Source organism: Manacus vitellinus, unplaced genomic scaffold, assembly GCF_001715985.3.
Source record: "Manacus vitellinus isolate BGI_N305 unplaced genomic scaffold, ASM171598v3 scaffold_14_pilon, whole genome shotgun sequence".
NCBI classification, from domain to species: Eukaryota; Metazoa; Chordata; class Aves; order Passeriformes; family Pipridae; genus Manacus; species Manacus vitellinus.
Window position 1 is genome coordinate 535428 of NW_021939063.1, and position 62582 is coordinate 598009.

At 51.9% G+C, this 62582-nt stretch overlaps 2 protein-coding genes across 2 annotated transcripts; both read left to right on the forward strand.

The window, feature by feature from the left end:
* Positions 1-6333: 6333 nt before the first annotated feature.
* LOC112840976 (SLIT-ROBO Rho GTPase-activating protein 3) lies at positions 6334-32767 on the forward strand. Its single transcript, XM_025894679.1, has 11 exons — positions 6334-6528; positions 9229-9391; positions 15372-15434; positions 19864-20049; positions 21491-21619; positions 27467-27688; positions 28151-28252; positions 28483-28680; positions 29981-30065; positions 32227-32254; positions 32733-32767. The coding sequence occupies exons 2-11, from the start codon at positions 9329-9331 to the stop codon at positions 32740-32742; spliced, it is 1086 nt and encodes a 361-aa protein (XP_025750464.1). The 5' UTR covers positions 6334-6528; positions 9229-9328; the 3' UTR covers positions 32743-32767.
* A 2308-nt stretch (positions 32768-35075) lies between these two features.
* LOC103759895 (SLIT-ROBO Rho GTPase-activating protein 3) lies at positions 35076-50482 on the forward strand. The gene is made up of 11 exons (XM_025894678.2): positions 35076-35270; positions 35932-35992; positions 36397-36474; positions 37495-37629; positions 40564-40669; positions 40912-41139; positions 42019-42098; positions 43790-43970; positions 44552-44701; positions 45169-45496; positions 46358-50482. The coding sequence occupies exons 1-11, from the start codon at positions 35259-35261 to the stop codon at positions 47066-47068; spliced, it is 2070 nt and encodes a 689-aa protein (XP_025750463.2). The 5' UTR covers positions 35076-35258; the 3' UTR covers positions 47069-50482.
* Positions 50483-62582: the final 12100 nt, after the last annotated feature.

Sequence of the window (62582 nt, forward strand, 5' to 3'; positions counted from 1 at the left end):
GAGGTAATTCCATGGTGAAGAGGGCTGAGCTTTTAGGGGAGGCAGCACATGGATAGTCTGAAGTGGGAATAAAAGCATTTGGGAGTCAAATGGCCTTGTTAGTGTATTCCATATTTGTAGAAGAATTGGATCCTCCCAGAGTCCAGCTTGCTGTGCTATATTTGCAATAAACTATTGGTTTTAATCCCAATGGTGAGGAAAATAATGGCTTTTGTTGCCAAGCATATTTTCTCACTTGTCACAAATCAGTGGGGTGAAGCATATGTTCGAGGAGTGCCTGTCCCAGGCTGTCCAGTGGGAGGATCCGCCACCGTTCTCCTGGACAGATAATTTGGCATCGCAGAGCAGCCGCCCCGGCCGGGGAGGTGGGTGGGCTGCAGCCAGACCCCTGGGCTTGGGATTTGGCTGCAGAGCTTGGTCCTGCTCCCTGCCAGCCGAGGACGGATGTCTCAGACAGCTTTCATCCCGGCCGTTGCTAGAGAAACCTCTGCTTTTGTCTGTCCCTGTCTGAGCAGCCAGAGCCTGGCTCTGGCCTGGCTGGACCCTGGGGGAGGGCACTGGGGAGGAGGCGGTGTGAGGAGGAGGAGGAGGATGGTGCTGGCTGCGATCTGCAGCTGCTGGGGCTGGGCTGTGGGGGGTTCCCAGCTGGCTCTGCTGGCTGGAGCGTCACCCATTCCCAGGGCTTCAGGCTCCCCTGTGCTGGAGCACACCTGGCTCCTGTGTCTCTCACATGTCACTTCAGGCTCCACACCCTCACGAGTCTTAACTATCCAGGATTTTCCACTGCCAGCTTTTCACTGGTGTTTGCCCATGTAGAATTTGGTTTATTTAATAACCCACCCTACACTTGACATGCATTGCCCTCCATGAACTTTGCAGCAGGTCCCAGTGTCCTTCTGCTGTGGCTGATGCCAGTTGAGGAGCTTGGCCCTTACCAGCACTTGAGGTAAGAAGTATTGGAGCCAAGAGTTACTGGAAGAGGGGGAGACTTGCAAAATAACTGCCTGAGAACAGAATTGTCTCACCAGCCCATTTACTGCCAGAGGATGAAATCCCAGCTCCATTGAAGCTGATGGGAGTGCTACCACAGTCTCAGCTGGAGCTGGGATTTCAGCATGGTATTTGTGAATTCCTGAAATTCAAAGATGCTGCTGCCCACCAGGAACATCCATGAACTGTATGGAAACACAAGGAATAAGTGAATGAAATTGATGATGATAGTAATAATAATAATAATGTTTACCACTGGTAAAATTCACATTCATCTAATGGCATTCATCTGTGTTTTAATTGTGATATTTAAAAAATGAGACCATATGGAAAATATCCTTCAGCAAGCTGAGGGTGGGAAGGGCTGGAGTAGCAGCGTGTTCGTAATGACTTGGAGCTGAGCTTGTTGTCTTCGGCTTGACCTCTCCACATCAGTGTGTTGGTTCTTATAGGAGTGCTCAAGTTTGTCACAGTGTGTCCCAGATAATTTTGCTCTTTGTCAAACCCTGCCTCATCCCTGTGTCAGAGGTATGCTATTTGGATGTGTGTGAGTGTTCCCGGGCTCTGTGCGTGGCTGCCAACATTGTCCTCACTGGAACATGGATGAGGTGAACAGCCAAGGAGAGGAAAAAATGAGGCTTACCCTGATCTACTGGCTGAGATGTTAGATCAGCGCTTTTCTGGTGTCTTGAAAAGGTTTGGGGAATTGTCTTTATGCTCTCCCTGGCACACTGAGTGTCCGTTTCCAACCCAGCACTCCCTCAGGTTTGGGGTTGGCCTCGTAGGAAATCCAGGGTTTCCAAAGGTTCGTGTTTCCAGCAGCCCAGCAGAAGTGCCCCTGAGAGTCAACTCCTCTCGGGGCCCAGTTTGAGCTGTTGATGTGCTGCTTGGGCTGACCCATAATCTTACCAATTTTTTTCCATTTGTTTTTTTGTGTTTTTTTTTCCACTTTTTTAATGTTACTGTTCACTTACAAACCTGCCAAAGGCTTAATACAAATCATGCCTCTCATCTCCATGATCTGTTGCACTCGGGTACCAGCTGGCTTCTAGTGGTGGGAAGGGTTTATCCTGCAATGGGTTTATTCTGTGCTCTGTGTTGTGGGGCTGACTGTGGCCATCACACTCAGTTCCCTCTGTGTCCCCTCTGGCTCTTGGAAGCCTTTCACCAGGTTTCAGAGGGATGGGAGCATTCTTGGGGGTCTTAGTGTGGTGGGAGGCTTTGCCATACCTTGGCAGCCTAGAAGTGTGATTGCTGCCAGCATCTCACGTGGCCTGAGGATAACGAACAGTTGTGGCTGTGATATGGGTTGATTGATTTAGAAACATTACAGAAGGCAGTTTGCCAGATGTTCTGGTTACAGATGTTCCCTCTCTCTTCTGGATTAGCAGTCCTGCAGCCTATCTTGACCATTGCTGTGCTCCTTACTTTGCCAAGGAATTTTGTTTTCTCCAGGATCCTCGCCAGTGTGTTTCAGAAGAGCTGAGGAAATCAGATTTCCTGCATTTTCTATCCCGATTCTGCATTTTAAATAACAGGACTGCTCACAGTGGAAGCTCCTTCTTCTGAGCAGAAGTTAAGGTTTTGGGGTTGGGTGCTGAAGAAATAATTATCTAATGTGGAAAACATAATTGGCATTCAGTTTAAAGCTGGAATTCCAGGCCTGTGAATCCCCCCATGATGAACAGGACGGATGCAGCTCATACTGATGCTGCTGACCAGAAGATTGCTGGTGAAGGGCTGTGGGTTTTGATCTGGGTTGTAGGTGTTGCACTGGGCGTTAGCAGAGCTGTGTTGGGTTTGGGTTTGCTGGGGACCCGCTGTCCCCACCCCTGCTGTGTGAGCAGGCTGGGTCGGAGGGAGAGGGGGAGGGCAGAGGGTGTTGGGATCAAACAGTGCATGGTTGCCTGTCCCACGTGGGGCTGGTCTGCAGCTCCACTGCGCAGGCGGGGGGAGATGGATGCCCTCCGAGTGCTCCTACTGTTCCCTAGGCAGCAGGCTTGAAGGGTGGAAAAAGGCTTTGCTGCCTGCCTGTGTTTGTTCCTGGTTCGATGAAAAGGCATTTAACTGAGAGGAGAGTGCCATGAAATGTGGCAGCAGAGCATAACTGGAAGCAGGGAAGCGATTGCAGGTGCTGTCGGGGCTGTGTCCGTGAGCGCTGACTCCCAGGGGCCCTGGACACTGAACGGTGTCCTTCTCTCTACTGTCACATCTGTCTTTGCATTGATGATGTCAGCAGCCCTTCGTTTTGTTTTCTACACAAACCTTTCCCATTCAGCAGCAGCAGCAGCTCCAGGGGTCAGTGTCCATCTCAACTGTTTGTGTGACAGCTCATCGCTGGGTGGCTTTAGGGTCACAGCTCCCCATGTCTGCAGAGCCTGCCCTTTGCTGCCACACGCCGGGGTGGCACTGGCCTGGCTGAACTCCTGCAAGGAGGCTTAGAAGTGTCAAAACAACACATTACAGGCATGGGAAAAACAAAGATATTCTGTTGATGAAGGTCAAAGTGTGCTGGGGATAGAGCTGGACCCCAGCAAACTGGGGACAGAGAGAGTAACAACTGAGGTACTCTGACACCAGTCATTGTGAGACCTTGTTTGCAGTGACAATTTAGTTTCTTTTTCTCCATTCTTTTAGCAGCCATATTTATTTATTTTAAGGGTCTTTCTAGCATTCCCTGTAGAGTGAAACTGTCCTTCATTTTGGGGTTTCTGCATGCTGTGTGTGAGGGCTGATGTCTGTGCAGCAGATGCCCAGAGTCCTGGGGGGGCTCTGGCTGGGCAGAGGCTGCAGTTGTGCCGAGCATCCCCACTGCGTCTCACCCTTCCTCCTCCGCCTGGGGCCTCAGCCCTTCTGGCTCCTGTGTCAGCATCCTCTTGCCTGCAGATGGGCTGGATGCAGGTCAGGAATGAGCTGGAGCACTCCAGCTACTGCAGGGATGGTTACCTGGTTCTCCAGGCAGACTCTGGGAACAGAAAATGGCTTTACTGGTGACCACGTGCCACGTGTCGAGTCCCTCGCCGTGCCTGGGTGTGAGCCTTGGAGGTGTTTTTATGAACAATTGTGCTGTCCTCTCATAATGTATCAAGAACATAAAGAAAGTGCCCAGGGAGGGTCCCACATAAGGTGAGTGATGAATTTTGGTGCTTTCAGCATTCCTTATTTCCATGAGTTTTGATTTTAGGTGCCCTTTGTGAAGCCTCCAGTCCCATCACTGCCACCATTAAATGACCCAGTGATGAGTTACCTGCCAGGCTTCCAGAGCTCAGGCTCACATGAGAGTTGTTGTATGAAGAAATGTTGAAAAATACCAGATTGCCAGGTTACGATAATGGCAGTTTTAACCTCCTCTACATGAGAGCCTCACAAATTTACGGAGCTCAAAATAGTTCATAAATCTTTGGTGATTTCAGTCAGTGCTTTGCATCACCATTACATCATCATTTATTAATTCACCGTCCAGCATGAAGTGATGATTGTGTAGACAGGATCTTGCAGTGGTGAGGCTGTGGGACAGCACAGTGCTGGCAGGGACTGGCAGGGCCTGCCTTGTGTGCGTGTGTGTAATATGTGGGCACTGAGGATTATTCCAGGCACAGGAATGACACCTCTGTGTTGCCTCGATGCGGGTCACTGAGTGTCCCAGTGACCATGGCAGCCATTTCAGGCGGTGCAGGTATTTTTAGTTGCTGGGGGTTTTGTGAGTAAGGTACCATTTGTCATCCTACCATGCTGAATTTGCAGAAGGAGCCAAAGATGAACTCTGGAAAGCAAAGTGTCTCAAGGAGCTGTCTCACCTCTGCCACGGGGTGTGTGGCAGTGGGGGGCGTGGGGCTGCGCTCCCCTCTCCTCGTGGGCTCTGGGAACAGGCAGGCAGCATATGGACCTGTTCCATCAGCCCACCCCTGCAATTCCGGCTCCTCTGATCCCTCCGCTGCACAGCTGCTCCCTGAAGCCAGCTCAGCCCAATTGTTCTCACTTTGAATAGATTTTCCTACCGTCTAGTCTCGTTTTTCCTCCTGTTTCCAGCTCTCCACACCCCCTCCCATGGGGCTCCCCATCCCTCCGGGCAGAGCCCAGCTGCTGCTCCAAGAAGAGCAAGCGGCTCCTGCAGAAGTGTCCCGGCCACATGGGCTTCTGAGAGCTGCAGAAACCCTGCCTGGGGCTGGAAGGGTTGGGAAAGGTTTGGAAGGGTTGGGAGGGTGTATTTCCGTTGTGCCCTGTGCCACAGGTGCTGTGCTGCTCTTCTTGCAGACAGGGTGAGGGTCTGGCTGTGTCCTTGAGCAGCGCTCCCTTCCCAGTGCCTGCCTGTCTTCCTGAGATCAGCTCTGTGCTGGGGATTTGCAGCTTGACTGTGTGATATGATATGAGGGAGCTGGAAAAAATGCAATTGGTCTTTGACCATGGGAGAGAACTGTCCTCAAAATGGGGAGGATCAAGGTGAAAAGTACAACTCTGGCATAGAAAGAGGAGAAACGTTAAACTGTTCCAATAATCGGGGTGTGCTGAACAGGAGTGTGCTGTGCCCAAGGTTGTGGGTTCTGGCAGGGCCAGGTGAGGGTCAGCACTGGAGACCAACTCTGTTTGCTGCTCCTGGAGTGCCTGTTCCCTGCAGGACCCAGTGGGTACCTGGGCTCCTGTGGGAGACACTGGCTATCCAAGGAGCCCATCCCCACTCCCACACAGGCACCTCCGGACACTGCCGAGCCCACTTTGGGAAAGATCGAGGGGGCTGCAGTGTGTCTGGCCCAGTGAATGAAGGTCCCTATGGGAAAGCAAATAAACCTGGAACAGATGAAGCTCGTGGTGTTTGTGAGCTGGGATTTGAAGGGTCCAAAAGACTTTTTAAGCCTTTGAGCCAAAGCCACATTGGATTTGCTGATTAACCCGGCAGTGTGGGAGGATGGGGTGAAAGGAGGGTGCATGGCAGTGCCTGCTTCCTCCAGGTCAGTGCTGGCTGTCCTGTAGGTCTTCACATGGGCATTTATCAAGAAATAATATATTAGCTTATATGCAAAGAGTACGGGATTTCAGGTAGTACCAGATAGATTGAAGTAGCATTTGCTGAATTCAGAAGGCAATTGAAAGCTCTGAAGTTGCTCTTGGTGCTCCTATGCAGCTGTTTGTTTTGACAAGAATGAGGTTTAATATGAGGCTGGTCAATGGAATTGTTCAGCTCTTGCTTGGCAAGAAGATCTGTCACCTTTAGCAAAGCCTGGATTCACCCCAGGGCTCAGAAGGAGCTCCAGCAGAGCTGTGCTGTTTGCTCTGGGACAAGGAAGGACAGCTCTCCTGCCAGTGTCTGCTGCTGACATTGTGTTTTGTTCTCTCTTGTGTGTCTGCAGAAATCCGAACGCAGCTGGTGGAGCAGTTCAAATGCCTGGAGCAGCAGTCGGAGTCGCGCCTGCAGCTGCTGCAGGACCTGCAGGAGTTCTTCCGCAGGAAGGCCGAGATTGAGCTGGAGTACTCCCGGAGCCTGGAGAAGCTGGCTGAACGCTTCTCCTCCAAGATCCGCAGTTCCAGAGAGCACCAGTTCAAGTAAGCAGGTGTTCCCGGGGCAGACTGGTGTGAAATGGTTGGCTGGAGGCTGCTGCGAGCACTGGAGGTTGGTTTGTAGCTGCACAGTCCTAAAGTGCAGTACAGTCCATCAGGTGACCTCCTCTGTCTTGTCCCCAGGCAGGGCTCACCAGAAGAACTGGACATGTCTCTTGCCAAGACTTCCACCACAGCATTACTGGTCTGTGCTGCCTGAATTGCACTTACTATGCCCTTCTTGAGTAAGACAGTAAAAATAGGAATCAGGGGCCAGGAAGGAGTCAAACCCCTTGATTTTTTGAAGGAGCTTGAATTCATCCACTCGTTTGACTGTGCAAATTGCGGTGGGCCCGGTCTTTACCCCTGGTTTCTGCATGTAGCCCAGTCCTCAGCTCTCCAGGAGCTGTGTGTTGCACTCAGGCTCGCTGACAGGCTCAGGCTTGGAAGCAGTTTCTGGAAATTGAATTTACTGCAATTTATTTGCAGTGAAGCATGTGTGTTTTCTGTACACAGCCTGCGGTGCTGGAGCCAAGCACATCCTTAATGGAAATATTGTGAAACAAAGCTTTGAAATAGGAAGTATGAACTGGATGCTGGGATTGTGTGAGAATGAAACCGATGATGCAAATTGTGAAATCTGTGGATGTGTGAATATGTGTTTTCAAAAGCAGCTTCTTTTCAGTTTAACCATACTCTCGAGCTTGGTTAAACAAGAAAATATCTGAAAAAAATAGAAAGCAAAACAAACTTGAGGCGGAATTTCATTCTGGAGGTGAGCACTCTGTGGTGAGGGTGCTGGCTGGTGTGTTCCACTGGCTGGTGACCTCAGGGCTCAGGTGAAGGCCACTGCCCTGTTGCTGCTGGGGGCTGGTCCCTGCTCCCCACCCGTCCCCGAGTGTGCCGGCTCGGACAACGCTCGATGCTTGCACGGGCTGTTAGTGGCTGTCAGGGTTTCTTGTGTCCCTTGCCATGAGCAGCTCTCCTGGTGCTGTCGGGGCACAGGATCTCTCTGGGCAGCACTGGCGGAGCCGTGGGATGTGCCCGGCAGGATCTGTGCCCGGGGCCACATGGCAGCCCCTGCAGCACCCTGGCTGCTCCCCTGCACCACGGCAGCCCCAGCTCCCCACCTTTGCCTTCCTGGGCTGCAGCAAGGCCTCTGACTCTTCTTCTGCCAGTGATGTCCATGACAGAATCTCTCAACTGGAATTGTGCCCTTTGCTCCAGATGAAACTCGTGCCATTCAGTTCAGTGGCCAAAGACTGCAGCCACTGTTCAGCGCCTTTCCCAGAGAACCTGGGAGAGGTTTGCCTGTCTGATGCCCTTCGCCTCGCCAGCCCTGGGCTCTTCACAGTCTGTTTCTTCCTTTAACTCCTTGTGATTTTTTTTCCCATTTCAGCTGCAAGAGCAGTGATTTCTGCTGTTACGTTACTAAATCCTATTTATTCTATATTACTAAATCCCATTTAATCTGTTTACTTGGTCTCTCCAGCGAGTGAGGCTTTGCTGGTGTCTTATGCCAAACTCTGCTGCTGCTGAGTTGCCATTCAGATCCTTGCTGTCCTCTTGGCATGCAGCTGTTGTGTGTCAGTTGTGTGGTGCTGTGTGCTGTGTCAGGGATAACTGTCCTGGAGAAGGAATTGGCCAGGAAGGAGCTGTGGTTCAGAGATGAGCTCACGAAGGATCGGGGGGTGTCTGGTCTCTCCCACTAGCTCAGAGCAGTGTTAAGGCTCTCCATTGCTTGGTGTGCTCACAGTTCTGGAAGCTGCTGCTGTGCAGTGTCCACAGGTGACAGTGATTGTCCACCTTTATTAAACACCTGGGCACAAGTGCTGGCGGTGATGGTGTTAATTGGGTCAACTGGATTTCAGCGCTTGCTCCTGCTGAGTCCTCACTGCCCGCTCCATGTTGAGAGACTCCCTTCATACACTTTGTTCTTCCTTGCTGCTTTGTACCTGCCCTTACCAGGCTCATCTGTGCTGTTTCCCCAGCTGCTCATGTGTGTCATTATTCTGCTGAGGCTGTGACACTCATAAGAATTACAGTCCCTGTGGTGCTCCTTTGTCCCTGTGTCGCCGTGTGCAGCGGGCTGTGCCCAGCCCTGGAGCTGGCAATCACTGTGCTGCTGCGGCTCCTGCTGATTCCAGTTCACATCCAGGTTCATCCAGATTTCTGTATGTGGTTGTTCTGTCTGTGTATGCACACAGAGGTGTTCTGGAGTCCCCTCCAGCACACCTGAGCGTGTTCGTGTTGTGCACAGACACTTGGGGGTAACATTGGATGCAGAACCCTTTCTTGAACACTTTTGAGTGCACTAAAAGCAGCCCAGTGGATTGGGTGGCAAACGGGACCTCCTGCAGTGGGCACTGACAGTCATATTTCATAGCATGAGTGGAAAGAAAAAGCCGAACTCTCCTTGCCAGGGATGTCTCTTCTCCTGTGCCACCTTCCAGAGCACCCAGTGCAGGAAGGGGCTGGCTGACTGGGGGGCTGGTGTGGTTCCCATGCTCGTGTGCCACTGGACGTCCCTGTGGGGCAGCGCTTGGACAGCTGGAAGAAGAGATCATGCACCTTTCTGTGGGCATGCCAGATCCCAGGGGATGTGTGCGAGGGAGGGAGGTGGTGTGCTGGCAGCATTCATTTGAAAATATGTGCCTTTTTGACTTGTTCACTTGACCTTTGTCGTTTTTCCCCCCAATTCCCCAGAAAAGATCAGCACCTCCTTTCCCCTGTGAACTGCTGGTACCTGGTCCTGACGCAGACCCGGCGGGAGAGCCGCGACCACGCCACCCTGAACGACATTTTCATGAACAACGTCATCGTGCGGCTGTCGCAGATCAGCGAGGATGTCATCAGGCTCTTCAAAAAGGTAACCCGGGCAGCTGGGGGGAGTCCTGCTCACTCAGGGTCCATCCTGGCATTTTAATCTGAAGTGGAACCATCATAGATGTTGCAGAGCAAATCTTCTGAGGGACTATCACTATAAGTCTTTCCAGATAATATTTATTCAAGAGTTTTAAAGAAACAGATCTAGAACTGCCAAGTGACAAGCAGTGAGGTGTGACCTGGTGCTCAAAGTGGTGTCGGCGCCGGAGAGATGAAAGGTGGAACTGAGATGACTTTTTCTAAAGACTCTTGGAGGCCTTCACTGGACAGATCAGAACAGGCTTGTTGGGTGGAACCGTGGTAAAGAGCAGGATGACAGGCATGAGGCAGCTACAGGAGAGGAGTCATGGCTTCCTGAAGGGAAGAGTCATGCCTCAGAAATCTGGTGGAGGTATTTCCAGGAGCCAGGGATCGTGTCAGTAGCTGGCACAGTGCCTTCAGTGGGCAAGATTGAAGTTCCTGAAGAGCTGTTGAAGAGTAAGGTGTGGTTGTTTTCTGTATTAATGACTGACTAAAAGACAGGGAACAAAAGGAAGGAGAATGTCAGTGCAGTTCCTAAAAAATTATTTGGAAAAAGGGTAAAGGGTAAGATGACAGATACAGAATTATTGATAATAACCAAATAAAAAGAAGCATCATATACCTGTGGGAATCTCACAGTCAGGTGGACCAGGACTCTTCACTGAAAGCGAGGGGGAGTGTGGTAAGGAATGAAGAGTCCCAGCAGTGGGTTGGCTCTGTGACTTTAAGGTTTTCCTTAATTTTTGTCCCTTGCCACCAGGACATCTGGAGCCTGCAGTCAGGGAGCAGGGCAAGCCCACAGGGCTCTCCAGCAGGGGAAGGCTCATAATCAGGGCTTATCTTGAAATTTCAGCCTGACTGGAGAGTAAATCTCATGTGATATTTTTATGGCCAGTTTCCTCTATTTTATAGATCTGACCTAGAAATTAAACTGCAAGGTCAGGCTTGGGTTTGCTGATCTGATATAGGGCATCATCCCTTTTCCTGTCCTTCAGGCCTCTAGAAATTTGAGACATTTGGGATATATTGGTTAGTTCAGTTCTAAGCCTGTCTCAAAGTCTTCCTGCCATTTGCATTTTGCTCTGAACCTGTTTTTGAGATGTATGTTAAGACTGTCCTTCTGCCCATGTGTGTGGATGGTGTCCCATGCGGAACTACAGGACAAATCCAGTCAGCATTCAAACAAGGACACCCATGGAGTGTTCAGTGTTCTCTCATAGTAGGTCAGTCCTCAGCCAGGACAAGATGACAAAGTATTTTACCCACTCAGCAGAATTATTTCTTTGTAATTGGTTTTCTTCTGTCTCTCCCTCCTCATTTTTGAACCTAAATTTCAGCTTTTAAGGCTCAACCCTTACATCCTATAGAAATGGTTGCTCCTTGTTTCTCCCTCCTCCATGTCCATCTTCTAACTGGGGAGCTGGTGTGACTCCATCTGCAGCCTGCCAGAGCCAGCACCAGCTTTGCATCCAAAGGAGCCTTTACAGGTGTGAGGATCTCTGATTTCACCACATCTGACCCTTGGACTCACCTGTCCCTGGAAATAATGCTCAGCTAAATCAGGGAAAAGGCTTATTTTGTGTCATCGTTTCCCTTTCATGTGGATGGAGAGGCTGCCACTTTTGGGGTTGTTCAGGCTGTTTATTTTTCTCAACCTGTGGCACGCCTTGCTGGGATCCAGAGGGATCTGGATCCCACTTCCCAGTAGTGTTTGGTGGGATGCCTTGGGCATGTGTGTAGGAATAGGAGCATCCTGGTAAATGGATTTTGAAGACATCCCTCCAGCCTTGCAGTGTACGAGGTTGCTCAGAGGAGGGATCTTTCACTGTTCTCTCTGGTCTGGTTCTGTGCTGAGTAAGTGCTCAGAGTGCTTCTCTGGGGAGGCTGTGCCCACGGGGCTGCTGGCAGATGATCTGGCTCAGGAAGGGTTAAAGCACCCACAGTTGTGGTTCAGCTGCTGGGTGTGCTGGAGATTGTTCTTTGATGGTAAATTAGGGTAACATTTTTTTCCAGAGATGTCACTTTTAATTCCCCCCACCTAGAGTTTATTAACGGGCTGTGACATGCTGTGGGGACACGGGGAACTGGGAGGTTTTGTGTTTCCTTCGTTCATTATGTAAATGTAAACAATCCCAGCAAAGCAGCGGGGAGGGACTGCTGAGGTACAGGGTGAGCATAACTGAGGAGCAATTGCTCAGTGCCATGGCAGTGTGCCAAGAAAGATGCAGAGTGCTGAGCTGCTGCTCCCTCAGCTGCCCTGGATGAGCTGGGGGGGCTGTTCCTCAGTAAATTGGGGCACTGCAGTTTGTTCCTCTCCACCCAAGTGTTCTGCCCTCCGCCGACAGTCCGGGCATTGGCTCTGACTCGCCTCTCACTGTGGCTGGCCAGGAACCCTTCCAACCCAAACTGCTCTGGGAGCAACGCAGAGGAAGAAAACTCAATTGGGCAAGTTTCCCTGGAGCTTCCAGTGTGAGTCACATTCCTGGTGCAGGAGGCAATGATCAAAGCGAGTGTGTTGATGTTGCTAATAGGCAGTGATAAATGGGGATGCTGAGATGTGTCCCTGCAGAGAGCTGGCTCGATCTGCTGTCAGGGTGAGTCTCTGTCACCACGAAATCTCCCAGCACATCCTCCTGGCAGAGCCAAACCCAGGCTGAGGGACCCATGGCCAGGCAGGTGTTTTCTCCCCTCTTACCTCTCGCTGTGGTGGAAAGAAGGAAGTTTAAAGCTTCTTCCAAGTACAGAATACAGGAAATTGTAGATTTGAGACAGAGCATCACTATGTCCAAAGTAATGATGCTGCGTTAGTCCCCAGTTTGGGATTTAATTCCATGCTGTGACTGTAAATTTAATTCTGGGCCGTGGTGTCCAAGATGGACGTTGGGTGAAGAAGTGGTGTCTATCTGGATGGGAACTCTTGTCTTTGTCTGTAGAATAAGCATCCTCCACTACCAGTCATCCATGCTTCTGCTTCCTGTTACTTTGTTGGCAGTGGCAGGAATTTTAATAAACTGCTAACCTGAAACCATTGCTGTCCCAGTGAGGAGCAGTGTTTTCGGAGGAATTGGAGGCATAAAGGAAGCAGCTAAATTGGAGTTTGGGTTTTGCAGATGGTCCCAGGTAAGTGGAATGATGTTTTGGTGTTGACTTCTGTAAGCCCATACATGTAATTTCTCCCTTAGAGAAAGGGCAGGCAGCAGGCTCAGAGAAGTGGCGAGTCCTTCAGCTGCTCACCTGCCTGCGGTTGGAAGAGGCTCCAGCATCCCCCGGCTGGACATTGCTCTCTTGGACGCTGGAAGACTCCTGACAATGCCAGAGACCCTTTGGTCTCCTGCAGCAGGATTCTGGGTGTTGGTTTATAGTGTCTATAAGCAAATGGCTCTTTAAACATGGTTCCTACCCATGGTCCCCCGTGTCAGTGTGGCTCACGGAATGACACACTGAGCCAGTTTGTGTTGCTCTATTTAGGAGTCTAAAATTGGGCTTGGAAATTACAGCTTTGTGGCCTTGCTGTGCACCATGCAGGAAATCCAGGGCATAGGCAGCAGCTGCAGCTGAGCTTGGGCCATGGCTCTTGCTACCAACCCATCCTGTCCTCCTCTGCTGGCTTTGGGAAGCCTTGGTTTGGGGACTGGGCAGTGACTTGTGGAAGCAGGAATGGCTGGAGGGGCTGTGTGTGACTCAGCTCCTGCAGGCTCTAGGCTCTGAGACCCCTGTTTGTAGACCCTGACTGAAATAACTTGTATTGGAATCACAGAATCATTTGAGTTGGAAAAGCCCTCTGAGACTGCCAGGTCCAACTGTTCCCCCAGCACTGCCCAGCCCACCATTAACCCACGTCCCCAGGAGCCACATCCACGTGGCTTTTACATCCCTCCAGGAATGGTGACTCCACCACTGCCCTGGGCAGCTGGGCCAGGGCTGGGAAGCCCTTTCAGGGAAGAAGTTTTCCCTAATATTCAATCTAAACCTCCCCTGGTGCAACTTGAAGCTATTTCCTCTTGTCCTGGCTCTTGTTACCTTGGAACAGAGCTTGACCCCCACCTGGCTTCAACCTCATGTCAGGGAGTTGTAGAGAGTGAGAAGGTCTCCAAACATGTTGTTTCTGTGTCTGGGGGGATGCAGATCTGTCACAGCTCTCTTGGTATTAGCAAGCCTCAGTGAGACTTCTGAGAGCACTGGTGACCACCGGTGTCAGTGGGTAGGAGATGGGGACTGAGGTTCAGTCCAGATGAGGGTTCCAGATGACTGGGCACCGAGCACCTCCTGGTCCTTGGCATCGTCCTGGCACCCCATGCCCGTGGGATTGGGAGCAGTGGCATCAGTCACACTGCTGAGGATGGCACTGTCCCAGATACCCCAGCTCTAGCTCACGGATATGCTGTGGTTACTGGATGGTCATGGATCCGAGGGACTTTGACTCTTCAGATTCTTTACTTCAGGCTTTGCTTTGATTCCCACTTTTAATAATCTAATGTTAAACTTCACAAGGACGTGGGTTGTCCCGTTGGCTGAAAGGACCTCTCTGTGTTGTGGGCCTCTCTCACCACTCAGCCTGATGGGATGTTGTTTTCCCTTCCTGTGTGCACAAAACTGCCTGGAGTTGAGGAAATCTGAAAGAAGCTGCTTGGGTTTGGTTTGGTGGTGTTTTAGGGAGGGAGGAGGGGAGTGTCTATACTTAGTTTAAACACATCTTCAAGCTATAATAAGTGTTCCCTAGCCTAGAGGATTCATTGTGGAGATTTGGGCTGTAATTACAGGGAGGCAGGAAAGCAGTGTGAGCACACCCCCAGCAGCTCCAGAGGTGGGGGTGCGGGAGGAGGTGGCTTGATCTGCAGCCAGGCTCCAACGCTGGGCAGCTCCCCACGCTGTGGCCTCTCTGAGAAGTGCCATGTCCGTGCTTTGCGAGGTTGAGGACTGGATCTGCTTCATCCTGCCTGGCAAGGAAAGGGAAAACACAGACTGATAATGGGATTTCAGCAGACGGGAGGATGCCAGGAGTTACTCACTGGCAATAAGCATCTCCTCAGCTGGCTGAACTTTGGCTGCTGCAGTTGTGAAACTGGAAACTTTATTATATAACTGTGGTGTAGCTATTTTGTAATAAAATGTCCCTTTTCAGAGATACTTTCATTCACTCAGGTCAGAATAGTGAAAATGATCTACTGAGAACAAGCTGGGGAGGGTGAGTCATGGCCAAGGATCATCTAAATCTGGGATGCTGGGGCTGGGGAGCCCTGATAATCCTCCTTCTGAAATACCAGTGTTGGCTGGAAATTGCAAGTCCAGCAGCAAGTGTTTAACATGTCTCATCAGATCAAGACAGGTTGACAGGTGATGCTGTGGGACTGGAGAAAGCCAATCTAAGGGATCTGTGTACCCAGATGGTTATTGGATGATGTAAGTTATACAGGGGAGTTCACGCAGCACTGACACGCAGCCTGCTCAGTTGGAGAATGCAGCAGCCACTCACCCACATGCACCAAGGCAGGTTTTGTTGAAAAATAGGCAAAGTCAAACTCTAAAACACCCCTGGCTGTGGAGCGGGCCCAGCTTTGTGCACTCTGCCAGTCTCGATGTGAAACCAGACCCCAAACTAGGACAGGGTGTTACGTGTTAGACCCACAGCGGGAGTTGTCTGTGGGCTGGAGATAAATTCTGCCAGTGGAAGGGCAAAGCAGTATTGCCTGTAATTTTAGATTGATCCCTTTTGCAGGATAAATAAGTAAAATTGATTGATGTTCTTCCTTGTGGTCTCTGAAACCCAGGTTGGGTGATCCATGGGCAAACATCGACCTCAAATGAAAACGCAGCAGTTCTGAGACAGAACAAGGTTCTGCTGTGTGTTCACAGTTATAATCCCTCCAAAGTATCTTTTCCTTTCAGAACTGCATGTTTTGGGCAGAACAAAGTCTCAATGCTTCTTTCTTTTTGTCTTGCAGAGTAAGGAGATTGGCCTGCAGATGCATGAAGAACTCCTGAAAGTCACCAACGAGCTGTACACGGTGAGCAGTGAGGGGGTGCCCAGCAGTGAGCCCATGCCCAGCAGTGAGGGGTACCCAGCAGTGAGCCCATGCCCAGCAATGAGCCCATGCCCAGCAGAGAGCCCATGCCCAGCAGAGAGCAGTGCCCATGCCTGGCTGGCAGCGCCCGCAGTGCCGCTCGTTGGAGCAGAGTGTGTGTCCAGCCCTGGGGTGGCTCGAGGGGCTCTGTCCTGGCCATCCTGTGGCACACATGGCCTTTTCCATCTGGAGCATTCCACAGTGCTCCAGGGAGCAGGGCTGCTTCCCTCCAGCATCCCTGGGGCTGTCTGGGCAGGATCTGTGTGGTCCCTGTGTCCGTCACACTCTCCCCTCTGCGGCTCCTGCACCGCGTTGCCTTCAGGCCCCTCTCAGTGCCGTGGTTGGTGATTTCCAGGCACTGGTGGCTCTGAGCTGGCTGTGCTTGTTGTTGCTGACACCTGCCCTGCTCCTGTGAGTGCGTGGCCTGGGGGGAACGGATGAACATGACCTTCTGCTGTGGAAGGCAGGAAATGTTTAGCTCATGGATGCTCAGCTCCATCTCCTGCTCTGAGGAGCACTTTGGCTGTGGAGCTGTCTGTGCCTCCTGGTGAGATCGTGCACTGTTAGTCAGGACTTGGCTCTTCAAAAGCAAGTTTTCATAGCAGGACAGTAAAATTCTTTGTGTTGCTTCTGTCTCTTGCCCTGTAGCAACTGCTTTTTAAAAAAAAATATTTTACTTGTGGTTTAGGAGCAACAAAGCAACATGAAGTCTGTCTTGCGTTGAAAAACTGAGACAATATATTTGCTTTCTTTGGTTGTATCTGTTACTGGTATATAAATAACACTGCAACAGGTTTATTCCTAAACAATCATTCCATTCCATCTTTTTGAAAAACAGGCCTAAACAACAGAGCATGAAGGATCGTATTTGAAATTTCTGCCATAAATCTTCTCTTAACAGGCTTGTTCTTGCAATGGCTGTTGAAGGATTTGGTTGTTGTGAGCCCTGCAGTGTGGGTGGACAGCAGATCGGATTAAAAAGCCTGTGTGAGATTTGGGAGTGCATTGTTGATGGTTGAGTGTCACAAGCTCAAGAAGTGGTGACTAATTAAGATTAATTACAACAGCATCTTGACAGGTGCAATACAAGGAAAGACTAACAAGGGCTGGGCTGACCTTAATACCTGCAGGCCAGTGTGCTCTGGACCTGGACACGAGGCAGGGGCATCACCCGAGGGACATGCTGGGGTCAGCAGGGGGGTCAGTGTGCTGAGGTCCAAAGTGTGAGCAGTGGTCAATAGGAGCAGAGAGGGAAATTGTGCTCCTGCTGAGTCTGGGGCTAAACTTGTCCTCACAGGAACTGAGATTTCTCCCATTCACTGCTTTTTTCCATGTGCTGAGCAGAATGGGTTTGAATGGTGAAACACACTGGTTTGAATGTGACACTGGAACAGCTGAAGGAGCTTCGTGTTTGCTTGCTGCTAAGATAACAAACCAATTGTCATCCAGCTGGGAAGGAGCAGGAAAGGGACACACTTCAGAAATGATGATGAAGCATGAAGAAAAATTAGGGCCTGTGGGGCAAACGGGGTCACCTCAAGTCTGCTTGGTGCTGGTCAGAGAGATCTGTCCTTGAGCCAGGTGAAACAGGCCTGGCTGCACCCCTGGCTTGAGGTGCTGGGGGTGGCTGGGGGCACCTTTGGGACCGAGCTGCTGTCAGTGTGGTCAGTGCAGCACGTTGGGTGCCCACGAGAACTGTGACTGCTGATGAGACCAGACACAGGATAAGGACCCGGCTCACAGGACACCAGGATGCTGCTTGAGAAATGTCACTTGTCTGCTCTCAGCACAGGGAAGTCACTTCTCTCGTCTCTGTCCAGGTCTTTAACTGCAGCACATCCGTGCCCTGGCCCAGCTGCTTTTTAAGCCTCTCTGAGGGGAATTCTGTGCACTGGGCAGAAACTATAATTTTTTACAGGCTTCTCAGGCATTCACTGTCTCAAACTTAAGCCAAAGCAACCAAATTGATTTTAGCTCAGTCTTGTTGCTGTTCTGATGCAAGTCACCCTGTGGACTCTGTATGGAAAGAACCAAACCCAACCCATGCTGACTTCAATCAAAAAGGAAGCAGATGACTTTTGTTCTGAAGTGGAGATGCTTGTGAATGGTTTTGCACAGAAACAGTTCAGCTGTGAATTAAAACCAGCTTCATCCTTTTGATTCCTGCTTACAGACTGCAGCAGACAGGTACCAAGTTGGAGCCTGTACAGGCTGGATGTTCATGGGCCTGAGCCTGTGCCTGACAGTCACCCTGTTTTTGCTCTGGCTCCTCTGCTGGGTCAGAACCTTGGGGATGAGCTATTCAGAAGGACAAAGCCCTTGCAGCTGAATACAGCCAACAGTGCCATTTATGGCCGCTATTTTGGCAACAGCCTTTATCCAGAACATGTAATTAATATGGCAAACACAGCTCGTGTTGTTAAATAACTAATGAACATTGGAACATATTTTTCCTCCTCCGCTGCAGCTAATTAACTGATTTGCAGGAAAGCTTCCCGGGCCGCAGCTGTGGCAGTTTGTCTCTGTGACACAGCAGTGCAAGGCAGGGACAGTGTGACTCGATTGCAGGCACTGAGACAGCGCGAGGGAATTGCGGATCGGGCCGATTGCTGCAGTGCACGTTGGCCCCAGCCAAAATCAAGGCACATATTACACAAAAATATCCCCTGAATTTCCAAGCATGACCTGTGTGACAGGGCAGCTGGTGAGGTGCACAGTGAGCTGTTTAAGGTTGGGTAACAGTCCCATAACCTTTAGATTTCACAAAAGTCCTGCAATTTGGATCCCTGTTATTCATTGGGCTTTTCTGTCATGTTGTGTCTGGGCCTCTCTGGGTGCTGCAGAAACCTCTCCTGTTACTGCCTGATGCCCTGATGTGCAACATTTTGCTTTTTCACTTTCCTCTGAGTATTTTATAAAAAGATGGAGATGGTGAGGATAAGGAGGGCTCAGTGAAGCCCTCTGATTGCTCTCCTTGGGAAAATCCTGGGAATTGTCTGGTTTACGTGTGTCCTGTGACATTCGCTGCAGAAACTGCAGTTTGCAATACATGGCTGGAATGTGCATTATAATTTGCAGGGTTTTGCAATGAAGTAGCTCAGGGCCAGGGCAGGAGCCTTTGCTCACTGTCCCTTGCCATTGCCTGCAGTCACATCTCCCCGCGGTGGCACATCCTGTGTGGCTCCCATGCAGCATTTGGAGCCCGTTTCAGCCGAGGTTTGTGCTTGGCAGGAGGAGGGATCATGCGGCTCAGCCTGACCTGCTCCAAGTCAAACACTCCTGGGTCCTGCTGGCAGCCACAACTGAGGAAAACTCTGTGTTTTCTTCATTAAACCTTGTGTAAAATTACTCTGCCTTTGTGGGTTCCTGCTCTGTCTTAACCCATGAGGCTCAGGCAGCCCATCCCGGGGTGTCCCAGCCCATCCCGGGGTGTCCCAGCCCTTCCCAGTGTGTCCCAGCCCTTCCCAGTGTGTCCCAGCCCATCTCAGTGAGTCCCAGCCCTGCTGAGGCTGATCCCAGTGAGCAGTCGGGCCCCGCAGGCTGTGTCAAGGCAGTGTGAGATGAACCATCCACATCCCAGAGGGAGATGATGGAAGGGGACAGTGTGACTGAAGGCATAAAGAGAGAGAAGCAGTTGGGTTCCTCTTGCCAGCTTCATTAAAATGATCCCAGTGTGCCCTTTGGGCCCTTGTATCTGAAAGGGAAAGCTGGAAGGGTGGAAGTTTTACCTGCAGAGAGTGTTCCTGGCAGTGGATCAGCATCATCCCTCCTGGATCTGGAATGTGAAGGACACAGTGCTGCTGCACCCACCGGTGCTGCCTGTGCCTGCTGGCGGCAACAAGAGAAGGATGAGGTGGTGACAGGAGACAAACCCCATTTTTGTTTGGGAATTGCAGCTCCTCTACTTCTGGATGGTCCTGCTGTCAGGGTGGTGGAGAAGGGGCTGTGTGATGTCTTAGCAAGTCCAAGTGGAGGAACAAATGTGTTGGGTCAAAAGGGAGTTCAGGGTCACTGTGGCCTCCTCACAGTCACTTGTCATGGAGACCCTTATCCCAACTGCAAAGCACTGGAGGTTATTCCTTGTTTCCCTGTTGGCAGACACAGTGTGCTTTGACTGCAGGTGTGTGCTGGGGACATGTCTCAGCCTGTCCGCACAGCAGGACCGAGCTGGATCGTGGTTCTTACACCAACCTGGAGCTGCTGGAAGTAGAGCTGGGGATGGGGTTAATCTCACAGGCTTTCCCTCCCCATCTTGCTCCTTAGTGCTGTAGTGGCCTCCACAGCCCCTCTGCACTGCCCGTGGCTGTGGCTTCCCCTGCTCTGGTGCTCCTGTGGCCACGGGCAGGCGGCTCACGACCTCCTGTGTCTGCAGGTGATGAAGACCTACCACATGTACCACGCAGAGAGCATCAGCGCCGAGAGCAAGCTGAAGGAGGCGGAGAAGCAGGAGGAGAAGCAGTTCAACAAGTCAGGGGATATCAGCGTGAACCTGCTGCGGCACGAGGACCGGCCTCAGCGGCGCAGCTCCGTCAAGAAGATTGAGAAGATGAAAGAGAAGGTGGGTGAGAGGGAACGAGTGGAGAAGCCTGGCTGGGGTCTGGGCTCTTTGTGGGCAGGGTGTTGGCTCCAGCCCTGTCCATGTCCATGCAACCATTGCTGTACCCATGGGAAGGGGTTAGGGAGGACGTTGACTCGTGTGCGTGTTCTGCTGAAGGGCAGCCTGGGGAGGCCATCAGGAGTCTCTTCCCTGCACCTGACCATGGAGAAGTGCCAGGAACAGCTCCTGTCAAGGAATTGATCCAAAGTCAGGCTGACCCAACAAGGACAAGGGACACCAAGTGTTGGAGGGGTTGGGGGACCTGCACGGGAGCCACGTGGCCACCAGTGACACCTTCCCGGCTGGCTCTCTGGGGGAGGGCAGAGACGGGTGGCTGGAGGGGCCTGGGGGCGATGGCTCGTGGAGCACAGGGCAGGCAGAGGTGGTGGGAGCACCTCCTCCAGCAGCTCTTGAGCTGGGGCTTGCTGGGGGCTTGGCTGTGCCAGCTGGGGCCCTGGAGGCTGCACTGAGGAGGGCAGTGCCTTGGGCTCTCTGGCTTGGCTCAAGATGCATTGTGATCCAGACACTGGACCCTGCTCTGAGGAGTTGGGGCTTGTCCATGACTGATTCTTTAAAAAAAGTATTTTTAAAAATGAACAGCAGCCCCAGCGTTCCCTCAGTCACAGACTCCTGACAGCAAAAAAAGGGTCGATCTATAAAATACCAGTGTTCTTCCTCTGTGGGCTGTCTGGGAGGGAAAGTGCAGGATTTAGATGGCTTTGCTAGGCAAAAGACTTCACACCATTCCAGCCTCAGCAAATCTCCCCGGCCTCAGGATCTCCACAACTGCAGTTTTTGTGTTAATTTTGGAGAAGAAGCAATAGCTTCCCCAGCCATGCTGCATTTGCTCACAGGCTGGGACATGTGTAGCAGTGCAGTTCTTGGAAGGGTTAATCTTTTGACTCAACCTTTGGAGCAGGGATCTGCCTCAACAGATGTCCCGGATCTGGAGCACATCTGCTTTCCCACAGAGTTTTGAATTCTGGGTCCTGTTCTAAATTGTGTTGCTTGGGCCTCTAGGCCAGATTCCACTTTGATACAGCTGCACACATCTGGAGCAAGTCCAAACATATGTCAGTATTTCTGCAGGGGAAATCTGTCCCTCTGATTTTGACTGATGCCAAAACCCCCCCGAAGGTGCAGCTGAAGGAGCAGCAGCAGCAGCTGTGCTCGGGGGCTCCAGGTACCTCTGAGCAGGACACACTTGTCATGGCCTGACTGGCTGTGCCAGGGATGTTCACATGGGATCTTCACCCTGGCAAGATCCCTGTTTTGTCTCAAATACCAAATTTTATTAATTCTCTCATCACACCCAGTCTGCAGGGTGCTGTGGGGCCCCATGGCAGGAGAAACTGTGCCAATACCATCCTGTTTGTGCTCTGACTCTGCTTTGCTTTTCCAGAGACAAGCCAAGTATTCTGAAAACAAGCTGAAGTGTACTAAAGCCAGGAACGACTACCTGCTGAACCTGGCGGCCACCAACGCCGCCGTCAGCAAGTACTACATCCACGATGTGTCCGACCTCATCGACGTGAGTGCTCCCTCCCCTGTGCCCCCCAGCCTGGCTGGGCCCCTAACTGACATGGGGGGGTGTCAGGGGGTCTTTAAAATACACTTAACTGGGGCTGAAGATGTGCTGTAACTCAGATCTGTCTTGGGATGAGCCAGGCGAGCCCATCAGTTGGTCTGTATTTGAGGCAGAAACACTTGCCAAGGTCAGACAGCCTTGGTTTTGGTGCTGAAACAGAAGGTTTTTTCTTTCTACTACTTGGTAGCTTTGGTGGCAGTTCAGTACATGTGGAAGTTCTGTCCTGGCTGAGGAAGGTGCCTTGGGAGCTTTATCCCAGTGCTCCTTGCAGGGAAGAGCCTCAGGGCAGGAACTGCTGAAGGCAGGTTTCATGGGGATGACAGGAACTGAATGTGTGTGTTGGTGACTCCTACAAACTGCTTTGAGATGATTCAAATAAGGGATTCACCCAGAGAAGAGGTTCTGGTTTCTTCCTTTAACGGGCATCCCACAGTGTGCAGATCGCACGATGCACTTTCTTCTGCCTCAGTGAGCACATAAATAACTGAGCTCCAAGCACTGAGTTACCATCATTACCTAAATGCACAATTTAAAAAGGTGCTGGAGTTTTTATCTCCTTTCTTAACCCACTAACATGTAGTTACTCTTCTGAGAATTAATGAACTCTGATGCAAAACCTCTGATGACTTTGAGATTTTGAGATATGATAAAATATTCTTACTAGTCCCTTTTGTTCTCTTTATTATTTAAGATGTGTTAGAGAACTAGTAGCTTGATTGTGGAGACATTTGAATGGCAAGGTGTGAGAACACCTTCATTTATCTGTGGGCTTTCTGCTTTTGCTGTGTATATCGTCTCTTTCTCTTGTTTATTTATTTTAAAGCAAGAATGACTTATTTTCGTGGAGTTTGTGAGACTTTGATTTCCTGGAGAGTTGCTGAGTTCCACTTTAGCTCTGACTGTTTATATTATTCCTCCCAACTTTATTTCCTCGCTGACACTTCCACTGGAGTCAGCAGATGGCTTTTCTCCTGCACTCCAGGAATCCCTTTGGGGACTTTCACTAAAGCATCTCCAACTCGGAGCAGGGAAATTCCCCAGGTTGTAAATTCTGTTCACTAAAGAAGCAAAATATTGGATGTGTGAGCTGCACGTGGGTGTCCTGGTTCTAAATCCCCAGAGGAAGAGCAGTTTATCTGAACAGGCTTTTGTACAAATTCAGTGCATTTTGCAAGGGTGTGGCCAGAAGGGCTTCAGCAGCTCCAGAAGGGGATCCCAGTTGTGGGGTCTCAACCACCAGATCCCACCAGTGCTGAAGGGGATCTGTGTAGGACACCTGAGCCCACGGAGGGAGCAGGTCTGTGGGAAGAGGGTGGGTGAGAAGGGGCTGGATGGGAGAGCAGAGCTTGGGGCCTGGCAGGTGCCCTGATGGATCGTGCGTGTCCCCACGCTGCAGTTACAGATCCCACGGCTCCTCCCTGTGTCCCTGCGGGATGGTGAGGGATACACCAGGCTCTTTCTGGACATGGGAGGGGAGAGGGGGCTCTTGCCACGCCCTCCATCTCCAGCACAAATGGCCACGTGCAGCAGCTGATTTCACACAAATCCAAACCGTCAGGACAGAATTGGCAGCAGCCAAGTCAGCAGCGCTTTCCCCATCCCAGCTGGCTCAGTGTCATCTATCAGGCACAGCCTTGTCATGGCTCGCGCCCTGGGCGTCACCACGGAGCAGTGACTGGTGACAAAGCTGTGCTCTGATGCTGCCCTGGCGAGGCAGAGGGTCCCAGCTGCTCCGGGAGAGGGTGGGAGGGCTCCAGGGCCGCGGCTTAATGAGAACTGTAAAGCCCATCAGAGGAGCCATGAAGGGGTGCGGAGCCGTCTGTGCCTCTGTCTCCAGTGGCCTCGTTGTTTTGTCCTTTAGAAAGGAAGGAAAGAATACAGAGATGGATCAAATTAGCCTGGGGCTGGCAGTGCACCACGGTGCCTTTTTCTTTGGACAACACGTGTGTCTGTTTAAATGCCTGGGCTCATCTCATTTCTGTCATTAACTGTGTGACCAAGTTAATCTCTTTGGCCACGTATGTGAAGTGGAGATAAAGCTGCTTATCCATCCCTCTGGAGTTCTGTGGGAAATGGCTGCAAGATAGTTTGAAGTGGTCACAGGAAAGATATTGCCAGATCGAGCAGAGAGAAGGGAACAGTCAGCAGCCATACAAGCTGATCTGCCAAAATGTGTGCAGCCTCCTCTGAGTCCTTCTGGAGCAGCAGCTTGCTTCCCTATGGAGTAGTGTTTGCTGTATCCGAGACGAACAAGCAGGGAAAGGAGGGGAACTCTGAGGAATTTAGTGTTACACATAACTGCCAAATTGTTTGGTTCCTGGAAAAATTAGCTGAGTCAAGTTAGGGAACAGAAACATCAGTCAAAATAGTTATGCCAGAAATCTTCAGTTGGCTTTACTGGCCTGGTTGGGCTGGGCTTGGAGCAATCTGGGCTAGTGGAAGGTGTTCCTGCCCATGGCAAGGGGGTGGAACTGGATAATCTCTAAGGTCTCACCCAACTCAAACCAGTCTGGGATTCTGTGATTTACTTGCCTCACAATACAGCTCTGGGTTTTGAAGCAACATCAAGAGAGTAGAGGCTAGAAATTACAATATGTGTATATTATTATATGTTATGCATATAATTAAAAAATAATGCAGAATATTTTTTAAATAAAGCATAAAGAAAAATGTGGAAAAGAAGGAGCAGAGCAAATGAGTAGGCTGTTTGTTTGCAGATAGTGCTGGGTCCTGTGGAGACAGAGGCATTACTGCTCTGCATGGGGAGTGAAGTGGTCACTGACAGGGGTCACTGACTGTGGGTGCTCAGGGGTTACTCTGGGGTGGCCACTTGCTTAGGTGAGGTGCACTGGTGCTGGTGGCCTCAGCGTGGGCCTGGCTGAGCTGTGTGGTGTGCAGGTTCAGCCTCCCAAATAACAGGGACTCAAAGGTTCTGGAGCCACAGACCACTATGTAACCCATGAGGAAATGAGGCAGAGGGATCAGTAGCTGGGAAAGCATTTCCTTCTCCCTGGAGCCCAAAACTGCCCCCCAGTGCAGCTCTGGGGTGGGCTCTGGGAGGCACACATGTATTTGGCTGCTTTTGCAGTGTTTTGGCCAAACCCAGCTTGCCTGAGCTCCAGGAGCCGGTTTGTTTTTCAAGTGGAACACTGGGATATTTCCACCCCTCACAGGGTGTTACCAGACGTGATGAATTAATGCTTGGGGAGCTCTGAGCTCGGCAGATGAAAGGCGCTGCAGGAGGGCTGGGGATTATTATTTGTGGTTCTAATTTATTTGCCATCAAAGGGATGAGAGGGCTGAGAAAATGCCATTTGTTCTGGGGCTGGGAGCAGCAGTTTGAAGTCTTTTTCTTTTTCTTCTGCCCTCCCCATTGTGTGTTCCTCTGGGAATTGCATGGAAGTCTCTGCTCTGTCTTTTCTTCTCTGGGCACCCGTGTGTGAAGCAGCCGGCACGGTGCTGATCTCCAGGGACTTCAAGGGCTGTGCTGTGTGCAGGAAGTGCCTGCCCTGCTTTTCAGGAGCAGCTGATTTCTGGGCAGTGCAAGTCACCACTGGCTTCAGTGCGAGCCCAGCAGCAAAGGAAAGGGAAGATTTCACATGGAATTTTTCCCAAAAGCTTCTGTCAATGCCCTGAGCCTGTCTCCTTGGGTTCTGTGGCATCTGGTGATTTGCCTTTGTAATGGATCCGTTTTGTGTGCTTTGGGAACTCCTACCCTCAGACAGTGGCACTGTTTCCTCCTGGCACTGTTTTCTGTAGCCAAGTAGCTGTGATTTCAGGGAGTGGAAGAACCCTGGTGAGGTCTGGGAGGTGCTGGGGAACACCGTGGTCCCGTTCCCGGGGCACAGGACTGCGGTCGGCTGGTCGTGGCAGGAGAGCTGGTCCTACCCTGGTGCTGGCATGAGGGTCCCAGCCCTGGTCCCTGCCCTGTCTGCCTGGCAGCCCCTGGGCTGCATCGTCCTGGCTCCAGGGTTTCTGTACAATAGATGTACGGGTGTTCATGCTAAAACTGTCCCACGAGAGAGACAGCACAGGATGAGGTTTTGCCCCAAGTGGTGAATGGAAATTTGTCTTTTCCTCCTTTTTGTGTTGTTTGTTATTTTTTTTAAGGCAAGGCTGTGCCAGTCCATAACTGCCTATGCTCTCAGCTAATAGGATTAGAGGCTAAGTAGAAGCAGGAGAAGTGGAGGGTTATGACAATTCGATAGTTTCTACAAAACTCCTCATTATTGCACAGGGGGGTTCACAGCTTTTAAAGACTAGAAGGGGACAGGGGTGTTCGCTCGGGTACCTGTGGGGGAGATCGGGAATCAGCCCCCTGAGGCTTTGCTGATGCTGCTTTTAGCAGAGACTGAACCAAACACAGCCCTGCCGTGACGTGATCCGAGCTGAGTGGTGTCTCCTCACATCAGCACAGAGCACAAGACGGCTTCTTGGGTTGGAGCTGCTTGTGGCACCAGCTGAGTTTTCAGATTTCACTTTGAGCCTTCACAGAAAGGGTTGTCAGGCATTGGAACAGGCTGCCCAGGGAGGTGGTGGAGTCACCATCCCTGGAAGTGTAAAAGCCTGGACATGGCACTCAGTGCTCTGGTCTGGTTGACAAGGTGTTGATTAATCAAAGATTGGACTTGATCTTCTTGGAGGTGTTTTCCAACCGCAGTGATTCTGTGATTCTGTGAATACTGACATTCTAATGCAGAATCACTTTCTGTGCCTTTCTGCACTGGTTCAGTAGTGCCTGTGGGTGCCCCAGAGCTGGAGAAGGTGCCTTTGAAATGGCAGCTCCCAACAGGGAGTTCTGCAGAAAAGTTGGGCTCATTTGGGTCACTGGAATTGCAGTGCAATCCTTCTTCTCTTTCCTATAGCTTTTGTGCCATGCTGGTCCTTCCAGCAGTGCTTGTGGTGGGACTACACTGTGTGGCAGCGAAGCAGCTTAACTTCTGCAGTAGAAATTGTCCTATGGCAGTTTTCATGTGATAGGAGTGATTTGCTGGCAGTGGTTAGTTTGATGCTGTGGCTGTGGGAGGTATTTGAGGTGTTTCTCACAGGGTCCCTCTGTTTCTACCATAGTTATCTGACTTTACATCCTCTGTCAGGAGCTCCAGCCTCTCTTATGTCCCAGAAATACACGTGCTTCAGATTTGGACTGCAGCCCTTCTGTTGCACTGTGCTGTCCTTCCAGCCCTGTGTGGCTCAGGCTGAGGTGCTGCTGTTCTGCTCTTCCTGCTTCCAGCATCCTCTGTCTCGCCTTTCCCTGCAGAACAAGATCTGTCGACCTCCAGATTTTGGGTGGTGCTTCAGTTCTGTCCTTGCCCCCCTCCTGGGGTCGCCTGCTCGCTGCTGGTGGGCCTGGAGCCCTGTGGAGCCCTGCACTGGGTCAGGCTCTGGAGGGGACCGGCACAGGGCTGCCAGGAGCTGCTTCTTGCTGAGCTCTGATGGAGCATTCAGAGCAGCAAGTCCCTGTGCTGGTGTGGCATTTAACATGCCAGACTCAGTTACAGTGAGGAGAGAGTTTAAAATGAGGCTTTTGTCTAAGGTACAGTATTTTAGCAGCAATTAGCTCTGAGTTTTATCATTTTCCTCAAGGTAGACATGAGAGTGATCAGTTATGCATGAGGAGCTGCTCCGTGGTGGGAGGCAGGCAGCTGCCCAGGGAGGGACCAGGGTGTGCACACACTGGAGGGCAGGGTGTCCAGTGCCACTTTGCTTTAACATCCCTCTGTGTCTGAGAACTTTGGAAAATGGTTTGGGAGTGCTTGTGTGAGCAGACCCTCCCTTGGTGTCTCTCAGTGCTGTGATCTGGGATTCCACGCCAGCCTTGCTCGGACCTTCAGGACGTACCTGTCTGCCGAGTACAACCTGGAAACCTCCCGCCACGAGGGCCTGGACATCATTGAGAATGCTGTGGACAACCTGGATGCACGGAGCGACAAACACACCATCATGGACATGTGCAACCAGGTCTTCTGCCCGCCACTCAAGTTCGAGTTCCAGCCGCACATGGGGGATGAGGTAACGGGCTCTCCTGTGGGGCTGCAGAGGGGCCTGGCCTGGCCTCCCCTCCTCTGAACTATCACTGTGAAATTGTTCTGGACTCTTTATCCCTCCGTGCTGCCTTCACACTCTGCTGTTCGTGTTTCCTTTCCTAATGAGACTCTTGGCTCATTAGGGTTTCTCCTTTCAGGCTGCCTCTTGCTCTGTGTCTCTCCCAATTAGGGAGCCTGTGGTTTGGCTCTCTCTGCCCCACAGATCTGTACAGCGGAGCTTTGATTTACCTGCTGTAATTGGGAGATGGCAGAGTGAGGGGTAGAAAATGCTCAGTGCTGGACCAGGTCCAGGGCACTGCTGATGGGAAACGGGGCGATGCTGCTTCCGTGGAGGCTGCCAGGAGCTTGTGGGGGCTGGAGGGAATTGTGTGGGTATGCAAATGTGTGTGTGATGCCTGCGTGACCCACGGAGTGTCTCCTGTGTCAGGTGTGTCAGGTGAGCGCCCAGCAGCCTGTGCAGACCGAGCTGCTGATGAGGTACCACCAGCTGCAGTCACGACTGGCCACCCTCAAGATAGAGAACGAAGAGGTAAGAGGGGTCTCACATTCGGCCTCATGGGCAGCACTGCTGAGCCTTTCTCCCGTCACCGGGGGTTTCCTGGTGGGCTCAGGTGTGGAACCCTCCTGAAACAGAGCTGGGAGTGCCCACAGACCACGGCCAGTGCAAGCCCAGGGCTCAGGAGCTCTCTTGGTTGCTTTGGTTCAAGATGTGCCCCTTTGCCAGTCTGCTTCAAACCCACGCTGTCCTGTTTCCCCTAGGTACGGAAAACGCTGGATGCCACAATGCAGACCTTGCAGGACATGCTGACAGTGGAAGATTTTGACGTTTCAGATGCCTTCCAGCACAGCCGCTCCACTGAGTCCGTCAAATCAGCTGCGTCAGAGACCTACATGAGCAAAATCAACATCGCCAAGAGGAGAGCCAACCAGCAGGAGACAGAAATGTTCTATTTCTCAGTGAGTCCCAGCTCAGGCTGTACAGGACACAAAGCATTAATTGCCAGGGCTGAGGCCCAGTTAAGTGCTCGTTAGTGAAGAGCAAGAACCAATTGAGTCTCTTTAAGTGCTTGTCTTCTCTCAGATTTGGTCCGGAATGCATTTCAGTGCATTTCAGTGGCAGGGCAGTGCACAGGGTCTGACAGCCCAGGATTTGCCTCATTCTTCTCTTTGAAGGAACAAGTGGAGTGACCAGTTGTGACCAAAAGCTTACCAAGCACCGTAGGAGAGGCTCAGAGCAGGGCGCAGCCTCTGGCTGTGTGTCACCTTCCAGGGGCTCTTCCTAGAGGCCTTCAGGACTGTGAACTATCAGCCAGGCCTTCCCTCTCTATCCTGCACAGCTGAAATTTGCCCTTGGCCCATGGATGAACTGAAGCCACGTGCACCCCAAGGAAGCCACAAGAGCCAGGCTGTGTGGCATTGGGCTGTGGAGTATGTGCCAGGAGAGGGGCTGTGTGTGCTTGCCCTGCTCCTGTGCTGCACTCCCAGGCAGAGTTGAGGTCTCCATTCTGGTACCTGAAATGCAAGGAAGAGCCATGAGTTCAACAGAGTGACCCTCATTTCAGCATGGGCCATAGACTACAGTTAACAGCATCTTGTGATGCATTACATATGTGTAGAAAAGCTTCTCGTTTCTCTTAATAGTAGTAATATTGCAAATTGAGGTGGGGTGGGGCAATTGCAATTTTCATTTGGAGTTGTGCTTGGGATTATGTTAATGCTTTTTGCAGAAATTTGATGTTTCCCATTCTCTTTCATTTTCCATATCTGCCTCCCTCTCTCCTCTTACCTATATAATGCCCTGATCTGGAGTGTTCCCGGGTGTCTTACAGCCTCACAATGGGAGGGGAGGTTGTGCTGCATAGTGTCACCCAGACAGGGAGCACCTGACAGTCCCTGCCCTGGGAGGGCTCAGGCTCTGGGAGGCATTGCTTTTGCACAGAGGTGAAGCACTGGCATTGCAGGGAAAGCCTCTTTGATTTCCCAGGCCATTCCCAGAAGTATGACAAAGGAAAGCCAGCTTTGAACTCTGTTCTTTGGCCCTCCCTGCATTCCCAGGCAGGAGGTGCAGCACCAAGGAGACTGGGCAAATAAGATCACCAGGCCAGTGACTGGAGCAGGGAGAAGTGATCAGACTGAGCCTGACAGACTCCTGAGCCCCCTCTGGCAGCCCAATCCCCCTCCAGCAGGCCCCAGGCAACAGTGAACATCAGTTATGGGCTGTGTTGCTTAACCCACCTTGTTTGGTTTGTATTTACAGAAATTTAAGGAGTATCTGAATGGCAGTAACCTCATCACAAAGCTGCAGGCTAAACACGACCTGCTGAAGCAGACTCTGGGAGAAGGTGAGTCGGGCTCAGATCTGGGGAGGAGCCTCCATCTCCTGAGAGGGTTTAAACCAGGTGTCACTTGTCAGCCTCACCTCTGTGTGTTCTTCAGTGACTGATGGGTCTGTGTCTGGCTGCTGCTGCTCACCTGAGCTACATGTAAAAATCATGATTTCCTTAGAATATTACTCCTCCCACCTTTCTTTGGGAGTGCACATAGAGAAATCTCTTTGAGTCTGATACTGAAGTGCTGAGTTACTTCTCCAGCAGCAGAGATTCCCACCTACTTCCATTCTCTGCCTCTCTAGTTCCTGTCCCCCTTCTCCTGCCCTCATTGCAGCCCTGACACAGGTATTTCCTGGCCCTTGATGCTGTGTGTCTGTGTCACACATTTGCAGCACCCTTGCTGATTTAACAGGCCCCTTGTCCTCGGCCATGGGTTTTTTAACTTGTCCTAAGCAAGAACTGCAAGGACATCCTTGTTTTTAAACCAGTTTTTCCGCAGGAGACTTTTATTCCCCCAGATAATCTCACCAGTGTGGTTCAGAGCAGCTGCACACAGACAGGCTCCACACAGCAGAGGGACAGTGGCTTCTGAGAGGGCAGCAAGTGGCTCCAGGTGGGACCCACCACTGCTGGAGTGGTGATGTCACCACAGCCCTGGGAGAAGATTTTAGCTCTTTAAAGGGTCTAAACCAACTGAATTGTTTCCAGTGTAAGGAAGATGGAGATGAGTTGGTGTCCTGATTCTCCCAACAGAATATATTTAAATTAAAACATGCAAATGGTCCAAGGCCTTATTTTAACAATAAAAAAATTGGACTCCTCATCTCAGAGTAAAACAAATAAATAATAGATTTTTGTCAGCTGTTTTGCCAAACATGTATTCTTTGCCAAATTTATTTAACCTTAAAATCCACCTTCTAATTAGATCCTATGGTGTGTTCCACTCAATGAATACAGAGCCAAGTCAGGCACAAACTGGGAGCACAGGGGAGGCTCCAGGGCATGTACACAGGGCTGGGATACAGCACTCAGGCTCCTGTGGACTGGGGCAAGAGGTGAGGAATCTTGGGGAGGTTCATTGTCACCATCCTGGTCTCTCACCCCTGAGCCACGTGCTACTGTACTCAGGAAGGAGATGCAGGGCCAGACATTTCCTTCACTAGGGCTGTGCAGAAGCAGCTGTGGAAGATCCTTACATGAAGCTTTCTGAGCTTCTCCCAGGCCTTGGGATTGTTCTGCTCTGTAGGCATTCAGCAAATATTTAGCACAGAAATACCAAATGCTGCATTTCAGTGTGAGCTGATTCTTGTTAGGAAGGAGTCTGGATTTGCAAACCACTCATGTGGAGTTGTTTGCTGTTTCAGTGAGGAATTGGCTGCCAGCTTGCTTTCTGCAGGTGCCAAGGGAGAGCAGGAAGGAGGCATGTGCAGCCAAATGCTTCCTTTTATGTGTCTTAGCAAAGGAAGTATAACTCAGCTTTCCTGGCCCTGGGAGAGAGGCACAAACAGCATGTGAAATTAGTTTGGTTTTTTTCAGTGGATTGACAAATACTGTAAAAATTGAACAGATCTAATCAGCAGGGATCTACTGGCATTTATATGACATCCAAATACTAAAAATACACAAAGGGAATGGGAATATTGACAGCCAGGATAGAGTCTGCTCAAAGCTGATTGATGGGCTGTTATCTGCCAGGAGAAACTGGGGAACCGAATACTCGGCTGCTTTCGGGTGCTGTTCGTGGCTCCCTGGGAGTCGGATGATCCCTTGGCCTCCCTGGGGCTCCAGCCCTTCTCAGGCTGCCCCGTTCCTGCTGGGGCTCAGCCAGTCCTGGCTGGTGCCCCAGAGCCCGTGCTGTGGGCCTGTAGTGCTGCTGGGTATGGGCAGGGAGGGCTTCACATGGCAAAGGAACCAGTGATGTCTGTGGGGACTGCAGCCCCTTTCCCTCTCCCGTGGCCGAGTCTTGGTTTTCTAATCTGTCTTTTAGTGATGGGGGCTTGTGCAGCACAGCTGGGCACCTCCTCTCCCCAAATGCAGCTTCTTTCTGTCAGAAGCTGTCACCTCGGGGTGGAGGAACCAGCAGTGAGGGTGTGAGCACCTGCTCAGGTGTGCTGTACTGCTCCTGCACTGGTGGCTGATGTGGAGGGATGATGGGAACTTGTGTTTCTTGCAGGTGAAAGAGCTGAGTGCGGAACAACCAGGTGAGCACTTTCTTCCCCTTCATCTGCTCCTGGGGAGAGCTGGTGCTGGCAGGAGGGGGCTGTGGGAAGAGGGGTTTGCTTTGCTACTGGTGCAGCTTGGTGGGGTTCAGAGTTTCCAGCTCCAGCCCCTGTGCTGGCAGGCTGGTGGTCCCCATGCCCCACATCCTGCTTCCCAGCTGCATGGCCTGGAGTGCCTGGATGAGGGGGTGACGGGCAGGCCCTTGGTTCTGCTGCAGTGTGGTTTCTGGCTGGCTGGCTCTGATGTGCCTGGACGTGCCATGTCAGCACAGTGCTGTGCCCTGGAGCGTGGCTGAGATCAGGTTGTGCTCAGGCAGGGTGACACGAGGGTGTCCACCCACTCCCTGCCATCCCTCTTGGTTTGAGGACTTTGATATGGCCCTGAAAGCCTCTCCCAGCTCTGGCTGCTTTGCCTGGGAGTGCAGAGCGTGCCTGTATCACAGGCTTCATCCCTCTACAGCAGGAGATAGTGCTGGGGTGAATGTGACAGGAAGGAGGCTTTGATCCATGTCCAGTTCATGAAACATCTCCACAGAGCTCCAGTGGCTTGCCAGGAGTGTACTGGTGTTCTGACAGCAAGACACGAGTCAGCAAAGCCTCCAAACAGCTGCCCAGAACATGCACAGCCTCCCTCTGTGTGAGCTTGTTCCAACCTTGTTTCAGCATGTAATAAAATTTACAATACAAACAAAAAAAGCCCCATTCGCTGTTAGGAATGGTGGAGCAGATGGTGCAGCCTGGGCTGCCTTGCCAGGCAGGAAGGAGGCTCCTTGTGCCGCTGGTGCCAGGCCCAGGGCATCAGGGCATCAGGACAGAGAGGGGCTGTCGGGACAAGAGGGACCTTCTGAGAGTGGGGGCTGTGCAGTGTGTCCCTGCCCTGGAGCACTCTGAGGAGCTGCCCCTCGCTGCCAGCACTGCCCTGCTGTGGGTCCCGGGGAGCTGCCCCTGCACCCTGAGCTGGGTGTCAGGTGTGTGTGTGTGCAGTCATGGCTGGGTGTGTGTGCAGTCATGGGAAGGCAGGGCACAAATCCATTTGGGATTTTGTGATGCTTTTCTCCCTTTTCTGGGGCTAGGCTCTGAATGTCCCTCATTATCCGAAGGAATCAGACTGGGAATAGCATTAATGAGAGCAGCCCTCCAAAGCCCTGAGCACTGCACTGAAACCCATCACAGGTTTCCCTGGCCTCATTTCCAGCAGTGATGGGTGTTACCCTGGCTGGATCTCAAGCAGGGTCTCAGGGTCTGTCCCTGTCCCAGACAGGCCCCTCGATCCCTAGCAAAGGGGAAGAAGATTCCCATCCTTGGGATTCCCAAATGGAAGTTAGACACAGGAAGATGGAGGTGTTCCTGTTGTCCTCTTTCTGGCCTCTTTCTGTGAGAAGAATGAGATCCAGCAATTTTTAGCAGATTTTTAGCAACAAACGGGAAGACCCCAGCATTTTCCAGGGGTAGCTGTGGTTTATTTGGGATATATCAAGGAACTGGTTGAAATCCTTAGCTGCTCTTGGTGCCTTTTCAGGCTGAAGGAGTGCTGAGCTGGTGGAGGAAGGAGGAGGGTGTTAAAATCCTGCTGAGCACCAGTGCCCTCAGTTTGCAGTGTGGGACACAGCAGCGTGAGTGGCTGCAGGGCACGTGGAGCCACTGTCCAGGTCCTCACAGAGAGATTTTTCTGTTTGATTTCTTAGGCTCAGTCATAACCTTTGAGATCTCACCCTGTCATTGCATTTATGTTGGTGTTTTGTTGACTTATTTTGTTCCATTTTCTCCCAGGCCCCCATGTCTTCCCCCTAAACCACAGAAAATGAGGAGACCTAGGCCTCTCTCAGTCTATAATCATAAACTCTTTAACGGCAATATGGAAACGTTCATTAAGGTACTCGCTGGCTGGCAGGAGTGTCTGTGAACGCTGGGAATGGAACAGTGGCTCTCCTGTCCTGGCTGCTCGCTGTCCTCGGGGTCCCTCCGGCCACCTGCCCCAGCCGGCGTGGCCAGCACGGCTCTGCCTCGGTGACGATTTCTCTTCCCCGCTCCCCTTGCCCCTCGTGCACTCCCTGTGCCAGGGGAGCAGTGAGGGCTGGCCGGGGCCAAGTGCAGTATGAGACAGTCCTGGCTGAGTGTCCCCATCGTCCTGCTGCTCCCACCCATCCTGGAAAGGATTGGCATGACTGCAGGAAGGATTTCCAAAGGCAGCAATGCTGTTCCAGTTGCAGTGTTTAACCCTGTGCTGGAGAAAGCTTTAGTGAAAACAGTGTAGGAAGCAATAATGACAAGCTGTTGGATTAGGTGACTAATAGGCATTGTTTAGATCTGGTTTATTCCCTCAGGCTCAACCACATTCCCAAGGGCAGTGTCTGTACACAGCACCCCAGCATGGGGAGTAGAGACCTGCTGGCAAAGCTGCTAATCCCTTTAGGACTTATGATTACTCCTGACTTAAACTGGTTTATAAAAAAGTAATGCTCATTAAAGCCTAGCCTGTTGAGCACTGCGGAGGAGAAATTATGTGCTCTAGAAATCCATCTGAGCCAAGGGGTGTTCCTGCCATCAGAGACCCCTTGAGGGATGGCCCAACCCCTGGGATGTATAGCCCCGTAGGGAGCAGGGCTGTGGGTGGCTGCCCGGTGGTCCCCATGTCACCCAGTGCCCCCAGGGCTGCCAGGTGTCCCTACAGTAGGGCAGCTCTCCCAGAAACTTGCCTGGCCTTGTCCTCAGGCTCCTGGGAATGCTACAGGTTCAAGGAGGGAGGAAATCCGAGAGGCTGTCCCTGCAGGTTGCCAAGGCTGGGTGCAGTGTGCCGAAGGGTTTGGGAGGGAGGGTGGACATCCCAAAGGCCTGGGTTGGCCCTTGCTAAGCTGCTGTTGCATTTGAGCGTTCATGGCCTCCGAAGGAGATGCTTGCCTCTAACTGAACTTATCCCTGCTTAATCTGTTTTCTTTTTCCCACTCTGCTGCTTTTTTGTGTGCTCAGAGGAAGGAGGAATGCACGAATGAGGAATCAGGTATTTACTGGATGCCTGTCTGTGAGATGAAGGGACTTGCCCGGAGTCCCTGTGCTCTGCTGGAAAAACAAACAGAGCCCCAAAGGGAAATAAGTGTCCACTCAGGCTGTCAGACACAGCCCACCTTTCCCTTGAGCCTCTGCCATGAGGGACCTGGGGGGGGAAACAGCTTTGAAATAAAAGCCAAAACTCATCTCTGGTTCAGACCCAAGCACATTCCATACACTGTGGTGCTTGTTGGGTTTTTTAGCACCTGCTGAAAGGACTCTTTCCTTCAGTGGAAAATACTGTTGTAAGCTCTGTTACTGGAAGCTTGTTCCATTAGCCAGGTATAGCACAAGTTTTATTTCAGCTCAGCATTCCACCTTTGGGATGGAACAGCTGTGATCCTTGCAGCAGTCCCCTGTCTGAGCCAGACAGGGAGCAGCAGTGTTTCACACACCTTTAGTGACAGCTTTTTTACATTATTGGCTGCACACAGTATCCTCAGCGCTCTTTGGTGGCTCCATGTCTGTAGCATCTCCTTTCCTTGCCTGTCTTCTTACTAAACTCCACGGCACCAATTTTCAAACTTCTGATTTTACCATCTCTAACACTTTTCCTGTGCTTTGTTAGCAATAAACCAGTCATTTTGTCCTTTTTTTCCTTTCCTTTCCTGAAGGATTCGGGACAGGCCATTCCACTTGTCGTAGAGAGCTGCATCCGCTACATCAACCTGTACGGTGAGTTGGCTCGGGACATCCACAGAGACCTTCTGCCCAGGAACAAAGCCCTTGAGTGAGCAGTGAGGTCCTGCAGAGAGCCTGGGGGTGCCTGCAGCCCCTGCTCCGTGGGCTCAGCTTAGAATTCCAGTCACATTGGCTGCGATGCAGCACTGGATGAGTCGCCAATATTTAGGTCTTATTAGCACATACCCAGGTTACATTGTTTGCTCAGGACACGAGCCCTTTCAGCACCTTGATCTGGGGTTCCTGCTTGGAGAATATGAGCAGCAGTGACTCACATTGGACTGTCCCCACTTGCTCTGAGCCTCTCCAGTGCATAAACTCCTGGGTTCTGCTGTTTTTACCAGCAGCTACTGCCCAGCAGTTCCAAAAATCTCTCCTAAAGTGTTGTTCTCTTCCAGGCCTCCAACAGCAGGGCATCTTCAGAGTCCCTGGCTCCCAGGTGGAAGTCAATGACATCAAGAACTCGTTTGAGAGAGGTGTGTAGCCAGGCTGTGCAGGTACAGCGGGGGGCCGTGTCCGAGCAGGGATCCTTGGTGGGAGCTGGTGTGTGCTGGGTGCATTAGCTGTGGTGTAAGGCCTGTGTAAAGCCCTTTCTGCTATGAGACACGAGGAGGGTTTATCCCCTCTGGGTTTCTCAATGTTGTATCTCTGGCAGTAGCAAACAGTCACCTGAGGAAGGAGTCTGAGAAGTAGGGGTAGGTGCAGAGATCTTTTCCACAGTCATTAAGAACACAAGAGCCATAAAACAGTTTGGGGGATCCTTCTTCCTCCTCAGCAGTTTGCCAGGGAAGGAGGAGCATTCCCACCCTGGTGGCAGTGCTGGCTGTGGAGGTGCCAGTGATTTTGTTGAGAAAATCAAAACCACACTGAAGGTGCCAGGCTGCTGAGACAGGGCAGAGCAATCCTGCTGTCCCCAGTGGAGGGGAACTGTGACAGGGACAGCCCAGGTGGGAAGAGTGGCCTAATGTTAATCCTTGAGCAGCATCAGAAAGATCAGGGTGAAGGTGGCCGGGCCAATGGATAAGGCAGTGGTGGGATTGTCAAAGGCTGGATTTGGAGGATTTGCACATACAGTTTAAGAGGAATCTACATCCCTTGGGCATTGAAAGCCTTTCATAGATCTAAGTCACTACAATGCTGTCTAGAACCATTGGGTCTGTTCCAGAGGCATAATTGCTTCCAGTCAAGCCTGTCCCCTCAGGCTCTCACCCACCGTCCTTCAGACCTGCTCAGCTCTCTGGGCTGGTGCTTTAAATGCAAACTGCACTGGGCTGGAAACCTGAAGGGGAGGCAATCAATAGCATCATCATCCTCAGGAAAGGTTTGAAATCCCACCCTAAACTGGTTTTCAGGAACCACTCAGCATTGCCATTGCATACAAGGAGGGTTTCTGAACCCTGTGAAATTTGAGGGTTCCACTGAGTGAGGAAAAAACCATTTGCTGTGCTAGTCCAGCATGATAGTGATACTGGACATAAAACCTCTTCTCTGGACAGGTGAAGATCCCCTCGCTGATGATCAGAATGAACGGGACATTAACTCAGTGGCTGGAGTCTTGAAGCTGTATTTCCGAGGACTGGAAAACCCCCTCTTTCCTAAGGAAAGGTTTCAAGATTTGATATCTACCATAAGTAAGTACCTGTGACAGCTCTTTGTGGAGAACAGGGTGGGTAAGAGAAGCACTAAGTGGGGGGCAGGCACACCTGAGTCTTGCAAACAGGGGTTTGTGCCGTGAGGAGGGCGGCAGGTGGGCAGTGGGAATTGTTAGGGAAGGACATCAGGAGTGTGTGTTGGCAGTGCTGGCAGGAGGGAGGGGGGAAACATCTCACTGTGGCTCTTTTGAATTCTTCCCAACATCATGAGGATCCCCGGAGCCGTCTCCAAGCTTAGGCCAGGGGGCTGCACGTGCAGCAAGGCCGTGTCCACATCTGAGGGTTGCTCGAGGGGTCATTAATGGTGTGATGGGGTGGCTGCTGTCCTGCTCCTGCTGCCTCAGGTCTGCACAGGGACGGTGGTTCCCGTGCCTGTCACCTCTCCACAGCTGTGGCTCCTGGACCCACCGGGGTTTAGCTGCTTTGGCTCAGTGGCTAAAGATAGTGAGGGTCAGGAACTCCTGGCTACTCGCAGAGCTGCCCCAACCCTGCAGTCTGCAGACCTGGTTGTTCTCCACATGTTTGCTGTATGCATTTGCTGTCCCAAAGAAAACTAGAAAGTGCTTTGGGATGAGCAGATGGAGAAGCTGAGGGGCTTTGGGACTGATGTCAGGGAGAGCCTGGTTGCTTCTTGTTCTGTCCTGAAATCTCTCAGCTCCACATATTCTGCTGCAGGATCAGCTCTCCCAGCTGGGGTGTGCTTCTCTCAGTACCTTGTAGCAATGACATTTATTTATTGGCAAGTTGTGGAAATTATTCCCCTGGGGGGAAGGAAGGAGGCAGAATGAGTCTGATGTTTCAGAAGTGATGGAGGTGCTGCATGCTTTGGCTACAGGGTGACTTTATTTTTCAGGGGAGATGTCGAGGTTGTTTGGGGTTGGGGTGTCTTGGTACGTGGGTGGTTCAGGGGCATTGACTGGGAATGTGTGCTCAAGGCATTTGTTTGGCTTCACTGCTCATGACTCCTTCCCCCCCTTCTGAATGTGCATGCTCATAACTGCTGGGGATCTGGTGATGTCAGGGGAGACAGACGATATCTGGAGGGGACTGGTGCAGGGATGGGCTTGTTCCAGAGGAGAGGAATGTACTCTGGTTTCTCAAGAATGGTTTGTTTATGTAGCAGCTTTAGGAAATTCACTGTTGCTGTTTTGATGTGTAAAACAGCACAGCACACCTGTGAGACAAGCAAAGGAAGCTGGTTCTGCACCAGTTCCAGGCCCTGGACAGGGATTTTCAGCCCGGCTGGTGCTGACTCTGTCTGCCCTTCCCAGGGGGCACAGCCCAGGAGAAGGGGACGGGTCTCCTCTGGTACCAGGACTTGTGCTTGATGATGTGATTGCCTGTGTGCTTGCTTGTGCTTTGGCACTATCCCTAATTAATGCCAATTTGCACAATTTATTAAGCTTTTGGGAGCTTTTTGTTGCAAACAGCATCTGTTAATTTTCCGGATGGTATTCTCTGTCTCTCTCTCTCTTGCTTTATTTTTCTCATTTTAGCAAGAATCTTCCTTTTCCTCATCTTTCTTTTCCTGCTGCTCCTGCAACCTTTTGATTAAGGATAGATTTTCAATGAATTAAAGTGCTTTGTTCCCATTAAGAATCTGGCCTGAAGTGCAGCTGACTTTGTGCCACACAGACATGCACAAACACAGGCTGTGCAGTCAGTGTCCAGACTAAGCAGAGTGAAGAACTCTTCCTTTTGCTCTTGGGGGCCTGAGGGTTTATGTAGAAGCTCCTCAAAGGCACATGGGCAATAAATGGGTCAAAAGGCCCTTTGTCAGCAGAGTCCACACAGGGCTGTGCCCATGTGTACAGTGATGATGGTTATGCTGTTAATTCCCAGGTTACAGCCAGTCAAAATGTTTTGCTCAGTGAGAAAGCAAGTGCCTCAAGAGTTTGTTCCTCTGGGTTTCAGAACATATGCCTGTTGTCATAGGGTTTCATCCAGTTTGTATTTATTTGTTGGGGGTATTTTTAACTAACATCCTCTTTAGTAAAACCAGACTGAAGAAGGAGAGAACCCACCAGGCAGCAGGATAAATCCATTCCTCAAATGGAAAAATCCCCTAAATTAAATATTATAATGCTTTCCATCTTGGTACTGAAGATTTACTGAATTATGAGCAAATGGCAGCCCAGCTACATGATATCAGTGATTTTTATTGTGATCAGCAAATTGCAGTTTGAGCCAGCACAAGCACCTCTGTGTGATCCACCCACTCCAGGAGACTGGTGCTCATCCTCTGCTTTCTGTGCACCAGCAACTGCAGGATTAACTCCACAGAACACACAGATAGCTCAGGGCAGGACAGCCCTGGGTCACTCTCCTTCCCATGGGAGGGAGCAGGTTTCTAACAGCAGCTCTGGGCTCTGTGCATCCCTGTGGAGAGAAGTGAATCCAAAAGTGTTGACTCAGCACTGGTTCAGTTAATCTATTTCCTAGGAATTTCTAATTCCTATTGAAAGCAGTGGGAGACAGGAGTGGAAGGGCTCAGAAGGACCTAATGCATAATCCAGAAGATTCAGATGAATAAAAACCTCATTTAAAAATCTGCCCTAGAAAATCAAGAAGTGTTCCATTTCCAGTGCCACACTGACTCAGGCTTTTGAGGAACGGAAGAGTTGTTGAGGAATGAACTAAATAATGCATAAACACTTATTTTAAAAATAAACCCATGGAAATGTCTTTATTTGCTGTTTATACTGAACCTGAGTGTATGAATTCCCCTGTGGAGCAGCACTGTGCCCCGTTCTCTGCTTGCACCGTAATGCCAAACCTGTGGATCACGTCTGGACACAGGGTGTTGTTTTTCTCACTTAGCGGGCCACTAGATCTGGAACAGGTCCCTCTGGTGCCATGCTGTCTGGTCCTGAGAAGGTTTTTAGGGATGTGCTTTCTGTTCATGTGTTCCAGAAATGGAGAACCCCACTGAGAGAGTGCACCAGATCCAGCAGATCGTTGTCACTCTGCCTCGGGCTGTCATCGTGGTCATGAGATACCTCTTTGCTTTCCTTAACCAGTGAGTCTGTTTGCCTCTTCCACTGAGCTTTTCCTTGCCCTCTCTTTTGTCGGGGTTTCCCTGTCTTTGGGGCACGAGTGCTTTCTGCTGTTGCTGTGGGGAGTTGTATTTGGTTCTTCCCCAGCCCCCTGTGCTCAGGGCAGGGGGACAGCCCGGTGCTGGTGCCTCCCTGGGCAGTGGGGCTGGTGGTGGTTTTGGGGGTGGAACGCTGGCACGGCAGCTCCCTCCCTGTGTGCCCGCAGCCTGTCGCAGTACAGCGATGAGAACATGATGGATCCCTACAACCTGGCCATCTGCTTCGGGCCCACGCTGATGCACATTCCCGACGGGCAGGATCCGGTGTCCTGCCAGGCCCACGTCAATGAGGTCATCAAAACCATCATCATTCACCACGAGGGAATCTTCCCCAGCCACCGAGAGCTGGAAGGGCCTGTCTACGAGAAGTGCATGACTGGAGGGGAGGAGTACTGGTAAGGTTCTCTGCAGGGTTCTTGGATACAAACACCTTCATCGGGTCAAGAGGCTCTTGCACCCCGAGCCGAGCAGTCCCTGCTCATTTGATTTAGTACTATCAGTTAAAACAGGCAGTTTAACCAAGTATTTCTTTTTCTTGTGCTGACTCAGCATTATAAACCTCAGTAAAAATTTCAGGAGAAATTCTTTCCAGTATAAATACTAATATTGATGGAAAAGTCTTTCAGCTCTGGATCAACAGAAGTGTATTCAGAGCAAACCAGAATTTTAGGTCCATTTTATCCAGATATCTCCTAGGCTGGAAATTTTGAGTAAAGACACATAGTACCACCATGATCTGCTGGTTGGATGGAATCCCTCAGCCCGAGGTTAACCTGAACCTTCCAGTTCCCTTTTTTGCTGGAATTCTAATCTCACATTCAGGTCTGGGTTTAACAAAGGAGGATTGATAACACACTTGAACTAATTTCTGTGCAAGTTTTATACATTTCTGAGACCTCACCTTTCCTGACCCTGGTCACCTGCCACCATCCTTCCTCGTGCAGCAGATGATAAGGTGCTAAAGCTCGCTATGAGTGAGCAAATGGGACATTTAACTTGGTGCAAACACTTTGTGTTTGTTTTGCCATATACGAGTAAAGCCATAAGAGCAACAGAGCGTGACGTTCTCGGCTGGAGATCGTGGTGGGTTTGGTGTTCTCAGAGGAAGTTCAGAGATCTGCTGTGATGTAAAGTGACCATCTTGGTCCTATGCAAACTAAAAACACAACTTCCAAGTATCTCTGAGGCCAAAATGTCCCCCAACAAGTTGTGTTTGCAGAGTGCCCTGGGAGCAGGGTCTCACTGGTGTGTGACAGTGCCATGTTCCCTTGCAGTGACAGCCCGCACAGCGAGCCAGGCACCATCGACGAGGGGGACCACGACAACGGGACGGAGCCGCACACCAGCGACGATGGTGAGCAGGGCTGAGCAGGGCCTGGGTCCCTGTCAGCAGAGCTGGGCGTGCAGGGGAGCAGCCTGCAGAGCTGGGAGAGAGCTGGGATGGGCTGACTGCTGGCAGAGCTGAGCAAGGAGTGTCTGTGCTCCTGATCGTGGTGCTGGAGCAGGAGGCAGCGCTTCCCGTGTCCCAGAGGCACCAGTGGTGAGGGGGCAGTCTGGGTGAACCTGCTGGCACTGCTGTGGGGCAGGGAACGCCCAGCCCTGTGGCTCTGTTCCATGGCAGGGTTTCCTGTGTTGGAAGGGCACTGGGGAGCTGAGCACCCTCTGCCTCCCTGGCAGCTGCTGCCTCAGTGCTGTCCTGCCCTGGCAGAGCACATCTGCCCTCAGAGGGCTGCAGGGAGGAGGAAGGGCTCACCTGGCTGGTGGGGCCAGGGGAGCTGGGAATGGCCCAGGGAAGGGCTCAGGGCCTGCTCTCAGCTCCAGGCAGGAGCTGACAGGCCTTGGCAGAGGAAGGTGAAGGAGCTGCTGTGCAGCCAATTTCACCCTTGGGTGACCATGTTAATGGCTCCAGTTGGGGTTTCCGGGTGATTAACTGCGGGTCGAGTGTAGAGTAGAGGAGCAGCTTTATTTTGTGAATTTACATATTCCCTGTCCCCCTTGCCCTGCACACACTCCCTGCTGGGAGCCCAATGTTCTGGCAGGGCTGTGGGAGCCCTCCTGGCTGCCTGCCAGCTCTGTCTCCTCCAGAACATTCCCACTGATGCCTCTGTGGTGCTCCCAGACACTGCCCTCGTGTGGGGGTTGCTCAGGGTGGGGAAGATGAGTCTGCTGAAGCAGCCTGGCCTGTCCCAGGTGGGGCTGGAATGGGCAGGTGTCTGGTGTAGTGTCTCCCGTGTCCTCCTCCAGTGTCCCCTGCTCTGTGTGAGTTTGCATCGGGTCACACCCTGACGGCTGCTGAGCCCGTGGGCAGTGATGGGGCAGAGCAAGTTCCAATGTTTAATGAGAACATGGCAGATCTGGAGGAACTGGGCACGTTTGCCCTGTTTGGCTTTGTCATCACCTGTCTGCCAGTCTCCAGGTGGGGATTAAAATGATTGGTGTCTCAGATCATGAGGGCATGTTAACGCCTGCTGGCTGGCTCTGACAGTGTCAGGGGTGGCACGAGGAGAAGGGGCAGTCAGTGAGGTGGTGCTGCAGATGGGTGCAGAGCAGCTGTGTGGCTGGAGCTGGTATCATCGTTTCCATGGGGATCCCCAAAGGGGCATTAGTTGCTCATCAATAATTCAAGCCAAACTGTCTCCAGGATAAGGAAAGAAAGAGAGGGTAAGCAGGGTTTGGTCATACAGCATCTGACACAGCTTGACGAGATCCCAGGCTGGTGGATAATGGGGTTCTGTAACCAAAGGCAGAAAATAGGAGTGTGGATGAGGATGCCATATGCACACAGGGAGATTCCAACTGCTCCCCATCTGGTTGTAGCTGTTTGTAACTGCTGGTAGTTTGTGAGTCTGTGAGAGATCCCAGGAAGGCTAGAACAACAAGAAGAATTGATCAGTCTGAAAATAAGGTTTGTGCTCAGTATGAGATGCTCTGGGGATGCTGGGGGGCAGCAGCACTGCTGCTCTGCTGAGATGGCTCTCTAGGGTTTATCTTCCCTGGTGAGGGCTGAGCTGAGGTGTTCTCTTGCTGTGCCTCTCTCCTGTGCAGAGGTGGAGCAGATTGAAGCTATAGCCAAGTTTGACTACATTGGACGATCTCCACGGGAGCTCTCCTTCAAGAAAGGGGCCTCACTCCTGCTGTACCATCGGGCATCAGAAGACTGGTGGGAAGGAAGACACAACGGGGTGGATGGGCTCATCCCCCACCAGTACATCGTGGTGCAAGACATGTGAGTAAAGTGGTAAGGGTTGATCCAGGGTGTTAAAATCATGTACCTGCACAAGCTCCACTTCAGCCACCTAAAATAATGAGTCTGGTTTTCCAAGGTTTAATGACTTCACTGAGAAATCTGAGCCTATTCACATCTCCGTGTATTGGCTCTGATTGTTCCTCTTTGAGGCTGATAAAGCCAAGCATTAAACACTGTACCTCAGTGTGCCTGGACCCCATCTCTCACTGGCTCCCCAGAGTGGTGTGACCCAGGCTTACCACTGGCCTTTCCCTTGTGAGTGTTGACCTGGATTGTTCCGTGCCCACCTGGCCTGGGAGCAGATCCCAGGGCCCTTTGCAGGTGCTGCTTCTCTTACAAGTGCTGTACCTGGAGTCATTACAATGGCAGCCACAGCACAGGAGATGTGGAGACAGGATGGCAGCTGTTTCCAAGCTCCCAATGAAGTGATAGCCTTGGTCCAGCCCTTTGTTGCCAAAGTCTGGAGCTGCTGGAATGGGGATGTTCAGATCTGTGTGGCAGCTGGGCTCTGGCTCTCCCAGGGACATAGCCCTGTCACTGATGGGATCTCCTTGCTCTAGGGATGACGCGTTCTCCGACAGCCTGAGCCAGAAGGCAGACAGCGAGGCGAGCAGTGGGCCACTGCTTGATGATAAAGCCTCCTCCAAGAACGACATCCAGTCTCCAACGGATCATATCATGGACTATGGCTTCGGGGGAGTGATGGGCAGGTAGGGAAACTCATTTTCCTGTGAGCATGGAGTTGGTCACCATCAAATGTGGGGACAGTCAGTGTGTGGGGTGGGGCAGAATGGAAGGGAACGGTCCAGTAAGCACTGAGGGGTAACATGAGCATGGAGGGGGTTTCATGTGCATTGATAATGGGGATTTAACATATACAGAGGCTGCAATGGGGCTCTGAGCAGCCTGGTCCAGGGGGAGGTGTCCCTGCCCATGGTAGGGGGTTGGAACAAGATAATTCTTAAGGTCCCAGCCAAAAACATTCTGGGATTCTGTGATTCAGTGCTGTCACTTTCTTGGTGCTGACTGAAGTGTCTGTCTTCCCTCTTGCCTGGGTCTTCTGGAGCTGAAAGGCTCGAGTTTGGTCTGAGCCGAACTCAGAGCTGAGCGATTGCAGCCCATAGCCAGCTGTGCTGGGGCTGACAGGTAGTGACCTGAGGTGCTGGATTCTTTGCAGGGTGAGGTTGAGGTCTGACGGCGCAGCCATCCCTCGGCGCCGCAGCGGGGGAGACACCCACAGCCCGCCCCGAGGGATGGGGCCTGGCATAGACACCCCTCCTCGAGCAGCAGCCTGCCCCAGCAGCCCCCACAAGATCCCCCTCAACAGGGGCAGGATCGAGAGTCCTGAGAAGCGCAGGATGGCAACGTTTGGCAGCGCGGGCAGCATCAATTTTCCAGACAGGAAGGCCCTGGCTGATGGCCACCCCCTGAGATCAACCTGTGGGTCCACCCGGCACAGCAGCCTTGGAGACCAGAAATCTCTGGAAGCAGAAGCTCTTGCTGAGGTAAGTGTTGGGAAGGGACCAAGAGACTAAAGGGGAGGTCACTGGGGAGTGCTCAGAGCCCCTTCACTTCAGACACTCAGTGCTGCCGTGGTGTAAAGGTTAAAATGAGCAGCCAACAGCTTGTCTGCTGCCCAGCTGTATCTGTTGGTGTAATGGAAGATACTGCTCCTTATACAATCCTGGTGTCTGCCCAACAGTAGGCAAAAATGTTGGATCCACCACCAAAAGGCACTGGCAGCTCCTGCCTCTGCAGGGAGGGAAATGCTTTATCTCATAAGGAGCGCAGGGGGGAAACTGGATTTGTCGAATCAGTTTGACTGGACTGATGATCACTGGGGAAAGGTGCTGCAGTTCTGTATTGGCTCTTTGTTGCTGTGACCTCAGAATGTGAGTTTGAGCCCAGTGTGGTGCCTCCATCCATGTGGTGCCATTGGTGTCACATTAGGCCATCAGATCCATGGGGCTCCTTTAATTCTTGTGACCCCAATGTAGCTCCAGGTCCCTCTCTCTGCTGCTGGCAGGAGGCCCCAGCTAGGAATCAGTCAGGTTATTGTGAACCTGTTCACATCCCAGAGAATGGATCTTTCAGAGAACTGGCTGTGGAATTCTCTAGCACTTCAGAGACCACCTTTTTCAGGCACAGTCCCCCCCATTGTGTCTGAGCAGCCGTGACTGGGGCTCAGGGGCTGGAAACCTGTGGACAGGCTGTTCAGTGCCCCCAGTCCCAGCAGTTTGGTTCATGTCAGGAACAGCAGCTGTGGGATGGTGGATGATGCCCAGGTGGAGTGGACGGCTGCTGGGAAGCCAGAGGAGAGCGGGTCATGCTGTAGCACAGTGCTGACATCCCTTTGGCATTCACAGGACATCGAGAAGACCATGAGCACGGCACTGAACGAGCTGCGGGAGCTGGAGAGGCAGAACACGGCCAAGCAGGCCCCCGACGTGGTCCTGGACACGCTGGAGCCCATGAAGAACCCCCCAATGGGCGCCGCCAACTCGGAGCCGGCCAGCCCCCTGCACACCATCCTGATCCGGGACCCCGACGCGGCCATGCGGCGCAGCAGCAGCTCCACCACCGAGATGATGACCACCTTCAAGCCGGCGCTGTCGGCCCGGCTGGCCGGGGCGCAGCTGCGGCCGCCGCCCATGCGGCCGGTGCGGCCGGTGGTGCAGCACCGCTCCAGCAGCAGCAGCAGCTCGGGGGTGGGCAGCCCTGCTGTCACCCCACCGAGAAGCTCTTCCCCAGCGGCCTCGCGGATAAATCGGGCACCATGTAGGCTGGGGCGCGGGGACCGCAGCGGGAGAGCTGGGGCCCGGATGGCGGGAGCGGGGCCCGACACGGCAAAGCCTCTCTGGGCCGAGCCGGGGGTCAGAGCCCTGCTGGGGGGAGCCTCTCCAAAAGGGAACACATGCATAGCTGGGCCTGGTGCTGTACATACGTGTGTGTGTGTATATGTACATATGTGTGCACACACCCTCTCCATGCAGAAACACTTCCCGAGCTTGCAGTCCTACAGCAGGAGGAGACAGCGGGTCTGCGTGTCAGCACTGGAGAACACATGCTCTCTGTAGGAGTATATATTAAAAACAAAGTGTACAGAATTCAGTGACTTTTTAAAACAGTAGATTTACCTCAGAAACTGGCTCTGAAATGTCCTCTCTGGAGATGGTGGGTTGGGCTGGGTTTCCCAGACTCTGTGCACGTGTGGAGGCCCACACCGCAGCAGCCATGTGTCGAGCAATACAAGGCCATCCTGGAATTTAGTTTCTGCACCTCTTGGCATTTAAAAAAAAAGGGATGGGGATACAGCGGGGTCTGTTCACTGCTGGGTTGTAGAGAAGAGTTGGAAATCCATAAATGATGGTGTGTGTCCAGCCAGCTGGAGTCTGTTCAGTCCTGAATCCTGAGACGTCTTTGTGTGCCTGTGATGCCCCGGGCAGCAGGGACAGAGTGAGCTGTGTGCCGTGAGTGGGGACAGAGCAAGGTGTGCACCATCACCTTCACACAGGAGGAGGATGCTGTGCTGCACTGGGGCCATGGAACGCTGCTTTTCTGGAAGGTTTCAGAGTGAACAAGGACTGGTGACAAACCTGTGGTAAAGTATGGAGTAACTTACACAGTTTGGAGATCCTTCATCTCCCCTTCCCCGCACACTTTTCTTTTTTTTTTTTTTAATTAATAAGAAGACAACCCAATGGTCTCTCGACAGTCAGGTGTAAGCAGTGAGGAGGCTTTGGCACCACCACGTTCCTCGGTGTGAAGCTGCCCAGCGGCACAGGGGGGTCTCAGTTCAGAGTGTGTCATCCTGCATGAGAAGCATGAGCCATATTTGACCGTGTCAAATGCAGAACCGATCTGATGGGTGACACTTTGCACTTTCTGTACTGTACCATATAATACAACTGTTTGAGTTATGCAAAGGAATCTACATTTTGTTTTACCCAGAGAAAAAATATGCAGAAAGCTGGGGATTGCATGGTCCTTTCTGATAATCCAGACTCCGCTCTAAGCGCTGAATCCAAGACGCTCTGTGCTTCTCCTGCAGCTTTTCCTTGTACAGATTTCCATGCAATGCCCCATGGTTTGATTTGGCACTTCCCCATGGTCATGTACTAATGGCTCCTTAACATCCATCCTTCTTCCCCGCTATCTCTGACCCTGCTGCTCTGTCTGTGCCTGGGCAAAGATGCCCACGAACCCTCCTGCCTCACCCAGCAGCCACCTGCCCCTGCCCGGGCCTTTGCTTTGTCTCCCCTTCATCTTCCTCACCTCTCCAGCACCACTGTGGACCCCAGCTCTGCAGGAGGAGCAGCTTGACTTCCAGAAGGTGGTGGAGGCACCGGCCAGGGCAGCAGAGCCCACTGGTCCTGCTAGGGCTTGTCCTCAGCCTGGGAGCTCACCCTCATGTGAGGCCGCCTGCACCTCCATATGTGCCCTTCTCCACCTGCCCCTCCACGCCTGCACTTCCATATCCATACCTGCACACCTGAACCTCCATATCTGTACCTCCATGCCTGCACTTCCATGTCCATACCTCCCCACCTGAACCTCCATATCTGCCCCTCCACGCCTGTGCCTCCACGCACCAGGCACGGAGCGGGGTCACAGACCCGTCAGGACTGGCTGGTGCCTGTCCCTGTCCCGTGCCCAGCGCACGTGTCCCCTTGCCCCCTGCTCTGCCAGCCCTGTATATATTGCCCTACTTGCTTAACTGCTGGAAAGTAACTGTTAACCTGTAAACTGTAAAAAATAGGCTAAGATTAGATAAAAGCCAATGCCACTCACCAAATCTTTGCACTTAGTAGGTAGCTTGATGTAAAAATAAACCCAGTAATAATAATAGTAACCCTGAAGGGAAGCGAAGCCGCCGGCGCCCCTCGCAGAGCCTGGGGGGAGCAGCTCTGCCCGTGTCCCTCCCTGTCACCTTGGCAGGGACTACGGTGTGTGTGTGCTTGTCTGTGAACGTCCTTGGCGTTTGTAATGACCACAGTTGGTTCATGTTGGTGTTTATTTCTCCATCATCCCCCTTTCCTGGCGCAGGCCCCGGCCCAGCGCAGTGGCAGCAGATGTTCCACCAGGCTGGGCTGCTCAGGGCCGTGTGCTGGGAAGGGAAGGACCCATTTGGCACGAGCGCTGTGTATCTGTTGCCAGTAATTATTATTTTTGTTTCCGTTTAGTTCCTGGAGAACATTCATTTTGCCAGTTTCCTTTTTTTTAATATTATTTGCAAGATGACTTGAGAGCAAACCTGTGTTCACTAGGGGTTTTATTTCCTTCCTTCTTACTTTTGGAGATACGGTACAAGTTCCAGTGTCTTTCTATTAAATTATTGCCTTTTGTTTTCCTTTGTTTTGTTTTGTTGTGGGTTTTTAATACAATTGTTTTCTTATCTTTAAGTGCCTTTTTGAGCACCAGAACAAACAGTTGGAGTTCAGGCCTGGGAACTGTACACACATGGGTTCGTCTGGGCAGTTGTGTTGTGCTGGGGGCGATTGCTTTTAAAGTCCTTCCATTTTTCTGTTTGATGAAAAGGGAACCAAGACTTTTTGTTGGAGAATAAACTCCCCCTTTGTAATACAGTATTCCAAGTGTAGTTTTAACTACTGTAAATTTAAGGGAAGAAATGTATTTTTCTGTAAGCGAACTTGGCACAAAATTGAGCCACGTACATTGTAGGAGCATCATAACTGGAACCTGCTCATGGTTTGTGAGTAACCAACCCTGACCCTCGGTACCGCCCCGAGGGCACAGACTGCATGTGGGCCTCAGAGTTCACAGAGTTTCCCTGTGCCAGCCCAGGGCCGGGAGCGGGGTGGGGTGTGCTCCTGCCCCCCTGCAGCACCGCGGGCGAGGGGCCGCGCAGCCCCCGGGACCCCCAGCCCTGAGGGGGGCGGCTGTTCCTCTGCTGTGCAGAGCGAGCGCCAACCTTGGCCCGGCTCCCTCGGCCCTGCCCCGTCCATCCCGTGTGCCGGGGCAGTTTGGCCCTCGCCTGCCCTCACCAGGGCCTGGCATGGCCTGTGATGGTGCTGACCAAGTGTGATGGTACCGCAGCAGCCCCTTCCCTGTACGGACCCTCAGCGGCGCGCGCGGTGCCGGGGCGGCGATGACAGTGCACTTTGTTCCTTAGGCTGAAGTCCCCTGGTAGGTCGTTTTTGTAACCCCGGGTGTGTCATTTAACTAGCGGTGTTGTGGTTCTCGGGGGCGGCAGTAGATGTCCCGAGTCTGATGTGCTTCGCGTGGCTGGGCCGTGAGCTGTGGTGGGGACGGGGTTGGTTACGCCGGGCAGCCGTGGGAGACTGTGGCTGCTGCCCCTTGTACCGGTCATCCTCCTCCTCCCCGGTGTTGTCTCTGTAACGTATGGTGAGATGCCGTCAGCTAGAGTGTCTGAGTGGGTCCTTGTGTGTGCTGGTGATGCCATGTAGATGAAGCAACTGGTTGGGTGTGGACTCATCCCGTTGAATAAACTGCTTAACTTTTCTCAAAAACGCTGTCTGTGATTTGCTGCCTCTTGCCTGTGCCTCTTGCCCAGCCCTCATCCCACAGCCCTGGCCAGCGGTGTTGGCCAGGGTGTCCTCCAGAGGCCTGTGCCACAGCCCATAGTCCCTCCTGTGCTGGCAGGCAGCCGTGGTACCAGTGGCCACATCTCTGCTGATCCTGTAGCTGCTCCCCATGCCCATGGATGCTCACCAGCTGACTTTGTGTGTCCTGCTGCGTGTGTTTGGATGGGCCACCCCGAGCTCAGATGGGCTCTTTCTTCTCAGCCCTGGGCCTATGGTGCAAACATGCAGGGGAGAGGGACGTAGGCCAATAGAAAACCCACCCACCAACTCCAAGGGGTGAGAATTTGCCTATTTCCATTAGCATGGCCAGACCTGTGCTGGTCTGTGCTAGCCGAGAAATGTCCCCCTGTGTTGGGAACCCCCTGCCCTGGCACTGGGGACACATCACACAGGTCTGGGAAGGGGACCATGCCCACAATACACAAGTGATGTCAGACAAAAGTAGATGTAAAAATGAACTTAAAGGCAATTTAGTGCTCACTCCGTGCCAAATGAGACAAGAGCAATGACCTCCCAAAAGGGAGGACTGAGCAGCTTGGTAGCAATTGGTCCCCAATGGGAACCCCAGCCCTTGGGACAGCCCACCTTGGGTTTTATAGAATCAACTGGAGCCAGGTCAGTGACATGAGAACTGCAGCGAGCACAGGACATCGTCCATCACAGCCCACTCCATGCTGGCTCAGCCCCGCAGTGTGTCTGGTGTCCTGCAGGGAGGTGCCCAGGTGGCACAGCCCTGCCCAGCCCTGCCAGCCCCTATCATCACTGTCTGGTCACCACGCCAGTCACCCCTCAGCCAGGCTCTGCTGCACTGCAGCTCTAACCCGGGTCATCACCAGATACAGTAAAGCAACACTTGAACAGCTTTCTGATGCACCTGCACTGCTGGGTCAATCAAGGGTCTATCCTGCATCCAAATCAGTCTGTGCTGGAATCCCTCTTGAGTTGGGAAGGTCCCCACAGCAATGCTGGCACTTAATGAGCCAAATGAAGCCTTTGCCTGAGAGTAAATGTCACTGTTATCAGTAAATTGACAACTGATTTCCAAATAAAAGTCCCTGTTCTCCAGTACTCCTAATCCAGGCTCATGTGAAGCTGTTCATCCTCCCTTTGATGAGGCTTTTAGTGCCACAACTGGGGTAGTAAATGGGCCCTGTGTCCTTTCCCTCCATCCATCCATCCCCGAGGTGGGGCTGCTGCAAACACAGGTGGCAACGCTCGAGCAGAGGTTTGTGTGGGCCAGGAGCCGGGGGAGGATTGGCTCAGCCGCAGGTGGGGCTTGACCTGCATCACCCCTCCTTAAATTCGGTTAATGAGCCCAGTGCCGGGTGTGCTCTAGGTTGCCAGTCCCATCGTGGTCCGTACCCCTCACCCGCCCTCTCCCCAACAGCCGGACGCGCCCAGAGAGCCGCCGGCCTGTTGCTGCCACAGCCCGGTGCCCCCTGAAGGGGGGCCCGGGCCGGGAGACTCCTGGGCACGGTCCTGCGGGAGAGCTGGGGGGGATTCCAGCGGGTCCGCGGGCAGCAGCGGCGTGTGGAGGGACGGGGCCCTGAGCGGACTCTCGAGCACGTCAGGTGTGTGCCAGGTACGTGCCAGTACGTGGCCAGGATACGCTGCCAGCGTACGTGCAGGTACGTGCCAGGTGTGTGCCACGGTGTTGCAGGTTGTCCAGTGTTGCCTGCCAGGTGTATGCCAGGTGTGTGCCAGGTACGTGCCATGTACTTGCAGGTCTGTGCCAGGTTTAGTGCCAGGTGCCTGTGCCAGGTGTTGCCAGTAACGTCCAGTACAGTGCCAGGTACGTAGCCATGTACGTGCCCAGGTACTGCCGGGCGTGCCGGCGACTCCTCAGTGTCCTCTCCCGTGCGGGCCCGGGGGGCCCGCCCGGTCCCCCTGCCGTTGTCCGCCCGGCGCCGCCAGGGCAGCAGGCGCCCCGGACGCGCCAGAGCGGCGGGGGAGACCGACCCTGGGGGGGGAGCCAGCCCTGAGGGGACCGGACCGAACCCCATCCCTGAGGGGACGATCCGACCCATCCCTGAGGGACCGACCGGACCCCATCCCTTGAGGGACGACCGACCCCATCCCTGAGGGGACCGACCGACCCATCCCTGAGGGGACCGGACGACACCCCATCCCTGAGGGCGACCGGACCGACCCCATCCCTGAGGGACCGACCGACTCCCATCCCGGAGGGGACCGGACGACCCCATCCCTGACGGGACCGGACCGACCCCATCCCTGGACGGGAACCGGACCGACCACCATCCATGACGGGACCGGACCGACCCATACCCTGACGCGACCGACCTCCCCGCACGACCACCCCCCGACCGCACCGACATCCCCCCCAGGCCCGACCCTCCCCTGTTCCGGACCGACCCCCTCGGGATCGCCCCGACCCCTCCCGGGGCCGCCCGTCCTGGCCCGTCCCGGCCGCTCCCCCCGCCCCGCTCGGTAATCATTAACTCTGGGCATAAACAACGCACTGAGTTGTTTATTCATTAATTTCCACGGGCCGAATGCAGCATTTGCATTATAAGTCGCTTTCCACGCTGCCGCTCGGTGACACGTGTGTTGGGTTCCCTCGGAAGCCAGAAATACCGGTGAGCTTTGGAAGCACGTCCCGGTGCGGCTCGTGGGAACGATCCGGGGAAGCATGTTCCAGGTGTGGTTTAGGTGTGCTGTACTTGTGTTCTTGGTGTATTCCAGGGATGTTCCAGGCCAGCCCTGCTCTCCTCTGGTGAAGAGGAATAGCACAGCACTTGCTTTTGACTCTGTGGGTGCTCCTGGACCGATGGGGCTCCGGAGCGTGGCAGTGCTGGAGTTTGGCAGTGCCTGGCTTTGCCTCTGCCTCGCCAGGACCTCATTTAACTCTAGACCCCCCTAAGGTGCTGAAATGAACCCTCAGCCTCCTCCACTCATCCCCGTGGTAACTGACTGCCAAGGAATGCTCTGAGGGTGATTCACCTTTGATTTAGGTGGGTCCAGCAACTGAATACTTGGATGGATCCAAGAGCCACGCACTGTATGTGCTCCAAGGGGCACCTAAGGGCATTCTGGCACTTGTCACACTCGTGGCTAATGAATGAAAAAATGAGATAGAAATGAAATGTGAAGGAAACGATGCAGAATTTAGTGATTAATGCTTTGAACCTGGACTTGAAGTGCAGCAAGAGCTCTCAATCCTGCTGACTGAATTAAATAATCCAAATTACTAATACATTTTAGTATTTTTTTTTCCTATGAAAAGACATTAAAGTGCTTTTAGGAAATGAGGTAAAGATTTTCCATCCATGTTTAAAACTAAAACAGAACACTGCTGTGGGTGCCCAGAGCCTGCAGTGAGCTCATGGCACAGGCTGTGCACGGCCACCCATCTCTCCTGCAGCCTGTCCTGCAGTGCCCCGGGAATGGCTCTGTTAGGGGCATCTGCATGAAGCCATGGGCCACCCTGGGGAGCCACCATCGAGCCCAGGTGGAGAGAGGAGCATCCCCTCCCAGTGAGAGCCAGGGCCCTGTGGGGTGGTCTGGGGACACCCGAGGGTGGTGGCTTAACCTATCCCAGTTTGCAGGGATTTTACAGCCCCTGCTGTTGTTTCAGCTCAGACAGGGCTGTGGGGCCCTTTGGGCAGCAGCTCTGACCTGCCTGGAGCTTCCCCTGTCTTGTGGACGGTTGAGAGATGCTCTGTTGCATTGGCTTGTTTGTTGAGGAGGTGTATTAATTGCTAAGGGTGTATATTAATTGCACCCTCATCACTTGTGGCTGGACTGTGCCCATGTTGGGCCACTTAGTGCCCTTTTTCCTCCCTGATCCCCTCTGCCCTTGGTGTCTGGGGCTGCCCAGCAGTTCAATCCCCCAGGGTAGAGCAGTGGAAGCGACCACAGCCCCAGGCACGTGGTAGATATTTTGCTGTGTGGATACCCATATGTTTGGAGTCTGTCTCTGTGAGTATATGTTTAATTTCTTGTGGAGAGGAGAACGGACTTACCCGATGAGACCGATTCTCGAAACTGGTGAAGTGTTTTTTAGAAGTCAGTTCCCCCTGGCCCTGCTGGGGGTAGCTCAAGGGAGGGGGCTGGCACCAGCTAGTCAGGTCCTGCTGGGTTTTGGTGCATTCTGGGTTTGGTTTTAATTTTAATCTTTTTCTTTGAATGTCTCTCTCCCTGTTCCAGCACAAGCCTGAACAATGTCCCCATCTCCCTGGAGCACAGCCCTTCCCTAGGCTCATCAGTACTGATTTGGGGGGAGCCCATCTGCTGGGGGGGTGCTCCCAGTGCCACTGGTGGAGCCCTCGGCTGTTCCCACCCTCCCTGCCCACTGCTGGGCTCCAGTGGGACGTGGAGCAGATAGGGCTGTGTGCCTGCTCCATCAGGGAGGTTGTGCTGTCTCCTGTGCCTGAGCACAGAGCACAGGCACAGAGGGAAAAATAAGAGCATTTCCCCAACTTTTGATAACTTTTTTATTTCCACTTAATATACACCTACAGCCTCACTATAGAAACATTGGAAACCAGACTTTAGCAGGCCTTGGGGACTGCAGCATTATCCATCTTCTGTAAATACTGCAGAGCCGTGTGCTGTTGGAAACCTTTTTATGATCACAGCTCAGCTGGAAAGTAGCACCACATTCCCACTGTGCTTTGGAATCACTTCCTTTGCTGGTGGGGTGGAGGGCAGCAGCTGTTGAAGTGTTTTGGTTTAAGTGTTTCATGAGATAAAAGTGTAATTGTCTGGATTTTAAATATATCTCATGCACTGAGATCAGTGTAAGTATTGCAGGTAAACCAGCATTGCTTTGTGCCACAGAGATGCCACTTCCCTCCTCAGGAATATTCCAGAGACTTGGGCTTGTAGTCCTTGATGCTGCAAAGTTAGTGGAGGTTTGTGTCTTAGAAACAGAGCTCCAGCTCTGAGCAAAGCTTATCCCAGACCTTTAAATCTAATAACACCTTCCTGACAGCATCCAAAGGCCAGACACCCTCCGACAGCTCCTCATTCCACCCAAGCACCAACAGCGTGAGCAAGACACGTCTCTGGACATGCAAATGTGTCCGGTTCTATTTAATGAAGATAAATATCTTAATTAAGATACCCAGCTGCCTGCGGCACTCAGGAAATTATATGAGCATGAGCTTGGCTGGGAGCTGGTGCAGATCCTTCCAGGGAGCTCCTGCAGTCTCTGGGGCGCTGATGGGACAGGATGGGGGGTGAGGGCCCTGTGCTGCCTGCCACGCTCCTCTAGGGAAGGGCTGTGGCGGATGCTCATCACCAGCCTGAGCCTTCCTACACTGCTCAAAGCAAATGAGCTTGTTTCCCCCCTCAGTGTGTCTCAGCTGGCAAGAAATAACCGTCCCTGACAGTGTTATACACCCCTATGTGCTGCTGCTGAACACTGGTGAAACTAGTGTTGAATTTCTGTCTTTAAATTGTCATCACGTTCATTTTTCAGCCCCTTTAAAAAGCTGTTTTAAAAATAATATATTTAGCAATGACTGAGCAAGCACTGAAGCCAGCAGAGCCCCACCACACAGTGGAGCAGCACTGGGCTAAAGAGACCGTGGCAATGGCCGAGAGTGAGTAGGCTCTCAAGAAGGCTCCAGGGTGAGATAAAGCCTTTTTCTTAAAAGAAAGAAAAAAAATTAAGTCTTACATAAGTCAAAACATCTGCTAGTGCATGACTAATGCCTTCCCTCCTCCCTGGTGTGGCAACTGAAGTCCATGGGAATTAGATAAATGATTGTTTCCTGTAAAAAGTTATACATTGTTCTTAGGGCTTTTTGGGACAAGCCTCATGTTCAGCCACCCCTTCCCTTGCCCTGTTTGCTCGTGGCTCTGGATCCAGCTGATCTGTGGCCTCACTGTACTGCTGCTGTGAGCTGAGAGCAGCAAAGCCCAAACCCATTGTCCCTGGTGAGCTGGTGCCAGGGTGGATTTATTCCTGCCAAAATCAGCTTAGCTGGGACAATTACCTGTGTTTAAAGGAGAGGTTATTGATGTACAGTGCTGACAGCTGAATTAGCTGAGTGTTGGGCTGTGTGTGGTGCCTGGGGTGTGCCTGTGGTGGCCTCTGGTGACACTGGCTGTGCCCTCTGGACCACCCTGCCTGGCAGGGGAGCAGTGCCTTCTCCAGGACAAGGCTAATGGCATTAAATGCAGTGGCAGAGCCCAGGATCCACATGCCTTTGGTTTGAGGATGTGTATTGGCAAGGGCCTAGAAAGTTCTGTGGCAGCTGGTCTGTCTGAGAAGTGCAAGGAAGTGTTCTACAGGCCCCACAGACAATCTGGCCCCCAGACATGGTTTTGTTCCAGAACTTCCCCATTCTGGCAGTGCTGCTCTGCAGCATCTTTCTAACTTTGCTGACTCTTTTGCTTCTTGATGCTGATTTAAACCTCAGGTGGGTCAGGTGCCCCCGTCCAGCTCAAGGCTCCAACCATGTCCTGGTGGAAGTGCTGCTGCTGCCAGTCTGCCCAGTACCACCCAGTGGGGAACTGGGCTAAACCACTTCTATGCTGAATTTTTAGTGGTATACCTTGCTTGAGTTTTGTTCTAGTTTCCTCGTGTGGATCTCTCAGTTCTGGACTCTTTGGGTCTGTGTCTTGGTTAGAGCAGCAGGAGCTGGGTCCAGCAGAGGTGAGTGCTTCTGGCAGCTGGATGGATGCAGGTGTCTCTCGGGCCTCCAAATCCTGCACCAGGACACGCTCCGGGTTTCTGCTTTCCATGGGCTGGGACATAAACTGCTGCCAGCGTTACTAATGGCCTTCTGCTTTTAGCCTGAGTGCTGCAGGCTGCTGCTCCAACGTGGAAATCATGGAGTCAATTAAGTAATTACCTGGCATTTCAGCTGCCAACACACGAGGGGTTTTGTTTTTCACCACTGGCGTCAATCCTGACACTGTGTCTCACCCTGGACTCGTGGGTCAGGGTGGGTGAGGGGGGATGTGAGGAGCTGGGCACCACTGTGCCCCTGAGCTCACCTTCCCCTGTAGCTGGTCTGAGGGATGGTCGGGCTGTGCTGGCCAGGAGGAGGGAGAAGCCCCGAGGACAGAGCGGATCCCGGGTTTGCCCTCCCTGCCGTGCAGAGGATTCCTGGTGTCTGGGCAGCGCTGCATGACCAGAGCATGACAGGCCTCTGTCCACACAGGGCAGGAATCTGGGAAGGTGTCAGAACTCCAGGTGGTAGATTCTGCTTTGGAAGCATCAGTCAGAGTATGTTTTCTAACAGGTCACAGAATGGTTTGTCCCCCTGGCTGGAAGCCCCAGGGTGCAGGCACAGGACCTGCCCCTGCTGCTGGGCACCCGCCCCTGGCCATGGCACAGAGCCCCAGGCACAGACCCTGCAGGGATCCAGCTCCCCTTGCACACTCTGTTTGGGGGTCTGGGGGGACCCCACAGCAGTGGGTTAAAGCCACAGCAGCTGCTTTAATGGCTACTTAAAAATCAATTTCATTTGTCATCTTTGCTGTTTATAGCACTCACTGGGGCTCAGAAACATAAACATCCTAGAAATACAAACAACCTATGATTTCATTTTTCTTTTCTTTTTTTCCTGCTTTCTGCCAGGCAGGCTGGTGGGACCCTGGGACCCTGGACCAAGGAGTGCCCCACTGAAGGGCTGCCTGAGTGTGGATGCCCTTGCAGGAGCAGAGCAGCAAAAACAGGACCATGAAGGACCTATGGTTAGTAAATTTAACAATATATGGGAGAGTTTGTTGCCACAGCAGCACAAAACAGCCAGGGGACATCAGTGTCAATTGTAGCCCTTCCCAGTTAGGTCATGAGTTAGCGTATGAATGTATTTGTACCAGGAGACTTCATTACAAACAGCTGGCTGGGGCCAGATTTGCTGCTGCTTGTTCAGTCACAGATAATCACTTAGCACAGGTGTTGGATTAAATTGCAAATTCAAGAAGGACCAATATCACATAAGTTCACATGTCCTGATTCTGCAGATAAAGCTGCCTGAAAATGTTCAGTGAAATTTTTGGTGGGGAAACAAGTATTAAATCCATTGTGTGTTACAGGGAGGGGCTGATTAGAAAAACACTTTGTTTTAAATTTATCAAAATGAAATGTCCTTATATTTGTTGTGAGAGTCCTTACTTGGAGGACTGAATTATAGGAAGGGGAAAGGCAAACTAGAAGCAGCACTAGTAGAAGTGCTTCAAATTGCTGTGGTGATGTCTGGTGAGTCCTAACCAACCCTTTTAATAAATTGTAGATTTTCCCCCCTAGGTGTACATTTCAGTCCTATTGAACTTGTCTGGAAACAGGCTTGGAATCTTGGCTCTAGCCTGGCAAGAAGAGTTTTCTCTGCAGGCTGAGTCACTGGTGTCCATCCATCTCCCTCCCAGAGATGGCTGCTGTGCTGCAAGTGCCACGGAGGGACTGGAGCTGCTTTTTCTGCAGGTGCTCTGGTGACAAATGGCTCCTTCTTCCCCTGTTTAGTCTCACTCTGACACATAAATCCAGGCATAAGCATGCTAAGCTGGGTGGAAGCTGAAATTACCTGTTCATAGTTCCGTGTTCTGTCTGGTTTACCCCTGTTTGTTTGATGAGCAGCAGAGTGAGCTGAACTGTAGGTGACACACAGCAGCACAAGGAGCAGCTGGAGACTCTGCTGAGGCTCTGTGATCCAGGGAAATACATCTCCAGTGGCTGCTGGGACTCATCAGCACCTTGGTGAGACAACGCTGGGGACTGCTGGAGTGTGCTAAGAAGCAGGGCCGAGGCTGGTGGAGGCTGGATGGATCTCTGCCCTTGGGCAGCTCCAGGTAGAAAGTGCAGAGGCACAAGTTCATGATCCATGGGAAAGCACATAGGGCTTGTTGGCAAAAGTTGTGTTGCTAATTAAACAGGAGCTGGGAAGCTGCTTGAGGGGGCCAGAGCCCTGTGAGAAGCTGTCCAGCCTCTTTTGCACTTTCCAGTAATTAAAGGGAGTAATAAATAAATGTTCTTTGGAGCAGGGTGGGCTTGGGGAATGTCTTACCCTGGCATAGGGATGGAGCACAGGGAGCTGCACTACCCCTGCACTGCAAAGGCTGAGATCTGCTTAATGTTTGGGGACGGGGAGGGCAGCAATGAAGTGATAAATACAGCAGCAGAACAATGCAAACAATATTTAGCGAAGGAATGAAGTTCCAGTGATGGATATTTTGGTGGCAAAACAGCAGCTGTACAGCACAAGGGGTTGGGGACAATTTGTGCTCAAACTCTGCTCCCGAGTCCTTCAGCTGAAAAGGGCTAAATCTGTGCAGGAGAATTGGAATATCAACAGAGAAACACTTTATTAACTTATTGACACTTACCTTTGGATTTCACCTGGTTTACCCATTTTTCCTCTGCATAGGAATGCAGGTTGTTTCCTATTTGATAGCCCCTGTCTGTGACCTCCATCACAGCTCTCTGAAGAGGATACAGAGCACTGAGCATTGTGTCCACCCAGAGACATGGAATAACTGCACAGCCAATCACTAACAGAAATTCATCACTGGAAAGTAAAGTCATTTCCCACTGAGAAGGGTCTTAGCCTTCCCTGGAGTGGGATGCTAATTGTAGGCTCTTTTTGTTCATACTGGTTCTCAAAAGCAGCAGAATCACTTTTCTGTAAGTAGCTGAATTAATCTAGTTCAGCTTTTTTGGGGGGGGGAGGATGAGGGTGGAAGAAAGGAACTCAGGCTATGAACCAAGCAGACAAAGAGAGACTCTAAGCCACAAAGCTGGCAATGGAATATGCTGTTGGAGAAAATCCAAGAGAATGGAAAGTATTACAGACCTACCATTGCATCTAACTGTGCATGGCTTATCAGTGCAGGAGTTTTTATACTGGAGTAACTCAGATTTTCTTAACGTTCATTGGATCTGCATCAGTGGCCAAACAGGAGGTATCTGCATGTGCAAAACAACGTCTCTCTAACATCAACAAGCGTTGCTGTGGCAAAAGGCCAAACCCAGCCAAGGCCAATTCACCGATGGCTCATTGTTTGAGTCTGTGTCCCTGTCTCGGGTCAGGGCTGTGCTGGTTCATCTGCTGCCTTCTCTCCCCAGGCTGCCTATCTAGCAGCCACTGTCATCTCATTCTGCCCTCAGGTCAGGCCCAACTCAATCAGCATTGGTTTACTATGAAATGTCCAGAGTCATTTTACTCATCGTGTCTGTCTCAAAGCACTCCAGGAGAAAGTTTAAATATTATTTCTGGCTCTTTCAGCCACTAACTCTCATGATGTTTTCATGGAAGCTTCTATGCTGCTCTGTAATGTGTTTTTCATTGATTTATGTTGACCTAAAAACATTGCAGAAAAAAAAAAAAATATTTTGTTTGTGCTTTCAAGGCATTTCTGTGTGAAATGACCTGATGTTCGTGGAGCTGTGGCACAGCTAAAGCAGCAAAGGTTGGGTGTGGAGTACCTGCCAACACAACCATGCTGGGGTGATAAATACACTTCAGCACATGGGCTGGGAGCATTTTGACTAATGAAAGGTTGTTAGCGTTTCCCTGTGTGGTTTGTGCTTGGAGGGCAGTGACTGAGGCTCTTGGCATCACTGGCTTGCCGAGGAAGCGGCAGTGGATGGTGGGACTGTCGTTACACCAGAGGCTTTTAGCCAAAAACTAATGACACGGAGGCAAAACCAGCAGTCTGCTATCTTTAAATAGCACAGTGAATTATACATGTGCAAAAATACAGCAGGTACTGCAGGGCTGGCCCACACCCCTCACAGGCACTCTGATACTTCACTGACTGCTCCAGTCCTGTGCCTGGTTTGGCTGGGGTAGAGTTACTTTTGTTGGCAGTGGCAGGTATGGGTCTGTGTTTGGGATTTGTGCTGAGCACAGTGGTTATAACAGAGATGGTTTTGTTATTGCTGAGCAGGGCTTACCCAGAGCCAAGGCCTTTCCTGCCCCTCGTACGGCCGCGCTGGGGAGGGGGCTGGGGCTGTGTGGGACAGTGGGAGGGGACACAGCCAGGACAGGTGACCCCAACTGATCCAAGGGGTACTCCATACTGTATGATGTCATGCTCAGTAAATAAGGTGGGGGGACGTTTGGAGCGATGGCTTTGTCTTCTCAAAGAACTGTTACATGTGATGGGGCCCTGCTGTCCTGGGGATGGCTGAACACCTGCTGCCCATGGGAAGCAGGGAATGAATTCCTTTGCTTTGCTTATGTGTGTGGCTTCTGCTTCACCTACTGACCTGTCTTTATCTCAACACATGAGTCATCTCACTTTTACCCTTCTGATTCCCTCCCCAGTCCCACTGGTGGGGGAGTGAGCGAGTGGCTGCTGGGGCTTGGCTGCTGGTTGGGGTTAAACCACGGCAACTTGAGATCTTTTTGTTCTAAAAGTCTCAACATCAGACTAAATTTAGTCCTGTAGAAATCAATAAATGGCTGCCAACTTTCACACAAGGGCAGAGCAAGGTCAATGTTAAATGTTTCTGGGCAATCTTGCCCATGGTTTCAGGCTCTTTGCTTCTCCAGTTGGGAATGATATGATGAGAAACTTTCCACTGCTTTAAATATTAAGGAATCTCTGAAAATACTTAGAAACAATTAACTCAAAACCTTCTCTGTTTTGGGGTTTAATTTTTTTTTGAAGTACAGTATGTTCTTCTGCAGATTTTCATCCAATCTACACGCTGGTGTCCCAGAGGCTTCTTTCTGTGGTGCATTTGTGTATCTATAATGAAGAATGTCCAGGGGCACACAGACATGTGAGGCAGACCGAGGTGGAGTGTCAGTTTTTAGTTTTAAGATCAGTGGATGAAGGGCAGCTGAGGATGAGCCGTTTGTCTGTTGGAGCACAGAGAAAAACAACAGTTCTGCACATGGCACTGGGCACCACGGGGGAACAAACACTCTTTACATTTTTAAGTTGTGCACAACCAGCTGGGAATTATGTAAAACTTCCCGAAAATGTTTTCTTTGTCTCAATAGAACATGTGAAAATAAGTTGCTGTTGGAGATTTTCTTTGTGTCAGGCTACTACACTTCCTACTAAGCTTTTTCACACATTTCTCTGCTAACAGAACAGG

Excerpts from the sequence above, each read along its gene's own strand:
- LOC112840976 (XM_025894679.1), top strand. The coding sequence starts at position 9,329 with ATGAACAACGTCATCGTGCGGCTGTCGCAGATCAGCGAGGATGTCATC. Across the intron at positions 27,689-28,150 it reads AGCCGCACATGGGGGATGAG|GTGTGTCAGGTGAGCGCCCA; the intron begins GTAACGGGCTCT and ends CTCCTGTGTCAG. Across the intron at positions 30,066-32,226 it reads GAAGCAGACTCTGGGAGAAG|GTGAAAGAGCTGAGTGCGGA; the intron begins GTGAGTCGGGCT and ends TGTTTCTTGCAG.
- LOC103759895 (XM_025894678.2), top strand. Across the intron at positions 41,140-42,018 it reads ACTGGAGGGGAGGAGTACTG|TGACAGCCCGCACAGCGAGC; the intron begins GTAAGGTTCTCT and ends GTTCCCTTGCAG. Across the intron at positions 45,497-46,357 it reads AAGCAGAAGCTCTTGCTGAG|GACATCGAGAAGACCATGAG; the intron begins GTAAGTGTTGGG and ends TGGCATTCACAG.